Source organism: Musa acuminata, chromosome BXJ1-7 (assembly GCF_036884655.1).
Source record: "Musa acuminata AAA Group cultivar baxijiao chromosome BXJ1-7, Cavendish_Baxijiao_AAA, whole genome shotgun sequence".
Lineage (NCBI taxonomy): Eukaryota > Viridiplantae > Streptophyta > Magnoliopsida > Zingiberales > Musaceae > Musa > Musa acuminata.
In genome coordinates this window covers 35,469,499-35,537,168 of record NC_088333.1, presented here as the reverse complement: position 1 = coordinate 35,537,168, position 67,670 = coordinate 35,469,499, and the positions used below count along the sequence as shown (strand labels likewise).

The window sequence follows — 67,670 nt, the reverse complement described above, 5'->3', positions numbered from 1 at the left end:
CATCCAAGATTGCTTCATTCTTCTTACGTTCATAGTAAGTAGTTGTGTTTTTTTTGTTCTTTAATTTTTGTTTCATTAACTTTTTAAATTTTATGAGTAGTTCAAGTTCACCATCACTTGAGTTTATACTCGAGTAGTCTTCAATTGTTCTAAGTCTGAAATCCTTCATGTTCTTTGGAAGGTTATTCTCAAGTTCGTTTTGTGCCACATTGGTCATTTCGTAAGTCATTAAAGACCCAATTAGTTCTTCAAGTGGTAGGCTGTTTAGGTTTTTAGCCTCTTGTATTACCGTTATTTTTGGATCCCAACTCTTATTAAGAGAACGTAAAATTTTGTTTATAAGTTCAAAATCCGAGAAACTTCTACAAAGTGCTTTTAAACCATTGATGACATCCGTAAAATGAGTGTACATGTCAACAACGGTTTCACTTGGTTTCATTAGAAAAAGTTTAAAATTATGCATTAAAAAGTTGATTTTCGAATCTTTAACTTTGCTAGTGCCTTCGTGTATGATTTTAAGAGTTTGCCAAATATCAAAAGTCATTTCGCACATAGAAATTCGATTAAACTCAGTTTTATCTAAGGCGCAAAATAGAGCATTCATAGCTCTAGCATTTAAAGAAAAAATCTTCTTCTCCAAATCATTCCAATCTTTCATTGGAAGAGAAGACCTTTTAAAACCGGATTCAACAATGTTCCATAAGTTCAAATCCAGAGAGAGCAAGAAAACTCTCATTCGAGTTTTCCAATATTTATAATCCATCCCATTGAAAAAGGGAGGATGAATGAGAGAATGACCCTCTTGAAAGTCGAAAAAAGTCATTTATCTTTGGGTGTTAAACCAAATGAGAAAACGATACTCTGATACCAACTATTAGGAACGGGTTCGACAATAAAAGGGGGAGGGGGAGGGGGGGGGGGGGGGGTGAATTAGTGCAGCGATAAAATAACGTCGGTTTAAAAACTTCATTACGAAAAAACCAGTTTCGTAAAGATGTTAACTTGAAATTGTATGGAAATGTAGTGAAGGATGAATTCAGTTTGTAATAAAGATAAATAGCAAGAAGTAAATGCAAACCAGATTTTAGAGTGATTTGGTCGTCATGACCTACATCCACTTCACTGATTCCTCTTCCATCAAGGCTACCGGCATCCATTATTGATCTTCCTTTAATAGGCGAAGATCAACCTCCTTCTTATAACTCGATTCTCCGGTTTAAGAGATACACCACCGCTTACTCCTCTCTCAAATTATTCTAACACTTAGAACTTCGAGAGGAGTGCACACAAGATTGTAGCAGCGTTTCCTTCCTTTTTTACTCTCAATACTTGTGTTTGTTAATCAGGGATGAGAGGGGTATTTATAGAGCTCAAGTTGATTGAAACTTAGAGCCTAAAACATCTCATCTTAGGTTTGTTAGGATCGAGAGCACTAAGAGGGGGGGGGGGGGGGGTGAATTAGTGCAGCGGAAATCTTACAGCGATTAAAAACCAAAAGCTGCGTTCGTTCAAAAACTATTATGATGCAAAAGCAAATTCTCAGTTTGTATCTAAGTGCAGTTTGCGTCTAAGCGCAGATTGCGTCTAAGCGCAGTTTTGCGTCTAAGCGCAGTTTACGTCTAAACTCAGATTTACGTTTAAACGCAGTTTTACGTCTAAACGTAGATTTACGTCTAAACGCAAATTTACGTCTAAACGCAGTTTTACGTCTAAACGCAGATTTACGTCTAAACTCAGATTTACGTCTTAAACTCAGATTTACGTCTAAACGCAGATTTACGTCTAAACGCAGTTTTACGTCTAGACGCAGATTTACGTCTAAACTTTGAAACTCGTTTGTATACTCGCAGAAGGCAGTATGCAGTTGAAATCAAGACGTAAACGTGAACTGAGATCTGATGATTGAGCGAGGAAAGCCGATTTATGTCTGAATGCAGTTTTACGTCTAAATGTTGAAACTCGTTCGTAAAATTGTAGAGGACAGTTTGCAGTTATCAATAGGATCAAAATGTAAGTGTAAACTGCAAAGAAGCTCGTTCGTAAAAGCACGGAAGACAGTTCTGCAGAATCAAACGTAAACGTAAACTGTAATGTATGAAAATACGAATTTACGTCTGAATGCAGATTCAGAAGAACAGCACTTAGAACTTGTTCGTGAAAGCGCAGAGAGCAGTAGTAATGAAGGAGGTTTGCAGTAATGATAAAGTGCTCGAAAATAAACGCAAACCAGAGATTTAGAGTGGTTCGGTCAGCCTTGACCTACTCCACTTTTGGCTTCCTCCACCGACGAGGTTGCCGACGTCAACTAGGGGCCTTCCTTCAATAGGCGAAGGCCAAACTGCCCTTTTACAATTTCTCTCCTTTTGACAGGCTCAGGAGACAACCTTTACAGACCTTTCTCTCCTCACTTTACAACTGAAAACTTGAAGAACAGAAGGAGACTTAAAGGCTTTACAACACTTTTGAGCTCTTAGAATCACAGAAAAGATCAAGATTTCGGTGTAGGTCTGTATCTTTTCAGTGCTGAATGGGTGGGGTACTTATAGGCCCCAACCCAGTTCAAATTTGGAGCTCAAAACGATCAAATCGATCAAATCCCAGAATTCTGGGATCAGGCGGTTGCACCTCTTGACTGGAGAGGTGGCACCGCCTGGCAGAGCTCGAAGACTGAGCTCAGGCGATTGCTCCTCTCTGCCAGAGCTCGAAGACTGAGCTCGATGGTTGCATCACCTGGCAGAGCTCGAAGACTGAGCTCGGTGGTTGCACCGCCTGGCAGAGCTCGAAGTCTGAGCTCGGTGGTTTCATCACCTGCCAGAGCTCGAAACTGAGCTCAGGCTGATGCACCTCTCTGCCAGAGCTCGAAGACTGAGCTCGGTGGTTGCATCACCTGGCAGAGCTCGAGACTGAGCTCAGGCTGATGCACCTCTCTGCCAGAGCTCGAAGACTGAGCTCGGTGGTTGCATCGCCTGGCAGAGCTCGAAACTTGAGCTCTGGCGGTGCTACCTCTTGACATAGGAGGTTGCACCGCCCAGTCTAGCTCGAAGACTGAGCTCTGGGCGGTTGCACCTCTTGGCTGGGGCGGTTGCACCTCCCAGCCTCGCAGCCCTGGCGGTTGCACCTCCTGGCTGGGGCGGTTGCACCTCCCAACCTCACAGCCCTGGCGGTTGCACCTCCTGGCTGGGGCGGTTGCACCTCCTGGTGCAATCAGGGTCCGAATGGTTCGCTCCATTCGGCCCAATTTGAATCTTTTCAGGGGCCCAATTGCCCCAAGATTAAGCTAATGGGATCACCTCCCATTTTCAAGCTTAATCATCATGCTAACTACGATTAACTCTAAGACAACTTCTGCAGCTTTGCTCCGATGCGTCAATCGCTTCTTCCGGCGAGTTTCCGGCCAACTTCCGTCGATCATCCGATAAACCCTCGGTGATCCTTCTGCGGACATCCGGCATACTCCTGGACTTTACGACGATCCACTTGGCGAGTTCCGACGAGCTTCGCTTGGCAAGCTTCTGGACTTCTCGGATCTGTTCTCGCTGAACCTCCGACGACCGTCCGAACTTCCGTCGAACTCTCGAACTCCCAACGTGATCATGATCTTGACTCCGGCGCAACACCTGCTGCTTGTCTTACTCTCATCGTAGTTAATCCTGCACACTTATCTCAACACATAGATTAGATAACAAATGACAATTGACTTCATCATCAAAATCCGAGATTCAACAATCTCCCCCTTTTTGATGATGACAATCAATTGATAAAGGAGTTGTCCTTAACTCCCCATATCTATATGCCATAGTTGAGATAAGTCAACCTTGAATTCAAGACCTAAGAATTCAAGTGACGTATTGATAAGTTAGATTAGTTAAACTTATCAATGCTCCCATCATGATGCCCATCATGATGTATCTCTTCAAGAATGATGTCAAGGCATGACATACATCATCAAGTTTGTATGATAGTGTTTGTAACTATTCATCATGTAATCATATAAAGCTACGCAGGACTTTTTACATGATGCACACATTTGAGATTTTCTAGCAAGTTTGTATTTTCTTCACAATATAGAATATCAAATCAAGACATGATGCAAACTATAGCGCATGTTCACATATCTCTTGGTGATGCAAGGATGGCATAACTATAACATTGTTTATAGCATCACCCAAGTATTTGCAACTATGACATAGACATGATTATGGCAGTTCAACTATGACATAGTGTTTATCAATTCATATGTTTCTCCCCCTTTGTCATCAACAAAAAGCATGATAGCATTATCAAGCACATAAAGGAAGTCATGACACATATATCTCTTTATTGTTTTTGCTTGACGGAGGAAAGTCATTTTTCAAAGAGTTTTCATAAGAGTGTACAGGAACATCCCATTTTTAGCATACAAACCGAAAAATGAACTTCTTACATGCATTTGGTTAAAAATATTTGTCACATAATTTGCAACATGTTATTTGATCAAGCGTTGTCAAGGCATGTAATAGTAATAACATTCGAAAAATAATTTTAACTAGTTTAAGTATTTGGACAAATCAACATTCCTAATTCTTTTCTTATGTAATCAAATTGTTCTTCACATAGGGGTTTTGTGAAGATATCAGTTCGTACGATGCAAATTTTTGTTTGATATCTTGATACATGGCATGATAGCAATCATATTAGTAATAGCAACCATATCAATGTCATACTGCTGACTTATCAACTACATTGGTATGTTGCTTCATATTTTTCAAGGCATAGGCTTTTAAACCTTTTTAGTTTCAGTGCAAAAACCGAGATAAACAACAAGAGATGTTTGCAAATATGCTTACACAAACAAAGATAACCATATCAGGGTAACATATGTACAGCATATCAGGTAACCATAAAGACAAAGTCCTTCATGAATAACATAAGGAGTTTACAACATGTCATATCAAAAACAGCAGATGTTCATACAAGCTTATTCATGAGGTGGAAGATTAAAGTGCCTAAGTAAAGAGTCAAATTGTCGATGGATTTGCTGCAGCTCGGTTAGGATTTGATCTTGTCGAAGTTCAAGCCGTTCTTGTCTTTGTTCAAATCGGTCTATCCGAATCCCGATATCTTCGATGGATGATGTGTGAGTTTGCTCAACCGGATGTGTTTCCTCAAAGGGACAGATCGGAGGAGATTGGATACTCCTAAAGACTAGGGTTTCCGGCTCTGGTTCAGGTTCAGGTTCAGGCTGAGGGGGATCAGTTCTTCTAGGCATTCTAACCCAGTTACCGTTTCTATAGTGACATCTTAGTCGGTGAAGTAGATTTTTGTTTATTATGCTGAATTTATCTGCTTTCATTACTTCTTCTTCTAGTGGTATTTGAATGTCGTAAGCTTTCATTATTCTAGTAATTATTCCACCATATGGGAGCATCATATCTTTCGTAGATAATTCTAACATGTTTTGTTGGATCAGATAGCCAAGACAAATGTCACGTCCTTTCATGATTAGGTACATAATTCCTAATTCCAATTGACTCACTTCATCATGATGGTATTGTTTAGGAAGAATTATACTAGTCATGATATGATGAAGTATCTTAGTGTTAAAGGGCAATAGATGTTCACAACTTTTAGGAACAGATTCTATGTTAGGATTGGCAAGGATTGTTCCTAAGGCTTCAACGTAGGATGTTTCAATGGTTTTTTCATCCCATGATCCTTTAAAGTAAAGTCCTATGCTTTTCATGGGAATACCTATCATATCACAAATGAATCTATTAGTGATTGAGATGTGTTGTCCTAAGAGATAGGTTGACATCCTTTCTTCATCATCTATTTGCATGTTGTTGTAAAACAATCTAATGGGTTCGTTGATCTGCAAAATTGGAAGTAGATTTAGGTTTGCAAACCATTGGATAGTCTCTACATCTCTTAGTTCATTCAGATCTACGTATTTTCCCTTATTGATGCTTCTTAGTTCGAAGGAGAGAAATTTTTCAGCATGGTTTTTGGAATCAAAAAGAGTGAGATCAAACTCTTCTACTACTCTCCTCTTTCCCTTGTCCCTTGAGGATCTTCTAGATCCCATAACTACTGCTGTTTAGAGGGATGATGATGAGCTAAAGTAAATGAAGAACAAAACAGAATTTAAGAGCTTCTTAGAGAGTACCTTTGTGAAATCTTCAAGAGAAGGAAGGATTCTTGATGTTTTGCTCCGAAATGGGAGGTATTTGGAAGGCTTAGAGGAGTGAAATGGGAATTGAGGAGACTTGGAAGAGTAGAGGAGGAAATGGGGGTGAGTTGGGGTCGGTTCCATAGCCGGCCCTAGTGTGGGTTTAAAGGGCAGAGCTGCTGGCGGTTGCACCTCTGGCTTGAGCGGTGCAACCTCTGGCAACCCGTGATAGCTGGAGGTGCCACCGCCAGCTGGAGAGGTGCCACCGCCTGCAGCCAGTGAGCACCTAAGATGATTTGATTAGGGAGCCTTTGCCTTGAGGAGAGTTTCAGAGCAATTAATGTTTGTTACATGATTTCGTATGAGTTTTTATTTAAGGAAGAAGCTCTTTGTACGATCAAGATAGATCTTTTAACGTGCATACGTATGTTTGTTTGGTATCCCTTTTAAGATCATGACATATTTAGTTTCTACAAGAATTAATTCGTAGATGAACGGGTTTTGAAGATCAGGGGGGTATGTGAATTTGGATATCATATGTTTCTAATAAGGTTGTATCGTATTTGTGATTTCACAACTTCCACTTGTTACTTAAGCGTTGCGAGTTCCTTTTTGATTCTTGGTTTATGACCATTGAGAGTCAAGGAGCAGAATATTATTTCTTGCTCCGGCCTAGACTTTTAATGTTTTTATAGGAAGGGATGATCTTTAGGAACCCATTTGCTTTTGGGTGCCTCATAAATAGATCTACATTTTCTATCATGTTGCATAGAGTTTATCATGGTTCCTTTAGGAACCCAACTTAATTTGTTTGGACTTATTTTCTTGAAGGGACAACAATGTGTCTTGTGTCCAAACTTGCAACAAAAGTTGCACTTGGTTTGGTGTTGAACATGTAAGATGGAGCCTTTTATGAAGGTAGTTGGATTTTGGTGAGGACTCCTCACAAATCCAATCTCACTTCTTTTGGGAGCATGACCCTTGTTTGTAAGGATCATGTTTAATGACTTGCTACCAACCTCGAATTTCTTCAAGGTGTCCTTAAGTAGCAAGTTTTCTTTTTGTATAGTTTCTAAATCATGACATTTGATACATGAATTTAAACTATCATGATGTTCGACTTTTAACTTATCAAACTCACAAGTAAGATTATCATGTACCTTTTTTAGCAACTTGTATTTTCTATTTATAACTTTGCATTCATCAAATAAATCATGGAAGGCATTTAATAATTCATCGAAAGATAAATCAGCATCTAATAAATCCGTTACCTCCTCTTCGATGGCCATAAAGGCGTAATGAGCAACTTGCTCGGTGTTGGACTCTTCTTCTTCAGATGCGCTTGCGTCATCCCATGTTGCTTGAAGAGCCTTCTTCTTTGATGTTCTTCTTTTGACTTGGGGACAATCATTCTTGTAGTGTCCCGGCTTTTTACATTCGTAGCAGATCACTTGGTCCTTCTTGGGTTCAAGTTTATTTTTCACATCGTTTTTAAACTTGTTTCTTTTGAAGAATTTCTTAAACTTTCTTGTCAAAAGTGCCAAGTCATCATCACAGTCCTCATCACTTGAGTTTTCTCTCAAGTGGCATTCAGAAGTTTTAAGTGCCATATCCTTCCTGTTTTTTGGAAGGATGTCTTCTTGCTCTTCATGAGCTTTGCAAGTCATTTCGTAGGTCATTAATGACCCGATTAGTTCTTCAAGAGGGAAATTTCGCAAATCCTTTGCCTCTTGAATGACAGTGACTTTAGGATCCCAACTTTTAGGAAGGGATCTTAGTATTTTATTTACGAGTTCAAAATCCGAAAAACTTTTTCCGAGTCCTTTTAGACTGTTGACGACATCCGTGAAACGGGTAAACATGTCGCAAATGGTTTCACTCGGTTTCATTCGGAAAAGTTCAAAAGAATGCAGCAACAGATTGATTTTTGACTCTTTCACTCTACTTGTGCCCTCGTGGGTCACTTCAAGTGTGTGCCAAATATCAAAAGCAGTTTCGCAAGTTGAAACACGATTAAACTCGTTTTTATCAAGTGCGCAAAATAAGGCATTCATAGCCTTTGCATTAAGAGCGAAAGCCTTCTTTTCCAACTCATTCCAATCGATCATTGGAAGAGAAGACTTTGAAAATCCGTTTTCAACAAGGTTCCACAGTTCAAAATCCATAGAAATAAGAAAGATCCTCATTCGGGTCTTCCAGTAAGTGTAGTCCGTTCCACTGAACATGGGTGGACGTGTAATCGAATGCCCCTCTTGGTTTCCGGCGTATGCCATCTCTCTTGGGTTTTAATCCTTTAGAGAGTTAACCTTGCTCTGATACCAATTGTTAGGATCGAGAGCACTAAGAGGGGGGGGGGGGGGGGGGGGGTGAATTAGTGCAGCGGAAATCTTACAGCGATTAAAAACCAAAAGCTGCGTTCGTTCAAAAACTATTATGATGCAAAAGCAAATTCTCAGTTTGTATCTAAGTGCAGTTTGCGTCTAAGCGCAGATTGCGTCTAAGCGCAGTTTTGCGTCTAAGCGCAGTTTACGTCTAAACTCAGATTTACGTCTAAACGCAGTTTTACGTCTAAACGCAGATTTACGTCTAAACGCAGATTTACGTCTAAACGCAGTTTTACGTCTAAACGCAGATTTACGTCTAAACTCAGATTTACGTCTTAAACTCAGATTTACGTCTAAACGCAGATTTACGTCTAAACGCAGTTTTACGTCTAGACGCAGATTTACGTCTAAACTTTGAAACTCGTTTGTATACTCGCAGAAGGCAGTATGCAGTTGAAATCAAGACGTAAACGTGAACTGAGATCTGATGATTGAGCGAGGAAAGCCGATTTACGTCTGAATGCAGTTTTACGTCTAAATGTTGAAACTCGTTCGTAAAATTGTAGAGGACAGTTTGCAGTTATCAATAGGATCAAAATGTAAGTGTAAACTGCAAAGAAGCTCGTTCGTAAAAGCACGGAAGACAGTTCTGCAGAATCAAACGTAAACGTAAACTGTAATGTATGAAAATACGAATTTACGTCTGAATGCAGATTCGGAAGAACAGCACTTAGAACTTGTTCGTGAAAGCGTAGAGAGCAATAGTAATGAAGGAGGTTTGCAGTAACGATAAAGTGCTCGAAAAGAAACGCAAACCAGAGATTTAGAGTGGTTCGGTCAGCCTTGACCTACTCCACTTTTGGCTTCCTCCACCGACGAGGTTGCCGACGTCAACTAGGGGCCTTCCTTCAATAGGCGAAGGCCAAACTGCCCTTTTACAATTTCTCTCCTTTTGACAGGCTCAGGAGACAACCTTTACAGACCTTTCTCTCCTCACTTTACAACTGAAAACTTGAAGAACAGAAGGAGGAGACTTAAAGGCTTTACAACACTTTTGAGCTCTTAGAATCACAGAAAAGATCAAGATTTCGGTGTAGGTCTGTATCTTTTCATTGCTGAATGGGTGGGGTACTTATAGGCCCCAACCCAGTTCAAATTTGGAGCTCAAAACGATCAAATCGATCAAATCCCAGAATTCTGGGATCAGGCGGTTGCACCTCTTGACTGGAGAGGTGGCACCGCCTGGCAGAGCTCGAAGACTGAGCTCAGGCGATTGCTCCTCTCTGCCAGAGCTTGAAGACTGAGCTCGATGGTTGCATCACCTGGCAGAGCTCGAAGACTGAGCTCGGTGGTTGCACCGCCTGGCAGAGCTCGAAGTCTGAGCTCGGTGGTTGCATCACCTGCCAGAGCTCGAAACTGAGCTCAGGCTGATGCACCTCTCCGCCAGAGCTCGAAGACTGAGCTCGGTGGTTGCATCACTTGGCAGAGCTCGAGACTGAGCTCAGGCTGATGCACCTCTCTGCCAGAGCTCGAAGACTGAGCTCGGTGGTTGCATCGCCTGGCAGAGCTCGAAACTTGAGCTCTGGCGGTGCTACCTCTTGACAGAGGAGGTTGCACCGCCCAGTCTAGCTCGAAGACTGAGCTCTGGGCGGTTGCACCTCTTGGCTGGGGCGGTTGCATCTCCCAGCCTCGCAGCCCTGGCGGTTGCACCTCCTGGCTGGGGCGGTTGCACCTCCCAACCTCACAGCCCTGGCGGTTGCACCTCCTGGTGCAATCAGGGTCCGAATGGTTCGCTCCATTCGGCCCAATTTGAATCTTTTCAGGGGCCCAATTGCCCCAAGATTAAGCTAATGGGATCACCTCCCATTTTCAAGCTTAATCATCATGCTAACTATGATTAACTCTAAGACAACTTCTGTAGCTTTGCTCCGATGCGTCAATCGCTTCTTCCGGCGAGTTTCCGGCCAACTTCCGTCGATCATCCGATAAACCCTCGGTGATCCTTCTGCGGACATCCGGCATACTCCTGGACTTTGCGACGATCCACTTGGCGAGTTCCGACGAGCTTCGCTTGGCAAGCTTCTGGACTTCTCGGATATGTTCTCGCTGAACCTCCGACGACCGTCCGAACTTCCGTCGAACTCTCGAACTCCCAACGTGATCATGATCTTGACTCCGGCGCAACACCTGCTGCTTGTCTTACTCTCATCGTAGTTAATCCTGCACACTTATCTCAACACATAGATTAGATAACAAATGACAATTGACTTCATCATCAAAATCCGAGATTCAACAAGGTTTCCTCTGTACGGGCGGTATCACCGCCTGTGTCGGTCTGACACTGACACTACGTTGGGCGGTACCACCACCCATATTGGTGGTACCATCGCTTGACACCCTGCCAGGGGCAGTATCACCGCCCAGACTAGCGATACCGCTGCCTGACATAGTCTCAAAGATTATGTCACGATGGTGTCATCTCTTGGGTCACTATTTGGGCCTTTCATTAGGCCCAATACGGTCCTTACATGGGCCCAACTGGCCCATAATTGAGTTGGCTAAATTCCAATCCTAATTATATGCTAACTATGATTCCTAAGACATATTCTAAGTTAAACAAGTTCATAAGTCTAGTTTCTTCCAGCGAGCTTCCAACGAACTTTCGACGATCTCTCGATAATGTTCCAGTGGACTCCCGACAAGCTCCTAAACTTCATGATGATCTTCTTGATGAGTTCCGATGTGCTTCTTTGGCAAGCTCCTAGACTTCTCGGCTGGTTCCTGCATAACTTCCGACGAACTCTCGAACTCTCAACGAAATCGCGTCCTTGACTCCAGGACTTCATTTTGCTTTATGCCTTGCTATCGTAGTTAATCCTACACATGTAAAAATATACTTCGATCTAGACAATTAATAATAACAATTAATCATGTTATCCGGCATGTCATTGGTCCCTCGACGCTTCATCCAATTCTTCGGCGCATTGTCCTCTCTTGCGGCCTATTGCCCAATCGGCCAGTTGACTCCGCAACTCCAATATCCATGGCACAATATCCACTCTTCTTAGCCCGATACCCAAATCCATGGCCCAAAGCCTTCTGTCGATACGTCGACCGATCCACTAGCTTAACTTTCAATCTTCTGACATGTTTTCCCCCGGCCCAACATGATTCTTCCTGCTTTAATTGTCTCATCCTGATCGAAGTATCCTACGTCACTCAAAACATAGATTAAATCATAAACACTTATCAATTGGTTTCATCATCAAAATCCGAGATTCAACAATTATCACCGAGGCAATGTTATTTAGATATTATAAGAAATATTTTATTTGATTATTTCCTAGATATCTAGATATTGTTTGATAATAATAAATTTCTAGTAAATGGAGTTGAAATTGTTAGGATCGAAATCAACAAGGGAGGTGAATTAATGAAAAGCAAAAAGAAAATTACACACCGAGTTTATAGTGGTTCGATCGTCGTGACCTACATTCACTCCCAATTCCTCTTCACTCGTGGCCATCGGTTTCTACCATTGATTTTCTTTCAACGGATGAAGATCAACTACCTTTACAATTTTTTTTTCCTTTTTATAGGCTTAAGAGAGAACCTTTACACCTCTCTTTGAGATCTCATTTCTCTCTTAGAAACCTTTTAACTTTAGGAGGAAGAGACTCACTAATCTAGAGAAATTATAATTTTTTCTCAAGTATTCTTTCCCCGTTTTTTGCTCAAATCCATGCCCTTACATGCAAGAATAGTTGGGGTACTTATAGACCTCAAATGATTTCAAAAATAGGGTAAAAAAAGATCTATCCTAGGTTTCTCAAGTCTCGACGATACCATTGCTTGTAGTTGTTGAAAAATCTTAGGGGCGACATCATATGTGTAGTGGAAGAACATAAAAATAAAATCCTCAATTTTCTAAAGATGCATTCCTCGTCGTGTAAAGATTGGTGTGTAAAATTCATAAAATAAAAAACTACATATATTAAAGATTGTATTACCTAGGGAGATCGTATATCCCTGAATCCCTGTAAATCTCTAGGAGAGGGTGAAGGAGGTCAAGCGTCCTCCTCTCTAGCGATGATCCACACAGCATAGCTACGACGATACTTCTCAAAACTCAAAGCCTGCTATTTGAGGAGGAGAAGGGGAGGAGAATATGAGAGATAACCCAAAAAGACTCTAGCCTATAAACTATTAGTTCCCTTCTTATAGAGGTCCCTTATCAACTTCACCCTAATGGATCCTGCCATATTGGGTATTAGATCTCCATCCAATTACCCAAGCCTCTTAGATTAATGGATCTCCATCTAATAATCTATCATTGACTCTTATTGGATCTCATCCATAGGATCTAATAATTTAGGGGCTTGTTAGATATCTAATAAGATAGAGGCTTCGGTGGATATCTCATATCCGAACCTCTACTCATCGTAATATCTATCATATGTGTGTAACCCTCTAGGCCTAATATTGAGCTGGTCGTGAATCATACTTATTAGAACTCCTTCTAGCTTAGTGAATTATTATCTCTATAATAATTCACTCTACTTATCGATTGCGAATGTACTAGGCCACTATACCATAGTCCCTAGACGATACAGGAGAATTCAATCCGTTGGACCCGTATGTCCTAAGTTATCGTGTACCTATAGTCTCTCATCTATCTAATATCCTAGAGACCGTATACCGGGCGTAGTGCTGTCAGACCCATATGGTTTCTACTCGAGTCTTGCTATAATCGGATTCTCCCGTAGAACTCTTTCTCTCTCAATCCGAATGACCTTGGCCAAAAATTTATCTGAGTAAGAACACATGAGATATTCCTTTTATGACACCGAGAGTAGATGATTCTCTATTGATACTCAATAGTCATTGTAAATTTGGCTGCCACTCCGACCCAACATCCCAATGTCTGATTCCTTCTACTTTAATCGATTTACCTTTTGTGATTGAAGTTAGTCTTACGTCACTCAAAACGTAAATTAGACCATAAACTCATTAATTGATTTCATTATCAAAATATAAGATTCAATAAAAATATCTTAGTTGATGTGAAATAAATGAGTATCTTATATGAAAGTATTTTTTAAAAACACTAATCAATAAGGATTTAAAAAGGTTTATAATAACATTGTATGTATATATATATATATATATATATATATATATATATATATATATATATATATATATATATATATATATATATATTTTATTTTTTATTTTTTTTTAAAGGACTAATCACGTGGAATCGGTGATCAAATTTTGTTGGATGTATATGCTATATATATTTGTATGTATATTTTTTTTTGTCAAAGCAACCGGTAATGGTCATTAGTATCAATCATTGACAATATAAATTTTTTGGATAAGTATAATTGGGCAGTAGCATTCATTTATTTATATATGAGAGAGTTATAATAGTGGGAGAGAGAATACATAGATTCAAGCAAAAGAAGTATCCAAATATCTACTATTTAAAAGGCTACCTACCCATATTACAGCTAAGTTACTTAGAGGTATCTAGTTTGCAATTACTGTATCCTATTTTTGGTATAATATGATTTGATTATGTATTTGATCTTTGATAGGGTTGATTTTATGAGCACGTCTCATGATTATAGAGATGCTCTATTCCTACATTACATCAAAAAAAATTTAATAAAATTATGTCAATAATATCACATGATAAAGTAAAATTATCTTAACGATCATTTTTTATTATTTGTAGATTATTAAAGAGTTAAATTATTTATCGAAGTATAATTAAATTTATATAATTCACCACTTGATGAGGTATCAGATATTAAGGTATTAGATGTACCAATTGTTGAGGTATCAATTGCTAATATATGACCTGAGGGATCACTCACTTAGGTTTATTTTTTTATTGAGCCACTCTAATTATATATTTTTTAGATAATTAAATATTAAGTTTGTTTCTCATTCTGCAATAAGAAACTTATGAAATATTTGATATATGGATGATGTTCCATAAGAGCAATCAAGCTATATGAATCTCAATAGTCTCAATGCAAAAACTATGATATATATATTGACATACTTAAAAAGTTCATGAAATTTGTCTTGGAGCATCATTTGGATAATATAATTATTAAACTAGTATCCAAAAAACTTAAAAAATATGTTAATCGACGATGTAAATATATGATCTATAAATCTTTCCCATGGAACCCTACGATTTCAAAACTCATTAAAAGAAGAAAAAACAAAGGAACTACTATGAAAAATGAGACAACCAAGAATACAACTAAGGATAGCAATTCTAAACCTTTGAAAAATAAGAATTTAAAATTATATATATATAAAATCAGAAAAAAAAGGATAAGGAGATGGATAATTTTTAAACTCACAAGGGGCATTATATAAAAAATTATATAAAAAACTTGATTTCTCTTCTTTACGACGAAGGCCCAAATGAAGATCAAAATCACAAGGGATTATTTGGGCAATTTTCAAAGTTGGGAAAAATAACTCAAAATTTGAAATTATTTTCAATGAATTCATTAACATCGTAGATAAAAACTCTAATTTTAAAAAAACATAAATATCTTTGGATATATATATATATACATAAAATAATTTAAAATATGAATATTTTCTAGGAAATCGTTCTTTTATTTTATATACTTTTTACATCAAACAATTATTTAGTGTAAGTCGGAATTCAAATAAGCGACCGATATATATTCCATATCGGTTTCCGATTTCCTGTTTCCATTATAACAGTTGTCACAGCTGTATTAAGCCTCTCTCTCTCTCTCTCTCTCTCTACGGCTGCACCCCCAATCAAAACAACAGTCTCACCGGCACCACCGCAGTCGCCACCGCTCTCTCGGTGATAATAAGGGGCGCAAGCACAAGTAATTGAGGTCATGGCGTACCTGAGCATGGGTGAGGCCCACCGACGCATCACCGACTACCTCTCCCGCTTCTCTGATGCCGTCTCCTCCCAGGACGCCGCCGTCCTCTCCCCTCTTCTCGCCGTCTCATCCAACTCGGCTTCCCTCCAATCCCTCGCCGATGCCCTCAACGTCTTCCAGGTCCTCCACCACACCCTCCACAGTTGTCGCCCTCCTCGCTTCCTCTCTTCCTCTCACTCGGTTCATCGATTTGTGATTCTTGCGCAGGATTCCAATCGGTTGGTGGGCCAGTTGGAGAGATCCTCCCAGCTCGCGGAAATCCTCTCCCCCCTTCTCCGATGCATCCAGAGCTACCGACTCGGCAGATTCGCGGATGCTTATGTCGTTCTTGAGAAGGCCGCAAAGTACTACTTCGTCTTTTTCTTCTGTCTCTTCGTCTCAAAGATCCCGACTTTGAGAGTTCATGACTGTTTGACATTGGGGATTTTTCAGTGCGTTCTTGCAGGAGTTTCGGAATTGGGAGACTCCGTGGGCAATGGAAGCCTTGTACACTCTGGCGCTAGAGATTCGATTGCTTGCAGAGAAGGTATGTCCAGATATGGAAGGGCATGGTCTTGACGATTTCTTTACTGGGTATTTTCTGGAATTTGGACCTTGTTCACCTTTTTCTTTTTATTCTTGTATTCTTGTAGGCTGATAGAGAGCTGGCTTCGAGTGGGAAGAATCCTGAGAAGCTGCAGGGAGCTGGCTCGTTCCTGATGAGAGTCTTCGGCGCCCTGGCTGTACGTTTCCTCTTTACTTCTAAGATCTGGTAGCACTATATTTTCACAACACGGTGTCTGCTTATCAACGATAGTCATCATTCTTTTTTCTTGAACTATCCTCTTGAAGATATTCTGGGACAAGTTTCCACTTCTTAACCTTTGTAGGTTATTTGTCTATAGAGAAGAGTGTGATTTGCATGTATGACTAGCTTAATTTCCTTCAGTAAGATATTGATATCATTCTTGTATGGTTATTATGCCTTATAACCCTACTTTTGCAAATCAAACATTACTTGATTGCAAGAATACCAGAAGTCTCTTGAAATCAAATAAGACCTAAGAGAACCTTCATAGCTTTTTCTTTACATTAACTCACCAGATTGCCTTTTTAATCTGTAAGGCTATTATATCATAGTAATTAATTTCTTGCTTATTGTTTTATGAACTTAGCCCACATGTATGCTTTAGGTTGTACATATGGACATAGTCTCCATTGCATCTAGAAGAGAATTTTCATTAACTCCATAGCCTATACCTTATGCTTGAATGCTAGAATATCATTGTCATTAAAATGTCATACCCTTGTTAAAGAGTGCCAAGGGAGCCTAGTGTATGCATATGTTTTGATTGTAGTGGTAGAGAATCAACAAAGACGTTTGGCTGTGCAGAAAAAAGGCTTTTAAAACCGAAAAAGGTCTTGGAGATCCTTAATACATTTTCTCCAAGCTAAAAAATCTAACAAATTATATTGTGTGAATGTTAGCTATCGGTTCTTCCGATGGTTCATGTTCTTCAAATGGATATAAAGCAGAATTTATTCATCAACTAGCATGATTGCAATAAGGTCCAGGTATGTCCAACTGTAGATGGGTAGAAAGCGTAGTAGGATAACCCTCATTTCAATCCACACTAGCTAACCAAATCCGCGCACTCTTCAGCCACCTTCTGGATTTTATCAAGGAAACAAGAGGAAGTCCTTCAGATTGTTCTCTAGCTTTTCAAGGAACATTTTATTCCTGATATTCTGAACTAAATTTGAAGAATCATCTTTAATGATAATGTTCTGGTTTGTGGTTGTTGAGGCTCATCTAATCCCTCTCAAAGTGCCCAAGTTTCATGCCTTTCAAAACTTACCCAATAAGGAAATTTGCTATAAGGAGATTTGCCACTCAGGACCATTAGTTACAGTTTGCCACTCACCGGCTTTAATCGCTGGTTCTCCTTTCATCAAGTGAACTTTCTTGACCTTCCAGCATGGGGCGAGTGTCAACCTTAATATATTGCTTGCTACTTAGATGCTTTCAGCAGTTATTGCTTGTAGGAGGCTACCGTGGGCACAATACTGGTACACCAGATGATGCTTCCTTAGTTGTCCTCTTGTACCAGGGAAAGAGCCTGCACCAAATATGGATTGAACTATCTTATGATGTATGCACCCGGCTCATCTACCACTTACCATCGAGTCTAATTGAATTACCCTGTAAAAACAAGATGTCCATTTGTCAGACTTAATAAAAGTTCTACACCTTGGCCAACAGTTCATTTCATTATTGCTTAAATAATTTGAAAATTGATTGGAAATGAATATTTGCATATCTTCACTACAATAATTGGAATTTAGTACATTGCAAGATCTGCTTGCTTAAAAATAAAAAAGATTTGCTTGCTTAAGTTTTTGCTAGTGTTGAGGCTGATTGTTTTTGCCAGATTTAAATATATGGAACAGATGGCAGAAGTTTATCTTTTAGTACTAATGGGCTGCATGTCATTTATCTATTTTTGTTTTTAAGTTTCAACATAAAATTTAATGTTCTGGGAATAACATTTTGTAGGGGAAAGGTCCCAAACGTGCTGGAGCCTTGTACGTGGCCTGCCAACTGTTCAAAGTATATTTCAAGGTTGTTGCATTGCTGAATTTGGATGATCCCTAGTCCAGATGCTAGCCTTTCTTTCTTCTGGTATTAGTGCCATTTCCCAAGTATAATGTTTTATGATCCTGTTAAATGAGCGTTACTTTTTGCAGCTTGGTACAGTGCATCTTTGCCGTAGTGTCATTAGAAGTATTGAAACTGCTCGAATATTTGATTTTGAGGAATTTCCAGTCAAAGACAAGGTTGACATGCTTGACTTCTGTAGAGAAATTCTCTCTATTTTTGCATTTGCTTCAGTTTATTGTTCACTTCCTAACTCAGTCCACATGTAATGTCAACCTTGCACAGGTCACTTACATGTATTATACAGGCCGTTTGGAAGTATACAATGAAAACTTTCTTGTTGTAAGTACTTCTTGGAAATTAAATTTTTTTATACATTTCGATGTGAGTTTTTAATATCTTTATTGTTTTTTATGTTGTGTCTTTAAAATAGACATTTAAAATTGAGATGTCACTTGTTTTAACCCTTGCTTGATATGCCATGATTATAATAACATTGTTCACCTACAATACATCATTCAGCAATAATATTTTCCTAATTTTTTTTGTCCTGACAATGGAAACCTAACTCCTAATGTGTCTGTCACTACATGCCATGAAAGAAAATGCAAAAGCATATGCCAGAATGGAAGATTGATATTATCAGTCTGTCATGATCATTCTAGCATAGCCAAATTGATCACTTGCAAGTGCAGAGGCATGGTAGGGTTTGCTTGCGAATGCATCATGGTCCTGGTGATTTAATTGTATTACATATGCAGCCAAGTTGTTATATGCAAATGAGAATGTTATAGGAAAATGCTATCTCTTCAAATCTATATGTTCATATGCTTTTCCGTGAATGTCGCTTGACACAATTCTTTCTAACTTTTGTGATGGAGCAGGCTGATCAAAAACTGACATATGCCTTGATGCATTCCAGTCCTAGGAAAGAGGCTAACAAAAGGTATGATTAAGCATATTATATTATATATTCCTCTCATACCTTCTACTTGCCGCATGAAAATGTTAACGCATGAGCAATTTCGATAATACATAAATAAATTTCTAAGGTCAGGTCTATATTCTTATAACAGGATTTTTTGACAAATTTTATTCTTTCTGGCACTGTCATGAATAGGATGCTAAGTCATGAGTATTTCACAAAATATTTGAGGAACCAAACTGTATGTCATTGTATACTAATTTGTGGAATTTACTCTTAAATAGGATGATTCTGAAATATCTCATTCCTGTGAAGCTTTCAATTGGTATCTTGCCTAAACAGTGGCTTATAGAGAAGTACAATCTGATTGAGGTACAATTCTTTAACATCTCATACTGTTTCTTCATTGTCAAATTGCTTATGCCTAAAGAAGACTTTAAAAGTTTGAAAGTTTGATGTGTTCTTTCTCCCTTAGTTGGCTCTACTCTTTATTTTAGATATGACCATGGTAACTGAGCATTAGGACACAACGGTTCTAGCAATCTAAAGCATTTTCATGCCCATGAACTACAATTATACTACATGACCTTCATAATCGTGAAAATTGCCAACAGCCATTATGGTAAAAAAACCATTCATTTGTCTGAAAATTTATTGTCCTTTGAATCTTCAATGAAATAAGAACCAATTGTAAAAGAAACTATCAAGAATTTAATTGAAATTCTACATCAAACTATTTCTTGAACATGCACCATAAGCAGTTAACTTGTCAGATATACACATCAATCATTACATAGTAAAACACTAACTCACATTTCAATATAAACATACAAGAAATAAGATTAAACACCTACATAAATCTTACAAAGTAACTTCTAGCACAAGAAATAAAAATGTGCATCATTCTATTATTCCAAAAGAATCAATAATAACAAGCTAAGGACACATATTTTAATAATATATAAGCAATTCATAAAATACATAAATTTTGATATTGACATAACACTAAATTTTTTTTGTTAAATTACAGAAAGATATTTTTAAAGTTTCCTATTCAAGACAACAGATCACTTATTCCAAGTTCCAAGTAATAACTGAAACACATCATCAAGGTTTAAGATCTTGGTTCGATGTCAATTTCTATCGGTGGTCAGACCAGTACTGTACTATTAGCGACATGGGACTGATACTAAGTATGGGTTGATGCTGCTCGGACCAAATAGAAAGAAGAACTGAAAGAGGAAGATGACGGTGATGAGGATGAGGAGATGACGACACATATCGGACGAGTCCGACAGCGATGGTGACACGAGGAGACAATATCTGGGAGGGTGAGGGGAGGATACGAATACCAAGGTAGTGACAGAGGAGGCAGAGGCTGTGGTCAAGGTGACAAAAAAGCAAGAGAAGAGGGAAACTACTATCGGCAGTTGTGTAGGTGTCTGCTGCTGTTTTCAGCACCCATATTTTAAAATTTAAAAGTTCTCTACTTCGAGTTAGGCTAATTCACATGGTCCATGTGCAGGTCAACAGCTGTTGAAAGATGCCCATATATTTTAAAAAATAAAAATTAAAATGTTCCTCCGTTTTGTATTGAACCAAGTGAAATTGCTCAGGCCATGTGTTGGTCCCTGTCAGACCAATAAATACTTAGAGAGAGAGAGAGAGATTAGTTTGTGATTTGATTGCTTATCAATCAATCGAATTAAGATTTAGGTCTAGTTAAGTTCAATCAAACTGATCAGGTATCACAAAGGAACTACATGTAATTATGCTATTTGCTCATATAGAGAGCTATGGTTGTTCTACATGTTATAGTTTGTTTTGGAAAGCAGTGCATTTAGAAGAGTGCATTCACTTGTAGTTGATTTATTTGATATATTATTAGTATGAATGGTTCACGCACAGTTACTCACAGGAGTACAGATCGAACTGGCTATATGGTGAAAAATTCATTTATATTATTAACAGGAATTGTGATTCTACAGAGACTAAATCTTCTCACATAGTCAGCTGTGGGATCATGAGAATTCTTAGAATGACACAATGGTTTTGGTGTTGAAATGCTCTTTTAGTTCCTTATAAATCAATGGTTTTGTATGTGTTGGAATTTCAGAAGTATCACTTTCCTTGATTGATCTTTGTACTTTTGCAGTATGGTGAAGTTGTTAATGCAATTAAAAAGGGAGATCTAAGACTACTCAGGCAAGCTCTTCGGGAGCACGAGGACAGGTGTGTTTCATACTTATTCTTTCGGAAAAACTCTTGGTAATGGAATTCCCACTTTTAATTTTTCTGGACCATCAGATTCTTAAGATCAGGTGTTTACCTTGTTTTGGAGAAGCTGGAGCTCCTGGTGTATCAAAGACTGATAAAGAAAATGTAAGTTCGCCCTGATACTCCATATAAACTTATGGTTTCATGACTGTATCAAGTCTCAATAGCAATTGCTCTTCCACAGTTATGTACTTCAAAAACAGAAGGATCCTAGTAAAGCACATCAAGTAAAGTTGGAAATCATAGTGAAAGCCTTGAAATGGCTTGAATTGGACATGGACATCGATGAGGTACTCTCAATCGTCCTTTGCATGTTCCATTTGATATTTATCATAACGCCTTTCCGAGCTGATCAAGTGCCCTACTTTGTAATTTGTAGGTGGAGTGTATAGTGGCCATTCTTATCTATAAGAATCTTATCAAGGGTTACATTGCCCACAAAAGCAAAGTTGTTGTCCTCAGCAAACAAGATCCATTCCCCAAATTGAATGGCAAGCCTATCGGTTCATAGTCGATCATGAGTTGCTGAACTAACTTATTTTTTACATAGTAATTCAGTGCCTACAATTTTAGTATAGAAGATTTAATAATCAGGTCAGCCCTTCTACTGGTGCTTTTACATGTATTTTATTTTCAGAATTGGATTCGTCTTGACCCCCTTATATGTTGGATGAAATTGACGAGTCTACTGAGCAAGAAGAAGGAATTACTGACAAGATATATCGCTATTTAATTTCCAATATCTCCGATTAGTTGTCTTTAATGCCAATCTTATTTCAGTAGATGTAAAATTACAAGTTAGAGTTGAAAATCTAATATGTATTATTTTTAAAAAGATTGCTTATATTCTAAAAATATTAGGAAGGTTTTTGATATTTTATATTTTTAATTGTTTTTCATAAGTATTTAGTTTACAGGCTTATATGATAAAATAAAATATAGAGGAGCGATATGAGAATTATTAATTTTAGGGGTAAATTCGTATGTAATTTGGTCTATAAAAATTGCATGGTGTTCACTTTTGTCATTAAGGTGATTCTGTATTTGTTGGTTATTTTCCAGTAATTAATATAAGCCATTTTAGTGATCATACGAGACATCATAGCTCATATTAAAGTCATCGAGATTGTCGACGAAGAAAAGTATCTTTTTGATTTGTTGGACAAGTGTAAGGACAGGGACCAAATTGGTTCCTTGAGACAAAAGCCTTCTCTCCTTTACGCTTCTGGAAGATGTTGGAAAGTTGAACGTAGCGATGCTGCCGTTTGCAAGTCGACGTTCTTCTTGAGATGCTCTTTATTATTTAATTAGATAAAATATATTATAAATATAATTATCAGATAATAAAAATAATAATTATGATAAAATTCCTTAATATACAAAACATACAATAAGATCCGACATCGACGCACCACGTGCGTCACCCACCCCCAACAAGTAAGCCGGCCACGATCTGAACTCGGCGTCGCCAAAGTTGGCGCACACGTCGAACTACTTTTCGCTTTCAGACGTAATGATTGGACTCTTCTAAGGCTTATGACACGGTGTTGTTGACGGGGGCCCACTTTACGTTTGGATTTTGAATCGGTATTTCAATTTTACATCGCGCAAAATAGCGTAACAAATTTACACACGAAGCTTTGATACGCTGTGCATGGTTGCGATCATCGACGTCCATCTTTCGCGGTCCGAATCGTAACGACTACGTGGCGGAGCAGCTGGCCCCCGCAGTTTCCTCACGATTCGAACCCGAGCTGTTACATCTTGCACGCGTGGACCCCACGACCTTTCCTTCCTCGAAGCCGCTCCCCCCCACAGCTACAACGACCGCGTGACTACGTTAATTTTATTGCACGAGCGAAAGGTCGTAGTAGAAACGGAACACGCTTTGGCGTCGTCAAACCCGGACAAAAGCAACGCGACGATGGGGAACGTAAATGACACCGCGTCACCCCCCCCTTTCTCTAGTCTTCTTATTTTGTTTTACAGCCAGTTTGGCCTATATAAAAAACGATGACGACGACGATGACTCCAGTCCAACAAGGAAACCATGCCCTCCTCTCTCCCCCTCTCGCCCTTCCTTCTCTTCTTCTTCTTTCTCGCATCCCCCACCGACGCCTTCTTTTCCTCCCTCCTCGCGGCCACCGGCGATGCCCCTCGGTTCGCTGAGGCCCCGCACTTCCGCAACGGCGTCCGATGCCCGTCGATTTCCGCTGGCGCCGGCCGCGCCGCCGCCTGCGACCCCTCGCATGTCCACATCGCCATGACCCTCGACGCCCAGTACCTTCGCGGCTCCGTCGCCGCCGTCCACTCCATCCTCAAGCACAGCTCCTGCCCCGACACCCTCTTTTTCCATTTCTTCGCTCCCGCCGGCGGCCGCGTCGGCGGCGATGACCTTTCCCGCCTTCTTGGCTCCACCGTTCGCTCCGTATTCCCGGCCCTCCGTTTCGAGGTGTACCCCTTCCGGGCGGAGCTGGTCAGTGGCCTCATCTCCTCCTCCGTCCGCGTGGCCCTCCAGAACCCGCTCAACTATGTCCGCGCCTACCTCGCGGACCTGATCGACTCCTGCGTCCAGCGCGTCGTCTACCTTGACTCTGACGTCATCGTCGTCGATGACGTTCGCCGTCTCTGGGACGACGCCGCCGCCCGCCTCGACTCCGCCGCCGCCGTCGTCGCCGCTCCGGAGTACTGCCACGCCAACTTCACCCGCTACTTCGCGCCCACCTTTTGGGCGGAAGGCGGCGCGCAGGCCTTCGCCGGGCGGCGTCACCGGCCCTGCTACTTCAACACCGGGGTGATGGTGATGGACCTCCGCCGGTGGCGGGCCGGAGGGTACCGCCGCCGGATCGAGCGGTGGATGGAGGTGCAGCGGGAGCGTCGGATCTACGAGCTGGGCTCGCTGCCGCCCTTCCTGCTGGTTTTCGCCGGGGAGGTGGAGGGTTTGGAGCACCGGTGGAACCAGCACGGTCTCGGCGGCGACAACCTCACCGGAGAGTGCCGGAGGCTCCACCCCGGCCCAGTCAGCCTGATGCACTGGAGCGGAAAGGGGAAGCCATGGGATCGCCTAGACGCCGGTAACCCCTGCCCGGTCGACCAACTCTGGAAGCCATACGACCTCTACGTCCGGCCATCCTCCGGTACCTCCTCCATCGCCACCACATGAACCTCCTCCTACCTTTCTTCGTCTGGTAGCGTCTTATCACATTCGGATTCTTTGTTCCCTTCAATTCCATTAAGAGCGGCGGCGAAGGCAGCTCGCCACCGCCGGCGTTGACGATGTACAGATGAGAACGGACACATAGAAACGATGCATCGGCTCATTAGGTCGGTTCACGGGGTTCAAAGATTGATTTGAATCTCTCATCACATTCCTTCCTTCCTTCGATTCAATTTTTGTTATTTGCTCATTAAATTCCTGTATAAAAAAGAAGATTCAATTGATATATCGATCCACCATTCATTCGTTCTAGCTTAGTATATGTCTGTGTTGTCGCTCTTCTCCTCTCTCTCTGTGCATGATGGAAAATGAGGCAGGAATGACTACATGGTTGGTGAGGGGAAGAATCCAATAGATGATGCTTTCCCTTTCCAGCACATACTGTTGGGACAGCCTGGAGATGTCTGGACTCAACTCATAGTATCTGAAGGTGAGACAAGCCAGCTTGGAAGAGAACAAATAATAGAAGTTTGTTTTCTAAGAAAAGAAAATAAAAGAAAAATAGGACATGAGCTTGCATCAATATATTCTCAAAATTAGGCATAGGATAAATAATATTAACCTCAAATCGCCTAGAGACAGATGCTAATTTAATTGTTTCCAGATAGATTAATTACCTCAACTAAATAAAACTTAGTTGTTTTCTTTCCGAATGCTATAGTAAAACTAAAATTTATTAATTCAAAAAAAAATAAGTTTGTGTCAATCAAATATAAACATGTTTTTAATAAATATTAAATAAGTTAAAATATTATATAAAATCTATAAGTAATTTGTTAAAACAATTATATTGAATTAATATTGGATGGTGGTGGCGATGACAGCAACAAGCAGTTGCTGACCACGTCGAAGTCAACGAAACAAAGATGCGACGTGTGCTTCGTTGGATCTGCTTTAAGATCTGCATTGGCCAATTCCGTAGGATCCAGTCCAATCGTGCGCTTTATGTAGCCTTATCCAGTCAATTTGTACCACGTGGTCTCCCTTCACCCAAGTCTAGATTCTTCTGGAATTTACGGTGATGGCCTCCGACAGCAAACAGTCTCGTACAAGACAAGTTATGCATCATATTTGACGGCGACACTAATGAACGAATTAGTCGAATGAATTCCCTCATATTTTTAAGAGATGAATTCACCAATAATCTTCTCCCATTTGGATCCCTCATTAGAGCTTTGATATCGTTTAAATAAAATATTTATTAATTCAGGAAGCATTTTTCCCAATTTTATAATATTTTAAATATTTTACAGAAACTAATTTAATCGACTATTAAGTACAAAAAAAAGATTATTTGGTAAAACGAATATGAAACATTTATTCTTCAAATAAGGTAAGATATTTATTTTTGCTTATATAAATAATCAAAAGATTATTTGATGGAGGGAGTCTTTCTTATCATATTAATATTATTATTTTCTTGTTATCCTCACATCACATCACTTTAAGCGTCGAAATTTTCCATAATTAAGTTGGAAAATGATATGACTTTTCGCCAAGGCACCTTTCGAGGTGACTAAAGTTGGACTTCCTTCCCATTATGATGTCTGATTGGGTAATTAGATTACATCGCGAGGGTCTTTTTCGTAATCTGACGCTATGGATGTGTGCTTCGGCCCTCGCAGAAATCGGGGGAGGGGGAGAACTCTGTGGGGGCAAAAATCTTTCCTTTTCGCCATATTAGGGTTTTCTTTATAAAAGGGAAGAAGAGGGAAACGGGCGGCTAATACCATGGGCTACGGCGCGATGGCTAACGGTGCTTCCGTTCCTGCCTTGATCTCGCGCGACGCCGCCAAGAAAAAGAGGGTGAGAATAGATTCAGATCACTTCTTCCGAATAAAATACAGGGAATAGTTTGTTGAAATTGTTCTGATCGCCCGCTTAATGGTTTGCGTTTCAGACGAATCGCTCGGCGAAGTTGAAGCAGTGCAAGCTTGATGTGCGCCGCGAGCAGTGGCTTTCTCAAGGTTTGGTTCCCGCATACATTTTTCCCTTTTGTTTAGATCACTCCTTTGATTCTTCTTCTTCTTCTTCTTCTTCTTCTGGTGTTGGGATCAGTCAGGAGCAAGGATGATTGCAAGATTTTGAGCACGGCCGCCTCTTCTCCTGTCGACCATTCGCCGCGGCCTCGGGCTGATGAGAACGACGCGAAGACGAGGATCAGAGAAGAAGATGCGACCACCACGCATGGGAGCGGTGATTCGGACTTCCCAAATCCCCACGTTTCCCGGGGTAACAGAACGAGTATAAGCAGCGGAAGTAGCATGGAGTCCAGCTCACCAAGTGTCAGCGATGACGACGAGGAGGCAGCGGGTCAGGCAAGGGGCGAAAGCGGGGTCCTTGATGATTGGGAGGCGGTTGCCGATGCCTTGTCCGAAGCCAATGATTGCGACAACCACGACCCGGATCCTGTAGTGCCGGCGGCTGTTCAGCCTGCTGCTTCTGCTGGCATGCCAAATGAGCCTCCTCGAGATGGGGGCACCACGAAGCCGGAGCCCATCCGGAGCACCTCCAGAGCTTGGAGGCCGGACGATGCGTCTCGGCCCCGGAGCCTTCCTAGTATCTCGAAGCAGTGGAGCTTCCCATCTAACACACAACGGCACGGCTGGGCTTCCCAACAGAAGGGCATCCTTTCATTTCCGTGTCCGCGCCCGTGCCCGTGCCCGTGCCCTATCTGTTATGAGGACTTGGATTCCACGGACTCGAGCTTCTTCCCCTGTTCGTGCGGTTTCCGTCTCTGCCTCTTCTGCCACAAGAGGATCCTCGAGGCCGATGGGCGTTGCCCTGGCTGCAGGAAACAATACGACAACACGTCAGGTGGAGCGCTGGCCATGAATACTGTTGGCACACCGCCAATTCCACCGTGGTTGTCCCGTTCTTTTAGCATGAGTTCAAGATCTTGGAACAGGGAACATTAGATATGCAAGTTGCGACTAGTGTCTAACTATTTGAGAAAATCTTGATCTTTCAAATAGAATGATTTGTGAATATGAATCAGAATCTGTACAATGGTATCAAAAAGGAACTCGAGTCTTTGAGTTGCTATTTATAAAGATCCATAGTCATATGTGTCAGTGTCAAGAACCTCTGTTGATACTGTGGAGGACATGAATAACAGTTATATTAAACTGCCAGAATTTGATAACCAATGTTATTGTTTAAGCTCGTTCAGTCATTTGTTCTCTGTTAATATTAATGTTAATGTTATCAAACCCTGTGTTCTCTGTTCAGTCCTGTGTATGATGTCATTTATGCATAATTGATCTTTATATTTTCCCCTCTAATAGTAGAAATTTGCTACCTTGCAGCAGATTCAGTTTTCGCATTAATTTTATTTGGTAAAATGGTTCCTGAGATTCATTTTCCTAGTTAGAAAAAGGTGTCTTTTGCTTTGTTTGGTCTTTTTTACTTATATCTGTAGCCATACACTATCGTATTTTGGATAATCTGTCTCAAGTGAGTCATTCATGAAAGCTTACCTGGTAAAATTTTGCATGTCAGCGATCTTATCTTCTGGATTTTGAAGGATGTCATGAAGCTCCATGTTGCTTCTTGAGGTATACCACTTTTGATATTGTCTTTACCATGTCATCGAATTGAACTGACTTAGATTTCTTCTTTCATGTATTTGTAATGGTAGCGATTTCCATTCATGCAATGTTGTTGACATTTTGGCAGGAATATTGTGCTGTTTGAGTTTCCTGGCCTAGTAATTTGGTTTTTAACTTTAGTTCTTGATCTGACTGCTTGTTTCTGTTTATTGTAACCAGATATTGATCATCCAGGAACTGTCTGCTTGTAGTGTATTGTTTTATTGAAAAGAATGGCATATTTGATTTAGACTTATTCAGCTTACAAATCTGAAAGTTAGTTGTTGCTAAATGTGAACCATATAGAATAGAGAACGAAACAAGTTTGACTGAGAAATTATGAAGATATTATAACGATATGTATGTATACGTGGGGCACACGAGGTGTTGAAGGCCTTGATTAAACTGTATGTTTCATACTGAGGATTTATCTTAGCAATTTTAATACTGAAAAGCAAGTAAAATGTGTATATATATTTTTTATTTGACAAAAAGGCTTAAGCGCTAGGGTTGTTCATTATTGGATGACCAAAGCAAATAAAGAAAAAAAAGGAAAGAAAGCTAATTTATTTAATAAATAAAGGTGTTGCTAGGGTGTAAGAGTGATTATGAGGCCAGAAAACGTTCTTGATCATGGTGGGAGTGGTAAAAATATGTGGAACCATTATAATTTTTTTCTTAATTGAATAATGTTTTATTAGTTTGTTTTTTCAATTTTTATAAATTGTCAAATGCCATTATCTTTTATAATTCTTCATCAGTTATCAAAATTGCTCAAGTAAAAGAAAAGAAAAGAAAAGAAAAGAAGCCAAATAAAAGGAATGAGACAAATATTAGGCTTCATTGGAGAATTTAAGGTTTTAGGAAGGCAATACATCTTGGTCTTGATTGAAGATTTCAGGGGTTCATTGAATTATTTCATTTCTATGAGGAAGTTTTATAATAATTGAAGAATGACAAACCAAAAGAAGAAAAGATGAAATGATTGATATGTTTTGATTTATGATATGTTATTTTATTTATTGTATTCTTCTTTATTTTTTTAGTTCTTTTTTCTTATATTCAATGAGCTATAAAAAGAGGAAAATGGATTGTAATTGGAACATGAATAAATGATGAATGAATGGATGAATACTAGTTTCTTCACATCACAATATGAGTGAGTGGTGTGAGAACATATTCTTTTCTTGATGGTCTGATTTCATCATTCATGTGTGGAATATGTGAAGGTGTGAGATTTTCATTTCTGGATGTTACTCCCAGAGCTAGAGTGGGCATAGTAGTTCTTATATTTTTCTTTCATCTCAAGTACTATCTTGTTTACTCTATTTTATACCTATCCTAGAAAAAAGTTTTAGTTTATTCTAGGATTTCACAATCAATAGATTGTTTAGTGACTAGACCTTCCTATTAGGGTATTCTCTAATTCAAGGATGACCGACATGGATAAATCATAATTAGCAAGATCATTATTGGGATTGGATCAGCTTACTAGGGCATAACTGAGATTGACAGATTCAGAAAATTCGATCTATGGGATTGGGATACTTCAAGAAAATATTTAATGAAATATCAAAAAATGATATAAAATTTGTGAAAATGAGATATTTCATATTAAAAGATTTCTTAACCTGCATATTTCATTAATATTATTTTTAAATACGTGATCCTAGAATTAACACCGAAGATCAATCAATTAAAAGTAACTGGCACAGATGGCCTAGATCTGCCTTTTGATGTATGATCAGGTTACATAACCAATCTTCAGTAGTGCTCTTCTATCTTGCCATCTATGCTCTCCATTCTTAACAGAAAAGAGATCTGGATTAATGGTACTCATTTGGAAGATATATGCTTATCAGTAATCCTCATAAGGTTATCTCATTCCACTTGGCAATAATTTCACAATTAAAGCGATCCATTCTTTCCCGAAGGTAATCTCATTTGCTTTCTATCTTTTGCTATTCTTGGATTTTCTGGATCTCATGCATGAAGACTCAAGAATCCTGGTTGGCTTCACTGTTTTTTCTTTTCTGGTCTTTACAAATAGTCTGTCATCTGTAGGTAGCTTTTGACGTGCTTGGTAACGGTGATTGATATCTTCATAAATTAAATTGGTGAAATTGCCTTTAGGATCTATTTATCTCTTCCTGTTGCATTCTTAATGATGAAGTTACTTTTCAGCTGATCTTTATTCAGTATATATTAATTTCTTGTCTGAACATAGCATCTGATCTTGTTTTCTTTTCTTTCTTATAGATTTCGCTTTGTCTCTTGTCATCAATCCCTTGGGCTTCAATCTTTTAGCAAAATCTCCCACTTGGGGTGTGCATTCTGCTGGTTGTCAGAGAGGTGACCAAATCTGATGCTGAGATGATGCTTGTATGGCAAATTGTTTAGCAGCATATAAAAGTAACTTCTACACAATTTGAATTCTCTATGAGTTTTGGAAATTGCTGTCTGGATGCATCAACTTAATTTGCATTAATGGGTCAGATCTGCTTACCTTAATGCCTTCTGAGCTTTTAGTTCTGCCATCAAAACTCTATTGCTCCCTTTACCCTTCCCTTGAGCCCTTAAACCTGTATTTGTGCTTAATGGACAAGCCCATATCAATCAGGGAGTGTTGCCTGATAAACGGTGTTGATGATTGTGATTCATGTAAGAACACGATTTACCTGTTTATTTATATTCCATGAAAAATGTGGATATGTCCAATGATCTTCACTTTTGTCTCCTGGGATTCTGTGGCCACAACAAAACAGGATGGTTTTAGACATCCAGAATTTGCATACCTATTTACAAGTGATTTAAGGTTAATTTCATTAAATAAATTTTAATGTATAAAATATCAATTTGATGATGATATTGTATTATAATTATTTTGGTAATACCCATCTAACAAATTTTAATGTTAAATGCATATTCCTTCAAATATTTATAATTAACTCATATTGATCACAATGGTTTACAAAACCTTACAAAATCTAAGTAAAAATTAATATTATTATAGGGGACTAATTACATATTATCTCATATAATTAGTTATAGTTTGACTTTACTTTACTTCGATTTATCAGTCAATATTTTCGTCAGTCTCTTATCATTTGCTTACTAACTAAAATTAAATATTTTAATAAACATTTGAGACTTTTCTATATATGTTATACTCTGATACCTTTTTAACTTAAACTCTGTAATGTAAATATATATATATATATATATATATATATATATAATGATTTCTTATTTTGGTCTCTTTTCGGACTGTCGGTCGGGGTTGGGACTTGGATTACCTTCTCGCGACGGACTCGCATCGAAAAAGGGCGCTTTCTTTTCTCTTTCCTCGCTCTATCGGAGATTCGCCGCCTCAGATTTGATTTATTTCGTTCCCCCTCTCCCTATTTCTTACCATCATTTGAACACCAAATAGTCGTTTCACCGATCTCTATTATCTACCTCCCTTTTTCTTGGGTTCTTCAACCTGTATCAAGGATGATTCCATGGGGTGGATTGGGCTGCTGCGCAAGTGCAGCTGCGCTGTATCTCTTGGGGCGGAACAGCGGAAGGTGTGCGCCGTCTCCGGTTAGTTGTCCGTTTGGTCGATTTTAGTGCGGCATGGCGTTGATTCGGATGTGTTTCTTGTGCAGGGATGCGAATGTTCTCAGATCGGTCACCAGAGTTAACCAACTGAAGGATTTGGGTGAGTCCGTGCCCTCCTCTCAAATTCATCTTGTGATCTTCGCTGTAGACATAGGGTCTGTCAACTGGGTCATGCTATTGGGATTTTGTTTGCTGTCTGATTGAAGTATATGAAATTTACTTCACGAAAAGCATCTGTCCCGGCTACTCTGTTTTGATTCGATTAATTTCCTTGCTAGATGGATAAAATTTGGCCATTGTGGTCCCTACCATTTTCTTGCAACGCTTGACGTATTCTATCGCAAAGAGATAGAGGATAATATTTTGTTTGGGTTATCTATGACATCAAGTGGATGTTCTTGCCCGAGCTACTTGGTTATTAGGGTGGATATTGGTCTCGAACATTATGAGATTTGGTATTTTTTAATCCCTAAAAACCAAACAATTTATTTTGGCAAGAATCATCATGTGCTTGTATTTTAAATTTATAGCTGTAAGTTAATTGAGTTTCTGTACTTGCATGCCTAACATATGATTCCAGTTGACACCCATGCTTAATGTTGGGCTTCGTTGTTATGGTTGGCACAAGCAATCCATTCTTGAGCCACCTGTAATGCTTGAAATGATAATTAATACATCATTTTCAAGAAACATTACTAGCTTTTAAAGAAGAGAGTCTCTCTAGGAAAAGTAGGCAATTAGAATGCAAATCCATGTGCGGAAGGCCATGCTGTCCCCACATGTGCATGCTAAACCATAACCAAGTACTTGCACTCTATGGTTACATGGATAAGTTTAGGATCATTGTTTTGAACGCTGGTCTATATGTAACATGGACTTGGTGTTCCACCCTAACTCGACTAATTGGGATCATGGCCTTGAACACATGTCAATATGTATTCTAGACTTGTTGTTCCATCTTAACTCCACTTGCTATGATCGTGGATTTGAATACTGGTATCGGACCAATTTCAAATTGTCAAACTGGTTTAGTACCTGTATATCATTTAAAAAATCGTAAAAAATTAAAATATCAACAATCACCACTCCATATGATTCGCTACTGGTCTGTCGGACCAATAAATATGAACATTATACTTTAAAGTGGCTCAGTGCATGAGGCTCAAGCTGACATAGAGTATAGTGAGAGTCGATGTAAATTACCCATGCAAGCAGAGAGGCTTTTCCATGACTTTGATCCTAGTCACCCAGACCATCAAGACCAACTTTACCATGGCATCAAGACTCACCTTCCCTGGTTTGAGTGTAATTATGTTCATTAAATTTTATAACTTATTGAAAATAGTTAGCATCTGGTGCAAAAATTGTGGTGCACTTTCTGAATAGATCATACAATATCTAGCAGTGGGAAGTCTGAGCTTTGAACTTTCTATATCACTGCTGTGCAGAGCAATGATTCAAGTTCAGACCAATAGAGTAGTTATTGTCATGATTCACCTTACCTGTCCGTACCGATATACCAGTCGGCTATCGGTATTGTGCATACTGAACTGTACCGATGTATCCACACATGGTATGGTGGGACATACCAACAAATCGGTATGTATCGTCCATACCGGTCTCCCATCAGATTGGCATGTACCACTGTCTATATTGGGCGGTACACCATGGTACGACAAACCTTGGTTATTGTAGCAGTAATCTGGTACTTTATAAAAATCATATATGGTTTCAGTTTTCTGGTACTTTATAAAGCTCATATATGGTTTAATACTAACTTTTGTGCTTTCAAGGTTCAGGTATTTCACTATATAATGATTTGTACCTATTCGTATCTTACTGAACACACCATGTCTTGTCAACCAATTTCTCTTGATCTGTGCAATCCTTAAGTATAAGAATTACTTCTTTGGTAGTTGCACATCCATCAGTGGTTTTGGGTTAGTCCCCTCCAATCTTGTCTTTTGTTGCTATTCCAATGAATTTCTCTATGAACTATTAATTACTATGTCCTGTTTTGTTTAGCTGTTCTCCTAGATACTGCTTGCAAGGTCCTTCCTCTTGTTGTTACTGTGACTGGACGAGTTGGTTCAGAAACACCTATCGACTGTGAGCAAAGTGGTCTAAGAGGTGTTATAGTTGAGGAAACGGTACATATTCTGTCGTCACAAAACTTTGAACACTCATTAGATTCAATATTTCGAAGTTGGCTATTTTGTTAGTTCCATCAGATGTAATGTATTCATCTGATACTTTTTCAGGCAGAACAACACTTCTTAAAACATAATGATGCTGGATCCTGGATACAAGATTCTGCTCTGATGCTTTCCATGAGCAAAGAGGTCCCTTGGTACTTGGTCAGTAGTGATTGTGCTGCTTTCTATGCAGGCTCTGGTGTTGTTTTATTTGTATTGCTATATATGAATTAATTGATGAAATTAACATTTTGATGACTAGAATTCTTTTATGATTTTCTTTTTTATGGCTTTTCAGCAATTCTAGGTTTTATTAAAACAAAAGTAGTTGTCCCACAAGATTTGGTGGCAACATGTTTGTTTGTGGAAAATGTACCACGTTATACTGGTAGCATGCTTGGTTTATGCAGGCATGACATTATTCAAACACACATGTCTAAAGCTAGTTACATCCAATATTAATGTATTGCATGCTGAAAGTTGCTGATTTGCTATACTTGGTAACTTTATTCATATAACAAGGTCATAGCAGTAACTGTCTTCACATTTTTGTGTGATGATCTAGGACATCTAATGAGTTACCTTTCTGTTTTAAGTGAAAAATTATGTGATCTTCTTAGAGGCTCAAGGTTGAGTTTAGATTTTTATAGCTTGTTCAAGAAGCTTTACGTGCCCCAGTTATTACTATTAAGGTCCTTATGTTCAGTGAATTCTGTCAATTTTTGGATTCATTTTTTTGGCCTTATCTATTAGTTCTTCCCTATTAACTTATGGCGCAATATGTTTTGTCTCTGAAACTAGATATGTATGTCATAACCAGAAAGACATGCTTGCTTAATACTTAATGTGTATGCGTCAAAGCTACAAATAGTATGCTATTATGTCATACATACTGACCCAACCTGTTATTATTGCCAATATATGGCAACTAGACACTTTTATGCTAATTGGGTTTAGATATCAGGTTCTTTTACGATGATGTTTGAGAGAAAATACTGAACTAAGTTAATTTTGCCATTACAAGGATGATGGGTCTGGACGTGTCTATGTTGTTGGTGCTCGAGGTGCTACAGGCTTGGTGTTAACTGTTGCAAGTGAAGTTTTTGAGGATTCAGGGCGATCTTTGGTCCGTGGGACGCTGGACTACCTACAGGGTCTTAAGGTTTGTAATACCAAATTTCTGAGAGAAAGAAGTTATTGTTACTTGGTCCTTTTTTTGTTGATGACATTTGTGTTTTGTTGTAGATGCTTGGAGTTAAGCGAACTGAGAGAATCCTTCCTACTGGTACTGCATTGACTATTGTTGGTGAGGTAGATAATTGCTGCAGTATTTGTCATCATTCTGAACTTTATTATCGAGTATTCTGATAGCTCAGTTGAAGTAAATAACAACACATTCTGATAGCTCAGTTGAAGTGAAATCATTATGCTATGTTGTAGACCATGGTATTATTGTCAATATCTTCAAGCATGTCTAACTTTCTGTGGTTCTTGTCTCTGAACAGGCAGTTAAAGACGATGTTGGAAAAATCAGGATTCAGCGACCCCACAAAGGGCCATTTTATGTGTCCCCAAAGAACATTGATCAGTTAATTGTAAATCTTGGAAAATGGGCTAGGTGGTTTCCTAGTGATTGTTTGTTTTTGTAAATATTTAATTGCTATACACGATTTACTGATAATGTGAAGATACTCAACAGATGGTACCAATTTGCTTCCATGGGGTTTACAGTCTTTGGGGTCTTTCTGCTTGCAAAGCATGCACTGCAGTATATTTTGGAGAGGAGGAGACGCCGGGAGTTGCAGAAAAGGTAAGCTTTGTATTTTAGTAGCTGTTCAGTAACTAAGAACTGGGCAACTCAATGAATGGCAATGAAATGCTTATCTGTGGCATGATTAGGTGAAAGCTTTGTTATTAATGTTGACATTCAAATATAATCCAGATTGCCTTTAAGGTTAGGATTAGCAAATTGCACACTGGTTCTCATTAGAAGTTTTCCGTGTGTGAATTTGACTTTTTAACATCAAAGAACCCATTGCATCCTTTAGATGTTTATGATGTAAGTATGTCTGGGTTTATGAGACCTCAAAGTATCATCTGGTTGTCACCGAACAGACCTGGAAGAGTCATCATGTTCATTTGACTGACTTAACCAATGTAACATTGAATTCCAATCTATATGGTCTGAATTTAGTCTAGTCTAAGTGATGAATTTAAGGTCCAATTTGATATGACAGTTCTGAATTTTCAAGTATTGATTTGGGTTTGGGGTTTGTAGGCCCCGTTTTGCTTGATCCTTTTAACTTCTTGAATTGGGTTGGAAGAGTTAATTTTGGGTAGGATCTCTATCAAAGCAAATTTCATTTGCACTACTTATATCTAGTATTTGCAATGTGTTATGCCCATCGTATGTTGGAAATGATGTGGATTTTGGAAAATGACACAAAGAAACAACTATGGATTGAAAGAGGAAAAAAAAATCACAGTGAAGTGTTTCCCTTGCAGCGATGAATTCCTACATATAATGTGTGGATTTTCCTTGTTTAGCTATGATCTGGGTTGCAAGCCCCAGGTTCTGACAATTTAATAATAAATATGTATGTTAATTATCTATTGCACATACATGCTTTATTATGAGATAGTATTATAAGTAAATAAGAAGGAATAAAACTTCATTGCTCCACCCCACTAACAGAAGATAAAATAACAGAAAAAAGAATGTGGGAAGGGTGCCCCCACTGTTTGTCTTTCATCATAGGCTTACCATTGTTAGCTGATGCCATGAAGCCAGTATGCTCCTCTGTTGTTGATTACCTTCCCGTTTTGGCATTTTGCCATGGATGACTTATCTTGGCTACTAATGCTGCAGCCACAAACTGAACAGGCCCAGGCAACGTGAATTCTCCATTTGGGAGTTCTTCTGTCATATGTATTGTTTGCCTCTCATCGTGTCGGTCCATCAGTGTGATCGACAAGCTGTGTGCCACAGACATTGTATCACACAACATTATGGATGGCCATATGAGTTACGATCGAGGAGACAAACAAGAGGAAAGAGGAAAAATAAATGCTGGGAAAGGATTATCCATATACTCCTAAAAAATTAAGCCTGGTTCATATGGACCATTATGGAACTACAATCAAATGGTGTGCAAATTTGACTGGTACATATAAATGCGAGATAAGTACTTTTTGAGATGATTCTTATCAATGGAGAAACGGATGATATGGAGTATAACATTATTATTTATCTACTTGCCAAGCAGTTTTTGAGATAGTCAAGTATAGAGCATAATACATGTTCAATTCGACTCTGGTTGATGTTACTAATGCCATTCGACTTTACATTTTGAGATCAATATTTTAAAAAGCGTTAGGCGTCAACGTCCCAAAATGTCCGAGGCAAACTTAGTAACATTATGTAGTTTGGCTAGTTCAATCGAACCAACTAAGCTATTGTTCAATCGAACCAAACTTACTACTAGTTTGGTTCGGTTGCTTCGCTTCAGTCGAGCACTCGCCCAAGGCTCCCGGCACTTGGGTTTAGGCTAGTGCCCATGTGACACTTCATTGAAGCGCATCGCCTGGCCGAGGCTTAAGGCGCTCAGGCCTCGCTTGATCCGAGTGCCTAGGCAAGTGCCCGTGTACCTATTTAAACCCCCCGATTGAGATGATTCTTATCAATGGAGAAAAGGATGACATGGAGGTAAGTTAGAATATATAGTCAAGTAAAGAGCATAATACATGTTCAGTACTTCAATTTGACTCTGGTGGATTAGAAAACAAAAAGGGCTCTGGTGGATGTTACTGATGCCTCAAGGTCCTAAGGGAAATCAAATAGTTACGGAATTACTCTCTCTCTCTCTATCTCTCGTGTTTGTCATTTTAACTGGTCATGTAATACTGAGACTATTTTTTTTAATAAACCCATGCACATATAGTGTTTCCTTCTTTTAGTTGTTCCTGGTTTGATATTATTTGATGCTGTTCATCTTTGCAGGGTTCTCAGTGCAGCAGCAGCGCGCCAAGCACGGGATGCTGAAGGTAGATCTTTTAAGGTTTACTTGTGAAACAGTCGTAAGATAGTACCAACACTCTTCCCTGACTATAACTTTGTTCAGGATCAAACCAAGAGTCTGAAAAACTGTCAGATAACATGAAGAAGGATCATCTGATGTTAGACATATGTGTGATCTGCCTTGAGCAAGAATATAATGCTGTTTTTGTCCCGTAAGCTTGTCAAAACTTTTTTGTTCCTTTTTCAATTCAAATGCAACATAAATTTTTCCCTTTAGTTCATAATTTATTTATGTCCTAGCTTTTTTCGTATGAGCTTATGCCATGCCCCCACTTTTGCAATCGATTTGAAATGACAATTTCAAATAGAAGATTCTTGTATTTGTGGAAGATCAATATGTTGATTTTGTTTGGCAATTTTAGCCTCTTGAGCACAAGAGACATACTATTCTGCTATGCACATGATTTTCTTGTATCATTCTGTTGGTCAATGAGATTTTTGTTACTGATGATGATGTAATGTGATACTTATACCTAGTCTGTTTACTCTTAGCTTCTTTTGATATGACACTAGATACCTGTTGCGTTAATACTTCATATAACATCAAATTCTTTTTTCATAGTTGTTTGATTTTAAATCACTGCAATACATTGTAATTCTGCAAGTTTATATTGCTTCAATAAATATCTCTTATTTGAAAAGATAGATATAGTAAAAGATACGAAGATAATTTGGAATCTTTTAGCATACAATATTTTATTTCTCAAGTTCTATTCAATGTTTTTTAGTGTTTTTTATTTTTATATGGTTTTAAGATTTAGATAGACATGCATTTCGTTTTAGATTATTTTCTCGGCATATTCCTCAGGATGATCCTGATCGACCAATATCATCTATCCTGATTATATTGTTTTCTAGATGAGTTCAATCCTGGTACTAGCACTATGCTTGCAAGTGAGAAGTCAATCATGCATAAAAAGATGTAGAAGAGCAAAGAAACTACAGAGGTGATCTCATTATTCAAGGCAACCCCAAAATAGAATCTCAATAGAAGGAACAAGTGGATTGTTATAGAGATTCCAGTTTTCATTCAGAATTAACACATTTTATGTTTGGCTGTGTTGCATTTTGGAAATCTCTAAATGTAAGATCATCCTTCCTATTTGTTGCAAAACTTCATTTGCATATTATACAAACATTAGGCTAACATAGAATGCTTGACAGATATGTGTCCCAATGACTTATAGTGGCTATTCTTGTGCAACATCTGAGCAAAAATAGGAATTTCACCATTTGAATAGTAATGGAGTCCAACAAAACATTATTACCATTGTGGTGAATGTTGTAGGCTTGAAATTTTTTTCTTTTCTACAGGTTGGTTTTTTGCATGACAATTATCCAACCCAATCTATTTATGATTAGATGAAGGCAAACAATCTGCAGAATAGTTTTAGCAATTATATTTAATACAAAATTACACTAAAAACACAAATAGAAACCATGGGTGACATGAACGATGAATTCTTTGAAAATTAAATCTTTAGGCTTTGGAGGCAAAAGCAATCCATTCAAATCTTTAGTCCAAAGCAAATGCAATTCATCCAGACCTTCAGTCCGCACCTTCAATTCCACTTGCACTTTCTGCCTTCTTTGTGCCATGGATGACATGAGGGACTGAGTAACTGCTAGCTTTTGTATATTAGACCGGTAACAACAAAAACATTTTGCTTATCTTTGCACACCGGACCAATATGTCCAAGAAGATTTAGGTGTCTACAGGGAGGAATGGGGCAAGGTAAGGGGCATTGTAGTATTGGGTAGGCTCCTGCATGGCAACCTGGACCTTGAGCTTACCTTGGGGCCTGCTGAAGGGCAATGGAGCTTGATGTTTTTGGTTACCTATTCGATATAGAGGTCGATGCCATCGATGAGCTTATGGAGGGGGAGGCATGTGGCCCGATTGGTGAGATCCATATCGGTAATAGAAAGACCTGCTACAAAAGCATTCTGATGGAACAGAAGTAGACCAAAGAGGATGTTGGTGTATGTGGATGACGTGGAGGGACAGCACAGAGGCATTGATGGGCTGGTGTTTGCATTCAATCGAGATCTTGGTTGAGAAAGGGGGTCAGGAAGAGGGAAGAAGTGGAGTTAGAGAGGAGGGTGGTGTGGCTATTGGTGATGGCGAATTGGGAGGATGCATATGATTTGAGGCCAGTCTTAACCAAAGAAAAAATTAGAAAAATTATAGATGGTATGCTTGTTCGTATTTCTTTAACAGGTGAATTGTCATGGGCTGGTTGTCTGATTTGCATTTGCTTTGGTCTAGGTTTCCAGGTGGAGCCCAAGCTGAAAAAAAGCTGAGCCACTAGATATCTGGTTTATGAACAGTGCCAGCCTCCTGCTTCATTATTTGCATACATTCATCATTTTTGTTTGTGTTGCATGACTTGACATGTATTCACAGGCTATATGCATGGGACATGCTTATATTATGTATACATGATAAGATGCCCGTTTTAGGTTTTACAATTTTTGGAAAACTTTTGCTACCAGTTCTCACAATCGGCACAATCTGATTTTGTATAATTACCTAATGTTTGAAGGTAATTATTGGTATTCATTCTTCTGGATCTGCAAAATCGGATAGTATTTTGCATAGGAATTATATGCAAATATTGTTCATAGGTCTAAGCCATCATTTGTTATTTTTCGAGGGGAAGACCATGGAATTCTCCTTACTGTAATACTCTTGTTGTTGTTGAGATGTGATGGAATCCATACTTTATTTATCTTTTAAATTTAGTGAGTTATCGTTTTATTAAAGTTAGGTACCCATATATTTCATTGTATTGTATTATTGAGGCTGTATTAGCACAACAATATTTCATACATTTCCTCTGGAAAGTGCTTGAAACGTTCAGATATATTTTTAATGTGCCTCATAGATGAGAATACCATCAAAACTACCCCTTTTCCTTTGTTTTTAGTGCTGTTTGTGCTAATGGTTTTCTTTCATATAAAGCTCACCATAAAATTGGTTATTGTACTAAGAATGGTGTTTTGTACCTTTCCAGGTGTGGTCATATGTGCTGCTGCACCACATGCTCTTCACACTTAACTAGCTGCCCACTCTGTCGTAAAAGAATCGATCAAGTTGTCAAGACCTTCCGTCACTGATATTTTAGAGAAAGCTTAACAATATTCTCATTTGATGCTGTGGCTCTTTTGAAAGATTATGAATGCCAGCTCTAGACTTATCTGTAGCCATTGTCATCTACTGACAGCTGATATAAGCTTGCCAAAGGTAGCCTTAAGGAAGGAATCACATCCTATCTCCGATATTGTCAGACATGTGATTGTTAGATGTGATTGATTTTACAAGTAAGTCGGTGGTTTGCTTCTCTTTGTAAATTGTGAGATTCCTCTTTGGGGAATGTCATAGCCTGATTATGTTCTTCATGGTACAGATTCTCAAATTTACAGTTGTTAGAATTTATGCATTCAAAAAGTGTTCGATTGTATTATAATGATATACATGTGAAAGCGCATTAAGATTTTCGGAACAGAATGAGGAAGAAGGCGAATGTACCCGAGTTATCTATGAAGAACATGGAGAAGTCGCTTGAGCATGGCTACACTCATACAGTATTAAGAATTTTATATGTTGCGACTTTACGACTGTAGTTGTGATATTCAGAATTTGTTATCATATTGTGGCACTTGTTTAAGTAACACTCCGAAATTTGATAAGCTTCTTCTTAATCGTTGTAAAATTACAATTGTTGTAAAATTTGCTGATATGTACAAAGATTCTTCCTAATCACAGGCATATAAAAAACATAGAACAAGAAGACAATCTTTCTAGGAGTGAACTCAAATCGAGTATAATCTTTGTTCTTGACTTGGTGGTGTGCTTGCTTGTGTTTGCTCAGTTGAGTTTCCATTATTGTTTGTCAAATACCAGCAGGGCCTCATGTTGTGGTCCACTTTTGGTTACTATAATTTATCTTCTCTCTTTCATTGGCTTTTTTTGCTTTCATCTAAATAATGTGAACTCTCCCCCTAAAAAAGTCGATGAGGCAACAGAACACGATTCCATCGCAGGAAACAGAGCAAAAATTTCTTGGCATCTCACAAAAGAAAGCAAAGCGATACGCTTTCGTTCCCACTTCGTTTCTACGCCATCCCTCTCTCTCTCTCTCTCTTCCAGCATATACCTCACCGGCACACCATGCATTACTATATTCTCTCTCTCTCTCTCTCTCTCTCTCTCTCTCTCTCAAAAGGGTCATCAAGGGCTTATTAAAACTCGCTCGCTCACCCAAAACCTCCAGTCTTCGGCATACCAACTCTCCAATGGCAAAGGATGCAGCAGACTCCAAGCCGTTGGGCGTGTGCGAAAGGCTCTTCAATGCCCTCTGCTTCAACGCAGCATTTCGGCCCATCCGTCGCCTAACTTTCCACAAGCAACCCGCCACCGCTGACCACTCCGACTTCGGCATGAACGGCCACAAGACCGATCACAGTCCTGCTACTGCAACGAAGCCAAAACCAGCTAAACTACCAGAACCCGATGCCATCACCCTGCCTCCGTCAGCAAAGCCTGTGCGAGCAGCAACGGCGAAAGAACAGCTTCAGAAGGTTGACCCACCACCTCCAACGACAGATAAGCCTATACCTCTTCCAGTTCCACCTCCTCCCCTTGCCACTACCTACAAACCTGGGAGTACAACAGTGCCAAGAGCTCCAGAGAAAGCAGTGCCCATGCCAGCACCACCGGCAGCAGTGGCTGAACCGCAGCCAGCGCCACCGACTGCAGCGGTGACGAGGACGAAGACCATCAACAACAAGGCCGCAGAGTTTATCCAGAGCTCAAGGAGAAAGATCAGGTCTGGGTCCTTTGCAACGACGCCCACTGTGAAGTGAAGTGTTGATACACTGAGGAAACTCCAAACCATTAGTACAAGATGAAGAAGCTTAAGTTTGATGTAGTGTTCCTTACTTTCTCGATTCAATGTACTTGAATAAGAGCTAAAACGGATGCTTGAGCTGCTGCCCCTTTTGTTTGCTTCAAGAACATAAAAGGAAAAGGCAATACTTCTTGAAGCCATGCCTTCTCGTAGCTAGCCCGGATCACGGTTCAATTCGAATCAAAATTAAACTTGGTTAGAATTGAAACCGAACTGACTTGACTGTTTATCATGTAAACTTGGCAAATTATTATTTGGAGTGATCACCAAAAAGATATGAGGCATGCTTACATTCATTTGCATCGGAAACATGGAAGCTTAGCAAGTTTGAGCTTCTATTTGGCTAAAAAAAATATAGGACACTAACAAAGTTAATAAAATATGAACCATGACAATTGCGTTTGATGGAGATGAGAAAAATAAGAATACATGTACCGAGTAAGACTTTTGCCATCAGCCTCGCATTCACTAGCTGGTTGCCTACAGAACATGTTCTCCCAAAGTTTCTACCTGTTTAGACGAGTGAATTGCATATTTGACATTGAACATCAGGTATAAAAGCAAATAAAAATCTGCCAATAACACTCATCAACATTACTAATCGGAACATCATGATCTGATCAGATATTCTGTTAAAGATAACTATAGTGTGAGTTTTATTCAGACATCATCGCATATGGCAAAGGTGAGACTTGGGGGTCTCGAATCCAATTTGTTGGTTGTCACATATGTGATCCCAACAAAATCCTTAGTGTTCATGTTTTTAGCACATGCACATAAAGAAGAATGCAACTTCAAATGAATCGCTAGGAATGGTAACCTAAATATTGTGAGTTAGGCATACTCTGTTTTAGTAATACATAAGGGAATACAGTATCGTGTGATTCAACAATTATCCACAAGTTGAGAGACTCTTAAAGATTAAACATTTATTCGTATTTGGCTCTTCTACACTCTTATCAACCTAATATCCTTCCTGATCGAGACGAGGTAGAAATAGGTAACATGAACAAGCATTTTTTATCAATTCCTGTATTAAAGCAGGCAAGACAATGTGATCGGTTCAATTAGAACATGAAAAGAATGACACCAACACACAGTAGAAGTGTCGCATCAGAGAGGCAGAGGTTCATGGTGGATTAGCTAAGATTAGATTCCACAAAGGAATCATTACTCCTAAAGTTTGATACAACACGCACACTGTTGAATTCTATTTTATAAATTTTCTCGAGAATCTCCAGCACCAATTAGAAAAACGATGAACTATATAGAAAATTATCCCAGAATTGTGGATATCATTCATCTAATGTGCTAAAAGTTAACAGAAATTCCATTTTGAAACTTCTTAATGAGATAAGAAATGGCCATCAGTAAATTAGAAGAAATTGAACAGATGAAATAGCCATCAATAACATACGAGTTCAACAGATTCTATGTAAAACTTAGAAAAATCACTTAGAAACTGACTAGATCATATTGCTGATCATATAGCAGGAATAGTTTCAAAAAGAACATTAATGAACTACAAGGAAAACAAGTTTGATACAGCGATAATTTTCATGGTTGCAGAGTATAAGATGCAGTTTACTTCAAATAATGCTGGCATCTAATCTCACCATCAACAAATCTCATTTAATTCTGACAAATTAGTGGCACAAAACACTAAATATAAAAGTCATTAGAAACTTTCAACCCTGACAATCTCTCTCGACGCCCAAAGGCAGAGATAGCTCTTATAAGACATAAATTTTGGGTTCTAAGCATTTGCTTCCTTTCAATCATTTTTGTGATATTATGCTGTGTATAAGAGAAAATGTTTGTGAACTCACTACAATTCCAACAAATTGTTCGATTTACCATACCATGGTAATATTTCAGATAAAGATTCACAATCTATAATATAATTGCAGATATCATGTCCTAAGGGTTTGCATCATGTAATCAATTAATCACTAAAAGGGTAGATCATAGCTATGCGAACCGGAAGACATAACTCAAACAAGAACCAAAATTTGTGCATGATTTCAAAATTTTCTAGTTCTACAAAGGAAGAATGTATCGCTTTAGGTTCCCCAAACATGGCGCCTACCAAAGTGGATTAATTTCACGATTCGATAACTAAAAGAAGAGCTATGTTAAAAGGAACTCATCGATCCATCCATCCACGAATCCAATGTCAAACCAGAAGACGTGGGGAAACCCAAGACATCAGGTAAAAAAGAATAAGAAGAGGCATAGGGATTCACGAATGCTTCCCTTTCTTCTTCTCATCCTCCGAGTCACGATCACTGGCGGCCGCGGCAGCAGCAGCGTCGGCCAGAGCTTGCTCGGCTCGGAGGATGGGCTCATAATAGTCGGGGTGGGTGTCCATGCACCTCTTGAGGAGGGCCGCGGCCTCGGAGCATTTGTCGACGATGTCCTCGTCGCGCTTCTCGGCCGCCTGCATACACTTCTCCCACGCGACAAAGGCGTCCTTGCACCCGCCGCGCTTCATGAAGAGGCAGAAACCGCACTCCCCCTCCTCCTCCTCCTCCTCCTCCTCTACTTCGCTTCCTCCATTCGCTTCTCCCTTCTTCTCCTCTCCTCCGTCGTCCGCCGCCACCGTTGTTCCCCCGTCCGCGATCGTCTGGTCCGGAGCTGCGGAGGCGGTCGGTAGCGAATCTTGATCGGATCTGGCATGCGAGGGAGGAGAAGAATCCATGATTCTGGAAGGAAGAGGAGTAGTAGTCAAGGTTTAGGGTTTTGTAGTTCTTCGACTCCTCCGGCAGGCTGTGTTTAGATAGGTAAAGATGGGCGGTTTAGTACTAATCCCCTTAAGGTTGGCCTCTAATCCAGAAATCTGGAAATTTTCTTGATTAAAACAGTATATATGATCCCTAATTAATTAGCATACTCTTTTTTCTTAATCTTTGGATTCCTATCAAATATTGGGATAAAAAGATTAACAAAAGAGAAAATTCAAGAAAATTTTGAAGAGTAATTATTTATATATATATATATATATATATATATATATATATATATTATATGACTTGCTTCATTAGAAAAGGCTCAAACACGTACATACCACGCTTCCATCGGGTTACATAGACATAGACGACAGCTTCCTAACGCGAAGTACAGCGACATGCACTAACTTGGGGGCTGTCACTTAAGAGGTAGCGATTGGGTGGGTGGCAACTGCTTCCATGGCTTTCATGGCTTCGAATCTTGGCTCCTTGGCCTGGAACTTATGCCCGACGTAGAGCTTCATGTAATCCTCGAACACGAACCTCGGATAGACCTCCTTCTTCTCCTCCGCTTCCTTCTCCACAAGAGCGGGGGCCGGGAAGATCACAGCGTCGCTCCCGGGGTTGTAGAAGGAGGCAATCGACATCCTGTTGCCATCAGTCTGAGCCACCACGCGGTGCACCACGCTCTTGTACTTGCCATTGGTGATTACCTGCAGACCTCGTTGCATTCAACATCACAGACGACGGGCAGCGGAAACGAGAGCAAAGAGGACCCAAACCTCGAGCTGGTCGCCGAGGTTGACGACGATGGCATGGCGCATGGGGGGCACGTCCAGCCACTCGCCGTCCTTGAGGAACTGCAGGCCGCTGACCTGGTCGTCCTGGAAGAGCAAGATGATGCCTCCGGCGTCGGTGTGCGCCCTCAGGCCCTTCACCAGGTCCGGGCGTGGGCATGGTGGGTAGCTGCTGACCTTGGTCCCAAAGGTTGGCCCCTTGGATCCATTAGAGAAGGCTTTCTTCAGGTACCCCTTCTCCAGCTCCAGGTTCTCACCCAGCAAGTCGAGCAGCCGCTCTGCCAGCTTCTCTATCGCTGCAGCAAATTCCTTCATCGCCTTCCTGCACGCAGTCATCGTCCCAAGAAACGAAACGATGAGCAAGGTGAAAAGACAAGGCTAGAAGATGACATCATGATCAGATCGTGCAACCTATACTGGTCATCAAGATCGGGGATCTCAGAAATGTTGGAGACGGGGAGATGACGCAGGAAAAAGGTGCTTTCCCAGTCGAGGTGGTCGATTTCTGAGTCGGCGTTTTCCAGTGCTTTGTTGGCGAACTCGTTGAACTTTTGCTCCCTGCATTTGTTGTACTGTTCTTTGTTCACCTTCTCCACTTCATCCATGAGGTCATGTGAGATGCCATGGTTTAAAATCTACACACAGATTGCATGCGCAAATAGTACATTTTTAGCAATATATATAGTTCAAAGAAGCAAAACCAGTTATGTATGCTTCAGCACCTCAAAGAAGCCCCATTTCTCGCAAGCATCTCGGAGGATCTCCATGGCTGCTCCTCTCTCCCTTCCCAAAAGCTTCTCCATGTCGATAACCGGAAAGGAATCCATGACACGCTCTTTCTTCCCTGATTGCACTTGTGCTTTCTATCTGGAGTGTGCTAGGTGCTGCTGATTACCAGGCAATTTATAGGCGTTCTTGACGTCGAGGGACGAAATGAATGAAGAAGCAAAGTTGGAGAAGGATCTATCGACGAGAGCAACAGCAGTGGAAGACGTAACGGAGCCGATTCCATAAGGTGACCCAGTTGGCCATCTCTCAGCCCCACCACCTTTGGCCTGGTTCTCCACCCTCCTTGCTTCCACCTCTCGCGTCCCATCACGATCGGGGACCAAGTTTGGCTGCTTCCATCGGTCTCTCCCCTTTGAGGAGACCCGGGAAGGCATCATGTTGTTGAGTTCTTCCATGGCGACGCCTCGCGTGCATGGCTTCCGCTTGGATTGTAGTGACAAATTGCCAACCTCAGAAAGTAACGTCACAGCATCGGCGATGCGTGTGTACTCGTCTTCTCTTGACCTGTTGGCTATACTTCATATCAAAAGAACAGGGATCGATAGGTAGAAATTGTTTCGATTCACAGCTCATTAGAGCGCCCTTTCCACTCGTATCCCTCTCATATGTGAGAAATGGGCCATTCCTGCCTTACATTCAACGCTCGATGGCTGTTCGGCATGTCGGCCATTGCCGTGAACATGAAGTATCCGGTGTGCAAACAGTGTCACTCGGCCGAGGTTCCATCTGGTGACGCATGGATCTCCGTTATCTGGGTATTTTCTCATTCTTCGATCATAGATCGCTATAACTATAACCAAATCACCATCTCTACGTGAGATGAACAGGTCATGGGAAAATCCTCGCTCGGCTAGTTATATAGACTCCCTTTCTCCGGTTGGTGGCCACAAGAAAGCAATGGGTTCAGAATGTGGTGTTCTCGTGAAGCAAGCAAACAATTCAATTGATCACATGAAAGCGGCAAGCATATTCTGCTTCAAGTTTTATGAGGTTAAATCAATCAACATTAGGATATTTCTCTTAGATTCGGTGCTGCCTCATCATGAACAGAACAGTTTGACAGAGGAAAACAGGAAGAAGATGCACATGGGAATATTCCTGGGTTGCACAAGTTTGCCCAGTAAAGCAGGTAATCTATAACAACTTAAGCTACGCTATGAATCTACGTGAAAGAAGAGCACAAGAAACAGAGCTATAAACAATGCAAGAAGAGAGAAAAGAGAACCAACATCAAAGATTGCATTGCCGGAAAAAACACCTCCATGCAATCTGCTGTTGTGCAACAGCAGATGTGCAAGTAAGATGAGGACACATTGTGCACCCAAACATGACTTGTCGGCAAGCTTTGGTGCATGTAGGCTCACGCATGTTTATCGTATCTTCTTCAATTGTTGGTTCGGTGCCTGTCACATGTTTGCAGCTATGCATGACTTGCCGGCAAGCTTTGGTGCATGTAGGCTCACGCATGTTTATCTTCTTCGATAAAACGCTGGCTGAGCGCAGCACTACAGCTCAAATCAGGGACAGGTAAAGGATGATGATGCCAATTCACCCTGTTGTCAACAGAGTCATGTTTATGTCTGTGAGACACACACGTACTGTAAGAAAACCCACTTGAGACACGATCACACTGTCGACGGTAGCATTTAACATCGACTTCACTCACTGGTTCACCACCACAGTGAGAAGATTCCTGTACCAGGGCACAAACTCCCAAACTAGAAGTCAAGCTCTACATCTTCCTAATGCCAAAGAACCTTTTGTCAACAGAGACACTACAGTAGCGTGAAAGAAGCTTTACGACTCAGGGAAGAAGAACAGCTTGCTCTGCATCCTCTGCTTTTCCTGGGACTGAAGTTGTATCACACACCAGCCGGGGAAAGAACTCCATTGCTGCATCTTATTCTTCCTCTCTGGCCTGCTTTGATGCGTGACCATTCACATGCAGTGCAGTAAGAGTGGTTAGGTTCCTTTCATCATCCATTAGACTGCGTGCTTTAGCCGTGTAAAGTGATATGGAAAGAATGGCTTTGCTTCATAGGTCTATCAAATAAATCTACTTCAACTGGACATTAGCATTAGGAGCCTGTGGGAAAGGAACAATATTTGCTATGGTGTTAGGATACTGCCCAATTCTACATAGATCCAATTCCACATCCCAAATTGGGTCTCCTACTGTCACAAGTGAGTCATTAGTAGTGATATTTCTGCACTCCCAACTTACAGAGAAGGACATTCTCTCTAGTTGCAAACCTCAGCAGGAAGAATGTATGGGTGAAAGTGTTAGAAGGCTGAGCGTCGTCATCGTCGGTGGGGGTGATACTCTTGTGACATAGGATCCATCCTTTGGATTAACTAGTTCAAATTCGAATGTACGACAAATCTTTGTGTGCAGTTAAAGATAGTTACAAAACTTCCTTGGAGCTCTTTACAATAAGGTATAAAAGAAGAATTTTCTCGAATTATTGATATTTATATTTTCATATCTCATATTATTAATTTGATCGTTAGAGGAATTCGATGTTATCACGTTAGAGATCCTCGGACTTCCTTACGTATTTGAACTTGAATCAAGTTGATTAAAACATCAATAATATTTTTTCCTTACAGAGATAAAATATTCTTTGAATATTTTTTTAATATTAGTAATTTTAGCAAAGGACCTAGATTGTAAATAGATAAATGACATGGACTAAAATATAAAAAAAGGGCGCAGACACCGCTTTCCCACCGCCCCCTCAGAACCACCTCTCCAAGTGAGGAGGGCTTGGGATAAGAACAGAGAAGAAGAGAAGAGGGAGAGGAGAAGGAAAAAAACAAAGAAAGGAAGAGGGAAGAACGAAGAAGAAGAGAAGGGAAGGAAGGGGGAGGGAAAGGAAAGACAAGAACAAAAGAAAGGGGGAAGAAATAAAGGATCGTGACCAAAAGAAAGAGAAGAGGTAAAAAAAAGGAAGAAGAGATGAAGAGAAAAAGAAAAGATATGTAAAAAATGAGAAGAAAATTATGAATGATTCAGTTTAACATCAGATAGATTCAGATCAGTCGAAAAAAATTATATCATATATGGTTTTAAATTTTCTTGTATTCTAATTAATTAGAATTATATTTTGAGTTATAAATGGATGAATCCTGATGTTCTTAGTGAACTGGATATTTATATTAGAAATGAAATAAAAGAAAAAATAATTATATATATATAAAAAAATCAGAATATATTATATCAAGGATATGCAATGAGATGAGGGTAAGATTATATGAGATATGATTTAAATTCTCTTGTATTCTTATTAATTACATTTATTTTTTAAATATAAATAGATGAATTATGATGTTATTAGTGGATTGAATATTTATGTTAAAAAATAAAAAGAAAAAAATAATTACATTTATTTTTTAATGCATAATTTCATTTCTAGTATTGTTATTATTATACATTTCTTAACTAAGCTTTGTACATCTCTGTTTCTTCTTCGAATTCTTCTTTCCTCTATCATATCATTCTCCACTGTAAAATTCTTTTGCCTATGAGGTGGAGTTTCCTGAGGCTTAGTCATTATGCCTCATGTTACATAGAGATCATAGATAAACATAATCTTGCATTAACATTGTCACTGTTTCTCCAAGGTTTCAACTAGCTTCGAGCACATCTCTTAGGCATGCACTTCTAAGCTTGGGAACATATTTTGTTCTTTTTGTTATCTACATGTCTGTGCATCTTCCACTCATCTACCTCATGTGGTATTAATTGCGTTACACCAGGATGACACTTCACCTTCATCCCTTTTCTTGGGATGTTTATGCTTAAGCTTCGCTTTGGTAGGGTAAGAGGGCTTAATTCAGCATCTCGGTTTTGGTAAGGTCACTTGTGATTACTTCTTATTCCACAGGAAGACTCCCGACTGTGGCTTAGTCGTCTTCCAGTAGGTGTGAGAAGAAGCCTTGGGCGAGGGGAAGCAACAGTAACACAGTCTTAAATGAGGCGATGGGGACATATACCAATCTCCATGGAGCTGATCACATGCTCCTTTCCTATCAGCGCTGTAGGTTGTGGGATGTGCTTTCACTTCGCATCTTTATCTTAGTCGGTTGGTCTGGTTTGACTCCAATATGAGGACGAGAAAGAAGATGACTACTTGCGTGTACATGAACTGTAGGGCCTTCGATGGACCACCTCTTTATGACTATAACTTGCATGATTTAAAGGCAGGAGAGCAGTCGATGTGCGTGCTTTCAGGACGGCTTTATATATATTGTGGTAACACTCATTTACCTGAGAACATACCACTATGGAGAAGCTCAGATCTGCATGAGTAGATGTAGATGTAGATGTAGATGTAAACCATGAATGCTCTTTTATCCAAAGAAAGAAGAAAGTTCTAGCAAGCCTCATGTATGTTACCATGTTCGTTGTGTTGATGTTAGATGAATGTGATCTTCTTTGGATTTTTCCTTCTGACCATTGTGTAGTTGACGTAAAACTGGAGAAGTTTACTGCAGACATTTCTTTCGCTTCTTACTCTTCTGGGAGAACATGGAGTTACGAGCATGTGGGTTTTGTCTGTTCATGCGACTAAGGCGTTGGACTCTTGACTCCATAAGGGTGAAGTACTCTGTTTCACTGCCACAATTCAATCCACATATGACTTGTTTTTGGGCGTGAAGACTGGATGGAAGAACATGGGTTGCTGGTCACAGGTGTCGTACCTCCGCCATTTGTGGAGGACAGGAGTTCGTGAGACTCCAAAGACAGCTTAGACATCTGCTTTGATCCTGAAAACCTCCTCAATGATGGAAAACGAACGCTATATAAACTATAAGACTAGCTCTCGATGAACATCCACAACAAATATTAGCTGCAAGTACTGTTGCATCTCTCTCTCTCTCGTTCAAGCATTACAATTCGCGATCACAACCAGGAACTACAAACTACAAGCACATCACCTACTTTCGTTCTTTATTTCTTGGATGCGGAGTAGTGCCATTAACATTGCGGTGGATGAATACTATCATTCGATGTCAGAGAGAGGTCTTGTACGTTAAAGAATTCCCGGCAAGTACTTAGATTTCAGTGGTAGAATACCGGGGGAGAGTTGGAGGAGGCCGAAGAGTTGACCGAGTTGAGAATGGTGTTCCAGTAGGTCTTGTTCCCCTCTCGCTCCACTAGTCCGGTCGCCTCCTCCTCTTCCTCTTGGACGCAGGAGTCGGAAGTATTCTGGCCCCCGGAGTCACCCAGCAGCATTGCAGTGAAACCTGCTCCTAATTGGCCCCATGAATACCCTGCTTGCAAAGTGTATGGTTCCGAAAGCCATGGCGCCTCGCTGCCGAAGGCCTCCATGGAGAAACCTGTGAAGCAGTCCACCCTATCCTTCGCTACGCATTTCCACCCCGCGTCTTCTGGCTCCAGATTCTCACCTTCTTGATGGGTCGCCGCTGCCTCGGCCGGTGCATTGCCGTCCACCAGCTCAGTGCCTGACGCCATGATCGGCAGCCAGTTCTCCGCCAAGCTCAACGTGGAGGTGGGCGACTCCAGGTCGATCCTTTCGCCCTGAGTAGCCGGCTTCGCGGACCAGGCTTCCAGCCATGGGTTGACAGGAGCTGGCGGCAGTGGGGTCGTGGAGGATGAGGAAGAAGAGGTTCCCATCTGCTGCTGCTGCGGTAGGATTGTGGAATTGGATGCTGCACGGAGCTTCGACTCCCTCGCGAGGCGGGCCTCGGCTTCGAGGCGTGCGCTCTCCCACTGAGCCATGTGGCTGAGGTTGGCAACCTTCTTGGGGTGGCCGTTGGCGGAGCTCAGCGTGTCGATCTTGGCCTTGTGGGTGCAGGGATCAATTCCCATCTTGGCCAGTCGCTTCTTCAGATGGGTGTTCCAGTAGTTCTTGATCTCATTGTCTGTTCTCTTGGGTAGATGGGTGGCAATTGCGGACCACCTGAAAGAGAGGAAATAGGACTCTCGTCAACCAGCATCATCACAACAGCTGTTGAACTAATAGACTTAGATCAACTCAAAAATCTCATCTAGAACATGCTCTGTTTTTTGTCGTTCGTTCTTTCTCATCGAGTTCCACAGTAATTATTAAGCAATACGCTTAACTTTTTGTTGGTGAATTTTGAAGGATTTGAAGCAGAGAATAGCCGAATTACGAGAAGGTAATGGATGATTAGAAAAGCTTGCTTATATGGATTTTTCAGTGACAAAGGCCTACCTCCAGAATTGCATTGCAGAAAGAACAAGTGATCATTACAACAGAGACCTTCACTGGCTTCTGGCATGCAGTGCAAAGAATCATTTCAAACTTAGCAAACAATGTAGCTTTTGGATTATTATGTTGGAAATAATTGAGTACCAAAAACATGGAAGCTGAATTTTGAAATTGATTCTAAAGACAGACTTGATATCGATCTGTAAAAAATTATAAATTACCGAATAAAAATATATGCCTGGCAAGATGTGAGCAACATTTTGCAGTCACCTGTTACCAAGGAGAGCATGGAGTTGGATGATGGTCTGCTCCTCCTGGAGGCTGAATTCCCCCCTCTTGATGTCCGGCCGAAGGTAATTGGTCCACCTCAACCTGCAACTCTTCCCACACCTCTGCAGTCCTGCAATTACCGGGGAGAAGAAGGATCACGATTCTCTCCTACCATCTTCTTCTACGCATTCGCGACGACGATAGATAGATCGATAGATAGATAGATAGATAGATAGCTCAGGTGGCTCACCGGCTTTGGCGGGCAGCGCTCTCCAGCTCCCGTGCCCGTGCTTCTCAATGTAGGCGAGCAGCTTCTGGTCTTCCTCGGGAGTCCAAGGTCCTTTCTTCAGCCCAATCTTCTCACAGCAAGGTGATCGACCCATCTCACTCAGATCTTCACCTGCAGCAAGGCCAAGAAGTGGAGTCTTTATGGTGGAACTCGAATGCCAGTGACAGAGGGAGTGGGAATGGTGAAGCATAAATGGGCGCACCAAAGCAAGGTCTTCATACATAAATTGCAGACAAAACTACTGTGTAAAGGTGTGTGTCTGTGGACACATCATGATATTTATCGCACCTATTGCATTAATGTAATGCATACGACAAAAAATAGTGTAAGAAAACCATTGATAGATAGCGTCTCCGTTCGAAGATTCATCGGGATGAACAGTAAATCTTACATCCATACTTCATGTACGACTATTCCAATTTATTACACATAGTCTCTCCTTATCTGATCAAGTCGAGAGGGTGAGCGTCTTCCGAATCCATCCAAGCGGATTGAGGTCGGACGAATCGAAAACTGGCACCTGCTGGAGTCACAGAGGATTTATGCTTGGGATGAGGATCTACCTGTCTAAGATCTGCCATTCCTCATCCAGAAGCTGCTGCTATCATCAATCTGATGAGGAGACGAGGTTTCCTTGGAGGTTTTCACCATGACAATATGGTCTACAGCTTCTTAGTTAATGCTCCTCCATGTTTACCGGTCCGATCCGAGCACAGACGTGGGATCTGTAGTCAGACGGTCGTGTGATGGTGAACAAGAGGAATCGATGGTCCCCTTTGAGATGCGTTGGTAGTGGAACAGGAACATGGTGGTGTCCAACCATGGCAACGTGACTGACTCCTTCACCTAATACATTTATGGATTCGAGTTATTAGCTTCTTCTCTACCAGGGCGACCTGCTTGTGTACCGCATCCACACCCACAACTCGGATCAGTACTCGAAAGTCTCTCCATCGTCGATCAAAATCTCCTCCTCGAGAGCTCTTTCACCATCAAACTTATCTCACAGCCTTCATCAATGCAGCAGTCATTGTAGAGAGAATAAATGTAGCACTAAACAAGAGGGAGGTTTGTTCCTGACATCAGTTTTTCCTTTCTATTGCTAAGCAATATGATGTCATTTAACACTCCATAAACAGTGATGTCGAGGGCCTGCTTTTAATGGATTCTTTGAACTAGAAAAGGCCGCCAGGGAGTGAAAGAGCTCTAGAAAAAGCAGTACTCCACTTGCCACTGAGGTGAAAGAATGCTTTCTGACTGCAATGTATCTCCACAATGAAGGTAGCAGATGGTGCTTGACCTGTTGACTTTTGGATTCAAGTTCAATATAATGGAAAGATGGTTTTAATTCTGATGGTAAAAGCAGGATAAAGATTGCCCAAAAGGATCAAAGGAAGAGTCAAAGAGTAGTACATTGCTCATAGTGTCCTTAGTCACCTTCGAAAGGGACTGTAAGGGCCAAAGATTCATGACTCTTTCCAAGAAATTAGATTCTTGGATAATGTACTACTCTCGTTGGCCCTTTGTGGATCATTAGGCATTCACACAACACCAGCAGATGGTAAAGAAAGAAAAGAGAAAGGAGACAATGGTGAAAATGAACTCATGGCTTGTCACTGATCAAGGCTCTTGATAATCCAATTAGCATAATCCGGTCTTCTCTGTCACAGATTTATAAGATTGGTAACATTCATCCAAAACAAGCTTTTGAATGGTGTGAAGTGAATGAATGGTCAAATTAATGATAGAAACAAACATTCATCGTAAAACAAAAACAAGTTACAGAGTCTAAATATCAAACATTTACTTTTACGACGATTCAATACAAATTATTTATATATAGTGATAATATCAAGATAACATATCTATACGTTAATCCTATATTTTACTCTTGAAAAAAAAATATGATTATCGATTTTTACTTTGTTATCATGATTTAAGACTCGTCATCTATCAACTTATAGATGCTATTACTAAGCTTTTACAATAATTATAAATTATAAAATTTTAATAATATATTATTATGATTCTACCAATAATAAAGATCATGATCTCATACACGTGATCTTGAGCGTACAATGAACTCCTCGTAAAACATAATCCCTCGAGAATGACTGCCGTTTATATTTTATTTGGACTTACTCAACCCACTATATTTTATGTGGAAAGGAATTCGAAGCAAAAGGTCCCTTATCTTATCTACTCTCAGCACCATATACAAGACTTCCAGGCCAAATCCGCCTTGCCTGAAGCCTGCATCCAAGAGCAGTGATGGAGGCAGCCATGGGTTTCTCGGCACCGAAGCCACATGTCCGCAGGCCTGCTCTTCATTCAACCACCGGGAACCTGTGCTTGCTCCCAAAAGCAGTAGATAAACATCTGATCATTCACCAAATTTGCTTTCTCGCCTTCTTTGGAATCTGTGCTTTGAAGCAGTGCATTACTTCTCGGTTGCTCTGTTGTTGCAGTTGAGAAGTTTTCCGGCCTCCAGGTGGACCACTGGCTTGTCGCAGGTAGGCTTCACCTTTCCATGCTCAGTAGTAGCGTTTCTGAGGATTCTCGAGAGATGAAGACGGGTTTTGCAGTGTAATGAGGGGAAGAGGCAGGGAAGGAGCTCTTCGTGGAAGTCGAATGCTCTCCCGGATTGGCCTCTGATGGCCGTGATGATAGAGCATGTGGCGAATCAGAGGGACTTTGTGGTGCACAAGTCAATTTGGCATCTCAGCGATGAAGCTATGAAGAACGTTTGTAAGTGGAAACAGATTAAGAATCATCTCCTTCCCTCTCAGGCTCATGTGTTCTTCTCCATGTTGTGAGTTGTTTGTGCAGACACTATGTACATCATGTTCACCTGCTGGGGATGCTGTTTCTTTGGATCCACGAAAGTAAGACTGCAGATTGCCTCTTCGTTTCCTGCAGCTATTATTATTGACGATCAAGCACATGGTTGTAGGATCCTTTCTACGACGGAGAGGAGTATCGCAAAGATGGAGGAGATGGAACTGTGCACTGGGTCTATGAAAAGGTAATTTACCTTCTCGAATCCATCAGATCCACAATCACACTGAAATGCCTGCGAGCTTAGATCAGACAAAGAATCCTCACGTGTCTGTCCACAAAACACCCAGGCCAGTGTTGAGTGCGGGAGTCTTTGAGCTCCTCCAGCATTCTACACGATTTCATGATATATTGATAGATTTCAAAATGCGATCGAGCAGCAAGAAGACATCGAAGAAGCTGCAAGAGCAGAGCTATGGAGGGAGGAGTTGATCGAAGAAATTGAGCAAAAGGTTGGAGGGCTGCGGGAGCTGGAAGAAGCTGGAAAACAAGAGGAGCTTGTCAAGTGAAGAAGGCTACTTGAATTAGATCACATAAGAACATGTCTGATATGCTAAATGAACAGCCGAGTTCATATAAGAGACATCGGATTGGACGCCATTACATAACTCTGTTCGATCATTCAGCTCATGTACTACAATTCAGCTACTTAAATCAAGAATAAGTGTCCTGCTTTTATCATCATACTAATCTTAACATAGTCTTCTTTCCTGATTGGAGAACACCTAATTTCCTGTATTAATGATCATAACATCGTTTTTGTAAACCAGTGTCAGCCTTCTCTGTCATGACCAATCTCAGAGATCTTAAACTTCATACAGTAATCTCAGCATGCTAAAATAACCATTTGGGCAATGGCAGCCAACTTATCAAGCTCATGCTTTCCATCCCTCATAGCCCAAGACAACTTGTGCTCCTCCCTTTTGGTTCCTGTTCTTCGACAATTGCAAAAATGATATTAAGGTATAATTAATATTGATAGGATATTAAGAGAATCTTTTGTATACAAACAAATATTACCAGATCATAACACATAGCGGAATAAAATTAAATCATAATTAAATAGAACATCAAGATTTACGTAAAAAATCCCTCCAACGTAAAACGTAAAAACCCAAGGCAAACCAGAGAAAATCCATTATAAGAATAATGAATATACAAATCTCAAAGTCTCTTGCCCAAAACCGAAACAATAATCACAAGAGAATAACTAGGATACGTGAATTACTGTGCACAATATCCAAAATCTCCTAATTAATCACAACAAGAATCTAGATTTGATCTAACCTGAGATGAAAACACTGCTTAAATGATTAAGAACAGTTTTCTTCCCTTTTCTTCTCTTGTTTTTCTGTCATTTTCTCATCCCTTTTAGAATCACGTAGCTGTAGTATTCTAGCCCTATTCGCATCTCTTTTTTTTTTTTTTCTAGCCGCCTCACTCTTTTGTTAAAATGGTTAGGGTTTTTAGGTTAAAGAGAGGTAGGCCATGAGCTGTTAAAACCCACTATGGGTTGAACTCATGGGTTGTTAGCCCAACAGCCTCCCCCTTCAGCCTATAAGGGAGGCTGTCTCATGACTCCTCAATGTGAAACTGTGTAGACTAATTGTCGGCACATCTCCTGTCTTTCTTTTGGTAAGGTCTTTCTCAATATGGTTGCTCCATTACCATCTGTATGAATTTTCTGAAGTTGCTGTTGAATCTCGGATTTTGATGATGAAACTAATTGATTGTATTTAGATGTTTAATTGCATTTTGAGTGATGTAGGTCTACTCGATCAGGATTAGACAGTTGACGCATGAGGAATTGACGTTGCGCCAGAGGAGATCACATTAGGATATTGGATGACAGAACGCTTCGGACATCGGGCATTGGGCTAAGGAGAGCGGAATTGCTTCAAGGATATCAGGGTTGCGGAGATTAACTACCGATTGGGCAACAAGCTACAAGAGAGGATGATGCGCTGAAAAATCGGACGAAGCGCCAACCAATGATGTGTCGGGCAACAGAATGTCAATTCGCATTATAATAATTGTTTAGATCGGAGTAGAGTTTTGGTTTGTATGTGTAGAAGTTCGCCGGAAGAAGTCTTGACTTGCGGACTTTATAATAGCTTAGAAAATGTCTTTAAATTCATAGTTAGCACATAAATTATGGTTAGGATTAGGTGTTAATCTTATAACTAAAGTAGGGGCTAATTGGGCCCGAGTTCGGACTGGTTTGAGCCAAGTTTGGAGCCCAACCAATGAGCTGAAATAGTGTAGGCGGTGGCACCGCTAGAACTTTGTCAATGTTGAAATTGATAGGCGATGGCACCGCCAGCCTCGGAAACCCAAGAGAATTTAAAATTTGGAGCCCAAATTTGAATCCTTTTGGGGCCTATAAATACCCCTCAATTCTCAATTGAGAAAACAACCTTTGAGAAGCAAGAGATTGAGATAAAAGTCTTAGCAAAGCCTTTAGCAAGTTTTTGTTTTCAATAGCTTGAGTGTTCACCTCCCTCTTTCTTTTTGAAAATTTGTAAGAGTATGAACCACTTGTAAAAGGTTATAAGAGGGGTATTTGCCCTTCCCCTTCAAAGTGATTTGCTAGTGGAAGTTAGGAGCCTCTTCGAAGAAGGCTTCGCAAGTGGATGTTGGTCATTTTGACTGAACCACTTTAAATTGGTGTGTTCCTTGAATGTGTGAGTTCTTACTTTCCTGAAATTGTTATTTACACTATTGCTAGTTTTCGATTTTCATCTACTCAAGTTATTATCGAAACGAAATCTCCTCGTATTTACGAATTCAGTTTCAAACTTATAAGTTTTAATCCGCTACACTAATTCACCCCCCCCCCCCCTCTTAGTGCCGCTCCAATCCTAACAATTGGTATCAGAGCCCGATATTTCTCATTTCGTATTTACACCTGAGAGAAATGGCTCTTCATGACTTTCAAGAGGGCTTTTCGGTTGTTCATCCATCGTTGTTTAACGGATTGGACATTACTAATTGGAAAACTCGAATGAGAGTTTTCTTGATTTCTATAAATTTGGATTTATGGAATATTATTGAAAACTGTTTTCAACTTCCCTCTAAACTGATGAACGAATTGTCGGATTTGGTGAAGAAGTATTTTTTCTTTAAACGCAAAGGCTATAAATGCCTTATTTTGAGCTTTGGACAAAAATGAGTTCAATCGGATTTCTACGTGCGAAACGACTTTTGATATTTGACGAACACTTGAAATCACACACGAGGGAACTAGTAGAGTCAAAGACTCGAAAGTTAACATTTTATTGCATGATTTTGAGCTTTTTCGAATGCAACCAAGCGAGACTATAGGCGACATGTACACCCGTTTCACGGATGTCGTCAATAATCTAAGAGTTCTTGGTAAATCTTTTCCAAATTTTAATCTCGTAAGCAAGATCTTAAGATCTCTTCCAAAAAGGTGGGATCCTAAAATAACCGCAATACAAGAGATTAAAAATTTAAATGATTTTCCATTAGAAGAATTAATCGGGTCATTAATGACCTATGAAATGATACTTTTGGAACATTTTGAACCAGATTAGCACTTGCACCACCTTCCAAAGAATACGAAGGATTTGGAACTCCGGACAAATGAATACCACTTGAGCGATGACTCAAGTGATGAGGACAATGATGAACTTGAACTTCGAACACTAAATCTTAATAAGTTCATTAAACAAAAATCTAAAATAAATAATGAACTTGAACGGAGGAAGAAGCCAAAGAAGAGGAAGGCAACCAATGATGAATCAAGAACTTCCAAAGGTGAAACGGTGAATTGGGCTTTGATGGGCTTCGACTATAAGGTAAGTAACTCAACTCTTTTAAATTATTTTGAAATTACTTGAAGTTTTTCATGAGTGCTTAATTTAGATAGTAGGAATAGGAAATAAAAATTTATTTTTCAAAAATTAATCATGTTTTTCTTTTTAGCATCTTTGAAAAATTAAAAAATTTGATCATGAAAAGTATATTACTAAGGTTTCATGCATGTTATGTTTTGAAATGTTGAATGATGTATGCAACATTAGGGATGATAATTATATGATATGTGATAATGCTTAGGATTAATCCATGCCTGTGTATCTTGATGATTTTATGTCATGCATGAGTTTTTGAAGTAAATGTTGATTTGAAACTCTCATTTTAGATTAACATGTTTTTGGTCTAATCGTTTTTATGACGAATTAAGATGACATTCTCATGACATATTAAGATGACATATTGCATGTACATCTATGTATGAATTTCTTGATAGTCTTTTGATGATAGATGTGATATCATAATGTGTTTGGTCTTGACGGCTTCATCACGAAACTTATGTTTCGATTTTAAATAATGATACATGTTTTCACAAAAGACTTGAATACCCTCACATGAAATCAATTGTATGAAATGGAAATGAATTTTTTATCCTATTGAAATTAATGAATTTATTTTACCAATCTTGTGAATCTCATGAAAATAAACATGATGAATATTTTGAAAATAAATGAGTGTATCATGCATTTGGTCTTAATGATTTCTCTTGAACATACTTTTTAAAATCATACTTGATGATGAATATTAAGATATTAAAATGATGTTATCATGGAATCATGCTTGATGATTTGTTTTACGAAATTTACCTTTCCGTCTTAAATGTTGACACTTATTTTATTAAAGATAAAGGCACGCTTATAAGAAGCAAATCACATGAATAGAAATTTATAAAAATGAAATACGATCCTCTATCGTATCGACTTTTCAATAAATCTATGCTTGTCATGTATAAATTTATTGAATGCAACTTTGAGGATGATTTCGGATTTCACAAATGCTTGATTCATACTTATGACATGAGACACATTTTAAATATGAATCATGTTCAATGCTTCAATCATGTTATATCTCCCTTAATTCATTTTGTTCTCCTAGATTTATTTACCAAAGAGGAGAATCTTCCGAAAATGAAATGATACAAATGAATCACTTATCGATATGTCTTTTTGAAATATCTTTTTAATGTGATGTTGATAATCTGAGATGCCTGTTGGAATTCATGACATTAGATAATTGAATCCTTAACTTACTCTGGCTTGAAAATAGATGTTTAAAATCTTGCTTGATGAGTTGTTTTATAAGATTTTGCCTTTACGTCTTGAACTTTCATGCTTATCTTGATTTGACATATAATGACTAAGGCATGCTTAGATGAAAAAGAATCACTTAAAAAATGCTTTTCCCATCTGATCGAGATTAATGATTTCATGAGATTTTGTGAATCTCGAAATTGATTTTGATGACTTGATTATGAATTTCAAGTTAACGATTTGATTTGAATGAGTTTTATCTAAATCATAATCTTGATCTTGCAAAATTAGAATCAGAAATAATATATTTTTGTATTCATGAATTGATACTCACAATATGAAAGTATTGGTATTCATGACTTGAATTTGATTGAAACATTGCATGCTTAAATTAATCATTCTCCTCTGTTTAAAAAATTCTTTAAATGCCTTATGTGATGATTGAAAATTAATTTGCTTTATGATAAATCTACGTATACCATTTTGAATCTCTTGAAAGTAATGTTGAGATTTTGATGAATTTGATGATTTGAATTTGAATGAGTTTGTATTCGAATTATGATCTTGACTTCTTGGATTTACTACTTGAGATTTTCTTTAATCACAATCTCTTCTTTGTACACCTACAATTTTTGTTATTTAAAAAAAGAAGAGATTTGATAAAATGAATCATTGTTGACTTAATGTTCGGTATCATGAATACTTTATTATCATACATGAAAATAGTGATAAATATTTTGAAAATAAATGTTTGTATCATGTTAGATGATTTTACATTTTGTGCATGATGAGTTATAGTTATGATTGAAATTATATGAATGATGATTTGGAATCATGCATATAATGATGAGTTTATATGTTTTGAAAATATATATAATGATTTGGTATTATGCATGCAATAATGATGCACGCAATGATGAAATATTCATGATAAAATTATTATTTTAATATTTATGACTTGAATCTTCCTTTCTTTTTGCCAATGACAAAGGGAGAGAAAGAGTTGCTACTATCTTGATGTAAAGGGTCATCTCAAAGAGAAATTAGCTACCTTACTTTCTTGCACATCTAAAGAAAAGATACAAATGTAACACTTGCCAAATTGTTTGCTTGCCTCATGTAAAACTTGGTCCCTTGCTAGTTTGGTATTTTGCTAAGGAAGCAAAAATGACACTTCTCAAAAGAGAAGAAAGAGCTTGCTTTCTTGAACATCTTTAATTTGCTAGTTAGCATGATGTACAATTTACTATCTTGAACATTACAAAGAAATACTATCATGCACATTGCAAAGAAAAGCAAATATGCCAACTTGCACATCTTTAAATTTGGTAGCTTGTATGTAGTAAAACTTGCATATCGTAAAAGTTGCTAGCTTATAGAGAAGCAAAAAATTGCTATCTCGAAAGAAGCAAAAAATGCAAAACTTAGAAAACTTGCAATATAATTGCTCTTGCCATGCTTTGTATCAAAAATAGGTTGATATCCTTAAAAGCATCGTATTAATTTTTTTAGTATCGCAATGTATCACATGTATCGCAAATTGAAAATTTTGAGACTATTATCATATCATGTTTAACAATTGATGTCTTTCATAACATGATTTCTTTCAATTTTTGTCTTGTATGTATCATGTGATGATTGAAATATTGAATGATGTAAAATCTTAATTTATGTAAAAGTCTAAATCATTGATTCCTCTCCTTCTTTTCGGCAATGACATAGGGGGAGAAAGATTGCTAGCTAAGGCAAATGCTGGCTAGCTTGTACTCTTCCCTTCTTTTTGACAAAAACAAATGGGAGAAAGCTTTTACTAGTTAGAACATGCAAAGAAAAGTAAAGTGCAATCTTGCGCAAGAAGAAGTGTTAAATTGCCATGATTGAACTTTAGAATCTTACTATGCTTTTATGCTTATATGTTGCTATGAAAATCTAGCTTCATGTTACAAAAACTTGAATATCTTTTAAAATAGCTAGAGCTACTTCTCCTTTTGTTGATGACATAGGGGGAGAAGTATATTGATGACTTCATGCATTGAATTGAATATTTTATATATATTTGTATGATGGTTTAAATGTTTTTCATAACATGTGATGAATGTTGCTTGGATTTGGGATAATCCAAGTGTTCTATCAATGACATATTGATAGGGGGAGTTTGGTTAAACTCCGGGGAGTTAAGGTTAACTCCGGTAGTCATCAATTAGTTGTCATCATCAAAAAGGGGGAGATTGTTGAATCTCATATTTTGATGATGAAACTAATTGATTGTGTTTAGATGTTTAACTACATTTTGAGTGATGCAGGTCCACTCGATCAGGATTAGACAAATTGACACAAGAGGAATTGACGTTGCGTCGGAGGAGATCACGTCAATATATTGGATGGCAGAACACTTCGGATATTGGGCATCGGGCCAAGGAGAGCGGAATTGCACCAAGGATAACGGGGTTACGGAGGTCAACCACCGATTGGGCAACAAGCCGCAAGAGAGGACGATACGCTGAAGAGCCGGACGAAGCGCCAACCAATGATGTGTCGAGCAACAGAATGTCAATCCGCATTATAATAATTGTCTAGATCGGAGTAGAGTTTTGGTTTGTGTGTGCAGGATTAACTACGATAAAGATGAAGATATAAAGCCAAACAAATTGCCGGAGTCAAGCGCGAAGGATTCGTTGGGAGTTCGAGAGTCCAACGGAAGTCTGAATGTTCGTCGGGAATGCTACCGGAACTAGCCGAGAATGAGTAGGGAGCTTGCCGAAGGGTTTTCGGAAGCTCGCCGGAAGGTACGTTGGAAGTTCACAGAGCTCGCCGAGAAATATCGTAGCTTGCCATAGAAGCTCGTCGGAACTCGCCAAGATCAAATCGTGAAGTCTAGGAGCTTGCCGGGAGTCCGCAGAATGGTTTCCGAGAGTTTATCGGAAGACCGCCGGAAGTTCGTCGGAAGCTCGCCGGAAGAAGTCTTGACTTGCGGACTTTGTAATAGCTTAGGAAATGTCTTTAAATTTATTGTTAACATGTTAATTAGGGTTAGGATTAGGTGTTAATCTTATAACTCAAGTAGGGGCCAATTGGACCCGAGTTCGGACTAGTTTGGGCCAAATTTGGAGCCCAACCAGTGAGCTGAAATAGTGTAGGCGGTGGCACCGCCCAGCACTCGAGAGTTCAGGCGGTAGCACCGCCCGAGAACCCAAGAGTTCCGGCGGTGGCACCACCATAACTCTGTCAATGTTGAAATTGACAAGCGGTGACACCGCCACCGACAGGTGGTGGCACCGCCAGCCTCGAAAACCCAAGAGAATTCAAAATTTGGAGCCCAAATTTGAATCCTCTTGGGGCCTATAAATACCCCTCAATTCTCAATTGAGAAAACAACCTTTGAGAAGCAAGAGATTAAGATAAAAGTCTTAGCAAAGCTTTTAGCAAGTTTTTATTTTCAATAGCTTGAGTTTTCACCTCCCTCTTTCTCTTTGAAAATTTGTAAGAGCGTGAACCACTTGTAAAAGGTTATAAGAGGGGTATTTATCCTTCCCCTTTAAAGTGATTTGCTAGTGGAAGTTGGGAGCCTCTTCGAAGAAGGCTTCGCAAGTGGATGTAGGTCATTTTGACCGAACCACTTTAAATTGGTGTGTTACTTAAATGTGTGAGTTCTTACTTTCCTGAAATTGTTATTTACACTACTGTTAGTTTTCGGTTTTCATCTACTCAAGTTACTATCGAAATGAAATCTCCTCGTATTTACGAATTCGGTTTCAAACTTACAAGTTTTAATCCGCTGCACTAATTCACCCCCCCTCTTAGTGTCGCTCCGATCCTGACAGTTGCAATTGCTTCTTTTCAAGTACATTTCGAATCCAGTAGTATCTGACATCTATATGTTGTGATTTAAAATGAAAAATTGAGTTCTTACACAAATGGATGACACTTTGGTTGTCACAATTTATCACATAGTTTTCCTATTTCAGCCTCAATTCTTATAAGAATTCTTTCATCCATAACATTTCTTTCTAAACCTCTATAGAAGCAATATATTCTACCTCTATGGTGAAGAGAGTAATACACATTTACAATCTGGATTGTCATGACATAACTCTCCTTGCATAAGTATCAAACCTGATATGAATTTCCTTATATCTATATCTCTTGTCATACAATAGATATTTCATTCTTGGTTTCCATATCATCCAATTGTTTTCATTCAAGCTAGTCATGCGACAAACACTACCGGGCTCCATGTTTGATGAGATATAAAGAGAAACTTTTGTACATGAATAAATATTAGCAGGTCATAACATGTAGCAGAATTAAATGAAAATCATAATAAAATAGAATACCAAGATTTCCGTGAAAATTCCTTCAACGTAAAGGGTAAAAACCATAGGGCAAACTAGAGAAAATCCATTGTAAAAATAATGAATATATAAATCTTAGAGTCTTTTGGCCAAAACCTAAACAATAATCACAAGAGAATAATTGGGATATAAGGATTACTATGCACAATATCCAAAATCTCCCCTAGTAATCACAGCAAGAATTTAATATATATTTGATCTAATCTGAGATAAAACACTACTTGGATGATTGGGAACAGTCTCTTTACATTATCCTTATCTTCTTTCATTTTCTTCTATTATTTTTCTATCCTTTCCTCCATTTTAGACTCGTATTCTAGCCCTATTTGTAGCCACCGCAGTCTCTTTTTTTTTTTTTCTAGTTGCCACACTATTTTATTAGAAGGGTTGAGATTTTAGGTTAAAGAGAGGTGGGTTATAGGCTGTTAAAGCTCACTATCGGCTAAACTAATATGATATCAGCCCAACAAAGATCCCTATTGCTCTATCTATGTTAGCAACCTGCAAAAACCAATCCTCTTTGGATCATCACTTACGAGAAATCTCAGGGAGTAGGTAGATCTGACTTTAGTCGGAATCGGTGGCTTCGGTTACGTGGAAAATGGAATTAGAGGATTCGGTTCGCGAAAAAAAAATGGAACTAAAATGGGATCGATTCCAACCGATTTCGGTTCGGTTCAATCATCAATTTTTTTTTATTTTTCTAAGTTTACTATGTTTAATTTTTAATTCTTAAAAATAACATTTTAAATAGCAGTAAAAATCTTAATTTGTTCTCTTCAATTATCTATCTCTCATCGACTTTGAGTTTTACATTTCGTCATCCGGACTTTGATAACTGTGTAAATCTAACAGCCTACGTCAATTGAATGATCCAAAGATATAGCATCAATGTTTGATTTCGAAATTTATAATGCTTTTATCTCTGAAGAAATGGTGGAGGAATGTGTGAGAGAGAGAGAGAGAGGAATTATTGATCGAGATGACGATGGTGAGTGCAATTGATCTGCACAGAATCTTCTATCTTTTAATGATCACGATCTATCACGGAGAGATCTCAATGTCATGGGAGTCGAGGAAGAGTTTGAATGTGCTCTGCGAGGTCCCATGAAACATCGACTTCATGACGAAGGCCTTCCGCCACTGTTCCGTTTGAGACGGACGCAGTAGACTGCAGTTGGAGAGAGGGTGGGTGCAGTAATGACGTTGGAGGTTGTGTCTGCAAGATCTGATGGAAGCGTGAGTGTGTGCTCTCCCTGATCTGACACACATCACCACCTCCCATCCCTCACACGAAAGGTGAAACATGAGGCAAACGATCTGCCGTTCTGTTGGCTTCCTTGGAAATGAGTTCATTGTTAGATCCTGCCGAGGGTGACTGATGGGACGACTGCTCACATCCCCTCCTTTATTATCTGCAGCCAATCCACCCACCGACTCTGGTCTCAGGATTTG

The 67,670-nt window shown here is 39.4% G+C and overlaps 9 protein-coding genes across 10 annotated transcripts; 6 read left to right on the top strand and 3 right to left on the bottom strand.

Annotated features, from left to right (window-relative positions):
- Window positions 1-15,262: 15,262 nt before the first annotated feature.
- LOC135679131 (enhanced ethylene response protein 5-like) lies at window positions 15,263-22,010 on the top strand. Its single transcript, XM_065192562.1, has 13 exons — window positions 15,263-15,548; window positions 15,636-15,772; window positions 15,861-15,954; window positions 16,061-16,150; window positions 17,965-18,030; window positions 18,156-18,245; window positions 18,352-18,408; window positions 18,951-19,012; window positions 19,276-19,363; window positions 21,147-21,223; window positions 21,299-21,373; window positions 21,453-21,558; window positions 21,648-22,010. The coding sequence occupies exons 1-13, from the start codon at window positions 15,381-15,383 to the stop codon at window positions 21,777-21,779; spliced, it is 1,242 nt and encodes a 413-aa protein (XP_065048634.1). The 5' UTR covers window positions 15,263-15,380; the 3' UTR covers window positions 21,780-22,010.
- Window positions 22,011-23,284: 1,274 nt separating this feature from the next.
- LOC103992170 (probable galacturonosyltransferase-like 6) lies at window positions 23,285-24,737 on the top strand. Its single transcript, XM_009411776.3, has one exon. The coding sequence runs from the start codon at window positions 23,319-23,321 to the stop codon at window positions 24,429-24,431; it is 1,113 nt and encodes a 370-aa protein (XP_009410051.1). The 5' UTR covers window positions 23,285-23,318; the 3' UTR covers window positions 24,432-24,737.
- A 1,356-nt stretch (window positions 24,738-26,093) lies between these two features.
- LOC135679130 (uncharacterized) lies at window positions 26,094-27,634 on the top strand. Its single transcript, XM_065192561.1, has 3 exons — window positions 26,094-26,291; window positions 26,386-26,452; window positions 26,544-27,634. Exons 1-3 carry the CDS (start codon window positions 26,217-26,219, stop codon window positions 27,401-27,403), a joined length of 1,002 nt encoding a protein of 333 aa, XP_065048633.1. The 5' UTR covers window positions 26,094-26,216; the 3' UTR covers window positions 27,404-27,634.
- Window positions 27,635-31,327: 3,693 nt separating this feature from the next.
- Window positions 31,328-41,415, top strand: LOC135679128 (E3 ubiquitin-protein ligase SP1-like). The gene is made up of 11 exons (XM_065192558.1): window positions 31,328-31,644; window positions 31,726-31,778; window positions 33,704-33,828; window positions 33,940-34,035; window positions 34,898-35,035; window positions 35,119-35,184; window positions 35,379-35,491; window positions 35,573-35,683; window positions 37,874-37,917; window positions 37,995-38,103; window positions 40,969-41,415. Exons 1-11 carry the CDS (start codon window positions 31,571-31,573, stop codon window positions 41,069-41,071), a joined length of 1,032 nt encoding a protein of 343 aa, XP_065048630.1. The 5' UTR covers window positions 31,328-31,570; the 3' UTR covers window positions 41,072-41,415.
- Window positions 41,416-41,969: 554 nt separating this feature from the next.
- On the bottom strand, window positions 41,970-45,785 carry LOC135679129 (uncharacterized). Its single transcript, XM_065192560.1, has one exon. The coding sequence runs from the start codon at window positions 45,563-45,565 to the stop codon at window positions 45,107-45,109; it is 459 nt and encodes a 152-aa protein (XP_065048632.1). The 5' UTR covers window positions 45,566-45,785; the 3' UTR covers window positions 41,970-45,106.
- On the top strand, window positions 42,251-42,820 carry LOC135679715 (vegetative cell wall protein gp1-like). Its single transcript, XM_065193697.1, has one exon. The coding sequence runs from the start codon at window positions 42,251-42,253 to the stop codon at window positions 42,818-42,820; it is 570 nt and encodes a 189-aa protein (XP_065049769.1).
- Window positions 45,786-45,831: 46 nt separating the features above from the next.
- LOC103992167 (1-aminocyclopropane-1-carboxylate oxidase) lies at window positions 45,832-47,283 on the bottom strand. Its single transcript, XM_009411773.3, has 4 exons — window positions 47,113-47,283; window positions 46,802-47,025; window positions 46,376-46,712; window positions 45,832-46,306 (listed from the first exon to the last, which is right to left on the bottom strand). Exons 1-4 carry the CDS (start codon window positions 47,215-47,217, stop codon window positions 46,016-46,018), a joined length of 957 nt encoding a protein of 318 aa, XP_009410048.2. The 5' UTR covers window positions 47,218-47,283; the 3' UTR covers window positions 45,832-46,015.
- A 4,925-nt stretch (window positions 47,284-52,208) lies between these two features.
- LOC135679127 (transcription factor MYB106-like) lies at window positions 52,209-54,160 on the bottom strand. The gene is made up of 3 exons (XM_065192557.1): window positions 53,900-54,160; window positions 53,650-53,779; window positions 52,209-53,106 (listed from the first exon to the last, which is right to left on the bottom strand). Exons 1-3 carry the CDS (start codon window positions 54,126-54,128, stop codon window positions 52,245-52,247), a joined length of 1,221 nt encoding a protein of 406 aa, XP_065048629.1. The 5' UTR covers window positions 54,129-54,160; the 3' UTR covers window positions 52,209-52,244.
- Window positions 54,161-56,127: 1,967 nt separating this feature from the next.
- LOC135679126 (photosynthetic NDH subunit of subcomplex B 4, chloroplastic-like) lies at window positions 56,128-57,460 on the top strand. Of its 2 annotated transcripts, none has more exons than XM_065192556.1 (6): window positions 56,128-56,305; window positions 56,407-56,451; window positions 56,524-56,686; window positions 56,768-56,823; window positions 56,892-56,963; window positions 57,067-57,227. In XM_065192556.1, exons 1-6 carry the CDS (start codon window positions 56,210-56,212, stop codon window positions 57,091-57,093), a joined length of 459 nt encoding a protein of 152 aa, XP_065048628.1. In that variant the 5' UTR covers window positions 56,128-56,209; the 3' UTR covers window positions 57,094-57,227. The 2 variants fall into 2 exon arrangements, with proteins under 2 accessions (XP_065048628.1, XP_065048627.1); XM_065192555.1 differs by having other exon boundaries at window positions 56,135-56,305; window positions 57,157-57,460.
- Window positions 57,461-67,670: the final 10,210 nt, after the last annotated feature.

Bases quoted from the DNA above. Each gene is read 5' to 3' on its own strand.
- LOC135679127 (XM_065192557.1), bottom strand. From the start codon at position 54,128: ATGCTTCACCATTCCCACTCCCTCTGTCACTGGCATTCGAGTTCCACC. The intron at 53,780-53,899 runs GTGAGCCACCTG...CGGTAATTGCAG, and splicing joins AGCGCTGCCCGCCAAAGCCG to GACTGCAGAGGTGTGGGAAG. The intron at 53,107-53,649 runs GTGACTGCAAAA...CCTCTCTTTCAG, and splicing joins CATGCTCTCCTTGGTAACAG to GTGGTCCGCAATTGCCACCC.
- LOC103992170 (XM_009411776.3), top strand. From the start codon at position 23,319: ATGCCCTCCTCTCTCCCCCTCTCGCCCTTCCTTCTCTTCTTCTTCTTT.
- LOC135679128 (XM_065192558.1), top strand. From the start codon at position 31,571: ATGATTCCATGGGGTGGATTGGGCTGCTGCGCAAGTGCAGCTGCGCTG. The intron at 34,036-34,897 runs GTCAGTAGTGAT...TGCCATTACAAG, and splicing joins AAGAGGTCCCTTGGTACTTG to GATGATGGGTCTGGACGTGT. The intron at 35,492-35,572 runs GTGGTTTCCTAG...GATACTCAACAG, and splicing joins AATCTTGGAAAATGGGCTAG to ATGGTACCAATTTGCTTCCA.
- LOC135679126 (XM_065192555.1), top strand. From the start codon at position 56,210: ATGGAGGCAGCCATGGGTTTCTCGGCACCGAAGCCACATGTCCGCAGG. The intron at 56,824-56,891 runs GTAAGACTGCAG...ACATGGTTGTAG, and splicing joins GTTTCTTTGGATCCACGAAA to GATCCTTTCTACGACGGAGA. The intron at 56,964-57,156 runs GTAATTTACCTT...GCGATCGAGCAG, and splicing joins TGCACTGGGTCTATGAAAAG to CAAGAAGACATCGAAGAAGC.
- LOC135679130 (XM_065192561.1), top strand. From the start codon at position 26,217: ATGGGCTACGGCGCGATGGCTAACGGTGCTTCCGTTCCTGCCTTGATC. The intron at 26,292-26,385 runs GTGAGAATAGAT...TTTGCGTTTCAG, and splicing joins ACGCCGCCAAGAAAAAGAGG to ACGAATCGCTCGGCGAAGTT. The intron at 26,453-26,543 runs GTTTGGTTCCCG...TGTTGGGATCAG, and splicing joins CGAGCAGTGGCTTTCTCAAG to TCAGGAGCAAGGATGATTGC.
- LOC135679131 (XM_065192562.1), top strand. From the start codon at position 15,381: ATGGCGTACCTGAGCATGGGTGAGGCCCACCGACGCATCACCGACTAC. The intron at 18,409-18,950 runs GTAAGTACTTCT...GTGATGGAGCAG, and splicing joins ACAATGAAAACTTTCTTGTT to GCTGATCAAAAACTGACATA. The intron at 19,013-19,275 runs GTATGATTAAGC...ACTCTTAAATAG, and splicing joins AGGAAAGAGGCTAACAAAAG to GATGATTCTGAAATATCTCA.
- LOC135679715 (XM_065193697.1), top strand. From the start codon at position 42,251: ATGGCAAAGGATGCAGCAGACTCCAAGCCGTTGGGCGTGTGCGAAAGG.
- LOC135679129 (XM_065192560.1), bottom strand. From the start codon at position 45,565: ATGGATTCTTCTCCTCCCTCGCATGCCAGATCCGATCAAGATTCGCTA.
- LOC103992167 (XM_009411773.3), bottom strand. From the start codon at position 47,217: ATGGATTCCTTTCCGGTTATCGACATGGAGAAGCTTTTGGGAAGGGAG. The intron at 47,026-47,112 runs GTGCTGAAGCAT...ATCTGTGTGTAG, and splicing joins AGAAATGGGGCTTCTTTGAG to ATTTTAAACCATGGCATCTC. The intron at 46,307-46,375 runs GTTTGGGTCCTC...CGAGGTCTGCAG, and splicing joins ACCTCGGCGACCAGCTCGAG to GTAATCACCAATGGCAAGTA.